The 60948-nt window shown below is 37.1% G+C and overlaps 2 protein-coding genes and 1 pseudogene across 2 annotated transcripts; 1 reads left to right on the forward strand and 2 right to left on the reverse strand.

The window, feature by feature from the left end:
• Positions 1–10235: 10235 nt before the first annotated feature.
• Positions 10236–11315, reverse strand: CAPZA3 (capping actin protein of muscle Z-line subunit alpha 3). Its single transcript, XM_032646679.1, has one exon. It carries the CDS (start codon positions 11150–11152, stop codon positions 10253–10255), a length of 900 nt encoding a protein of 299 aa, XP_032502570.1. The 5' UTR covers positions 11153–11315; the 3' UTR covers positions 10236–10252.
• Positions 11316–11589: 274 nt separating this feature from the next.
• Positions 11590–54575, forward strand: PLCZ1 (phospholipase C zeta 1). Its single transcript, XM_032646972.1, has 13 exons — positions 11590–11660; positions 13023–13182; positions 23245–23476; positions 27621–27822; positions 30383–30527; positions 34451–34600; positions 37710–37949; positions 39206–39353; positions 43942–44058; positions 45145–45317; positions 48449–48581; positions 53569–53718; positions 54490–54575. The coding sequence occupies exons 1-13, from the start codon at positions 11590–11592 to the stop codon at positions 54573–54575; spliced, it is 2007 nt and encodes a 668-aa protein (XP_032502863.1).
• Positions 54576–55976: 1401 nt separating this feature from the next.
• LOC116761227 lies at positions 55977–60114 on the reverse strand (annotated as a pseudogene).
• Positions 60115–60948: the final 834 nt, after the last annotated feature.

The following is a 60948-nucleotide window of genomic DNA, read 5'->3' on the forward strand; positions in this document are numbered from 1 at the left end:
AGCCTACACTAGACTTTCTGTGTTCGGTGGAATGTTAGTAAGTTTTACTTGAAAGAGGACCCCCTGAATAAACATATTTTTCCAGCACATATTTATTCCCTACCATGTGTCAGGTATTATTTAGTTGCTAACAACGTTCTGGTAAATAATATAAACAAGGGTTGGTATTCTAGTATAGGAAATCAGAATCTTAAAAATTCAAATTGTGATGGTTACTATGAATGAAATAGAGCTGGTGATGTGGGACAAGTGGGAAGGGCCAATTCTCGAGAAGGGTTTCAGAAAGATGATATTTGAGCTGAGGCTTGAAGGATGAAGAAAAGCTAATGACAAGAAGAGCTGAAGGACATGTTTTTAAGCAGAGGAAACGTCAAGAACCAGTCCTTCATGTAGGAAAGGGCTTGGCAAGGCAAAGGTAGAGAAGGAAGCCTAGTGAACAAAAGAGTGATGGGCAAGGAGGAGTGTGGTGGTTGATAAGGTTTGAGAGTGCGGCTCAGGCTAGAGGTCATAAGGCCTTTTGGACAAATATATGAAGATTGGACTTTAAGAACATTAAACCCATTGGTATGCTTTAGGGATAAGCAGGGAATCAATTTATGTTTTTAAAAGCTCATTTGGCTACTTTGTTGGAATGGTTATGAGTCCAAGAGTGGAAGCAGAGATGTCAATTAGGAAGATATTGCAGTACTCCTGCGAGACAGGATGGCGCCATGGGCTACAGTAGTAGCAGCCATGGTGGAGGGAAGTAGACAGATATTCTTTTAGAGGTCAAACTCATAGACCTTGCAGATAGGTTAGATATGGATGGTGAGGGGAAAAGGGAGGAATCAAAAATGATTCCAGAAAATACTCAACTAAATAATTTTTTTAGTGGCTGACTATCTCTGAGCCTTTAATGTACATCGAGACTCTCCAAGTGGGGCATACACAGCATATTCGAACTTCTTTGCCCATGAAATCCCAGGCACATCCTTTGTCCCTGCATTTTTAGATTGACATTCACCTCTTGATGCCTTGAAAATTAAAATATCTAGTGGAAAAAGTATCTATTTAAAAGAAAGATTAATAGAGTTTATTTTCTTCCTTCAATGTATTCATTCGTTTAACCATCATCTACATATTCAGCAAATATCTACTAAACACTCATTATGTTTCAGACTCTGTAATGGGATCACCAAAGTCAGTAAGACAGGATCCTTGAGGCTACATCTATAAAGAACTATTTTTTGAAGATTAATTTAAAGGAAGGAATTGAGTGACGGGAAGATAAAAAGGAAGCAGAGTTAGTAATAGGTCCCTGAAAATATTTTGCAAAAGAATTTTGGAAGAGAGTTAAATAAATTTGCAGTAACATAAGGGAGGATCTTGGGACCGCAGTCACTTGGAAGGGAGGAAGTTGAGACACATATATGGATGGGCTAGGCCAGGTCAGATTGTTCTACAAAGTCCAGAAGGGTTTGATACACGGTGTGGGGTGAAATGAATAGTGTGACTATGGATGTTGGCAAGTGGTTAGAAGTACATCCTAGGCCAAGCTAAGTTAATGCAACTTAACTCAGAATTTCCAGTCAAATTCCCTGTGAATAGATGTGTGCTGAGAGTCAATGGTGGTCCCAACAAAATGTATTGAATGGTACCATGTAACTATAAAGAGCCACTGTCATCATATCTTCTTCTATATTGTGAGGCCTTGCCATTAGAAATTATGGTGCACTGCAAGAATTTCTAGAAATTTTGAAGAGATCAGTTTGACCTATGAGTTTCAGTGCTAGACATGGTGAATTTAATTCCAAACAAACACTATGGACCCTTCTTGAACTTTAGGCATGTGCTATGCTATAATAATAGTTTAGCAAAAGAGTCCTGATTTTCCATTATTGTTATTTTCTAATATATCCAGAAGAATTTGAGCTTTGTTGAAGATTGTTTATCCAAGAATGAGGTATAAAAAGAAGTACTGATGTGAACATAGGAAATACTCATTAGGAAACATTGGGATACTGTTCAGGTATCTCTACTAAAGAATATAATGTTTATGGAATTTTCCCCTTACTTCACTCTCTCATGCCATGACTCCCTCTGAACAGAGGGCTGCATTTGCATGTTGTTAGGGTCACAGATCACGTTCCTAGGGAATAAAAAAAATGGATCTGTCGAATTAGTAAATCCTGTTCACACCGTAAATTCTTTTTTATTCATATGAATTTGGAGCATGAACATGGTGCTTGCAAAGTGAGGGCACTTTACATATTCTGAAATAAGAATAAAAAGTGACTAGGGAGATAAGAACAGTATGATAAGAGTTACATTTATGTAATAAAATTAATTCAGAAAACCTGTTATATTTATAACCTAGAAGAGGTTGTCCTTTTTCAAGGGAGTTAAAATGGACTGAAATATATAGAAAAATTACTTGAAATCCTTCCAAACACATTTTTTATGTAGTTCTACGAAATATATATATTTATTTAAAATAATGACTTATCTAAGTGAACAAAAGCATATACTGAGTAAATGCCAGATGCTCATCATACTAAAACAAAAGTCCTGCCTGGTATCAGAAATCGCCTTCAGATGAATGAACATGTATCCGTATCTTCCATTTGCCCCTCCAGATCTGTTCTCTCCTTTCACCCCCCTACTATTGGCCTTGGGAAGCAGATGTGCATAGACTATTAATGGACTCCCTTGCCCTCTCATTTTTGATTGGGTTTGCCAGTGGAGGGCTCTGACAGAAGCCAGAAGCAGGAGAAGAATATTTATGCCCTTGACTGTCTTCCTGGGGGGTTTCCTCGGGCTGGAACGTTCCTCCACAGAAGGGTATAGCCCTTCTTCTGGTGACCCATCATATTGACTCCTCCTTCCAGGTTCTAGTGACTGCTCCCTAACCTTGACCTAGAGATGTAAACTGCTCTCATGTTATTTCGCTGTTCCTTGTGTTCCCACATCTTTGTGGATAATCCCTTCATTATACTCTCTTTGAACTATCATATCTGTATTTTTCATCTGTTTCCTGTTGGGACATTGACTGATTAAATCTGAAAATAAATCTTGTCCCTGGAGGCTCCTAAAGGGATCTATCTTCATGTGACATATAATAAGATCTCAAGAATGTATTGCCAGGAAAATTATATTCTCCTGGCATTATAGGAATTATATTCTTATCGTATGCCAGACACTATGAAAGATCTTTAAAATGCAAAACGGTATTTCCAAATCAGAGATATTTGTAAATTAGAATTCCTGAAAGATAGAGAGCTTTGGTTGGATTGAGGAATGATGCTTCAGATACTCTGTCTTATCTTTAGGAAATGTTGCTTGTGAAGCTCTGGCCAACCTGAGAGACTTACGGAAGCTCTCCTCTCTTCAACATTTATTTATTCGTGAACGATTTATTGCTCACACATTGTATATAAAACATCACGCATTTAACCCCTATTTAACAAATGGAACAATTGGGTATCCTTGCCTTATGTCACAAAAGTAATAATTGGTAGAATCAGGACTTGAACTTAGATATTCTAACTCAAAATTTCATAGATTTCCATTACACTGTGTATGAATGAAACAAAAAATCCCTTCCTTAGTATATTAAGAGTAAAGGAGGGGGCTTCCCTGGTGGCGCAGTGGTTGAGAGTCCGCCTGCCGATGCAGGGGACATGGGTTCGTGCCCCGGTCTGGGAGGATCCCACATGCCGCGGAGCGGCTGGGCCTGTGAGCCATGGCCGCTGAGCCTGCGTGTCCGGAGCCTGTGCTCCGCAGCGGGAGAGGCCACAACAGTGAGAGGCCCGCGTACCGCAAAAAAAAAAAAAAAAAAAAAAAAAAAAAAGAGTAAAGGACAAACACACGCGTCTAATATTCAAATTAGGATGGAAAAGTTTCAAGGCAAAATTAGAGCTAGAATGTGTTTACTTATAGGAAATGTAGAGAGCACTTTTGGTGAAGCTTCTCTTGGCTTTTTGGAAAAGGTGGTTAAGTCCAGTCCTAAAGTCCTCTTTAGCCATGTTAGATCCATGGAAGGTATAGGGGCACTCAGGTCATGGAGAACCTTGGAATGCTAAGCCAGGGAATTTGAAATGGATCTCCTAGTCAATAGGTATTGTTTAAAAGTATTTGATCAAGATTGTGTGTAACATCAATGAATAATCAGTTAAGGTTTATGAAAATTAATTTGGCAGAACTTCAGAGAATAGATTGGAGATTTAAGAAAGAAAAGGCAGGTCAGTTAGAAAACTTGATACATGAGAAGTGACAAGAATTAATGATAAGGTGACAAAGGGAATAAATAAGAAAAATGCAGGAACAGAAATAAAAAGATGCAATGACTAATTGGATTTTAGGAAATAGGAAAGAAGTTAAAGATGCCCGAAGTTTTGACCTTGAATTAATGGTAAGATAGTGCTTCTAAGAGCAGGAAAAAAAAAAAAAAAGGAAGTAATTTTCTTGAAGGAGAGAGAGGTAGGAAAGAATAAAAACTTAGTTCTGAAAATGTTGATTTTGACACTGTAAGGTAAAACTTGTAGGTAATATTGGAATGTAGAAATGAAGCACAAAGTCAAGTTGATTGGAGTCATCTGTATGATTATTTAGTAGATGTCTTTTCTTCATTTATAGAATATGGGTGGTCAGGGTTGGAGGGATGGTGGGAGGCAGTGTGGATCAAGGGGGAGCAGTGTCAAGACAGGACATCCTTGGAGGTCACGTCAAACTGGGAGATGTGTTTATGCAAAGCTGCTCTGGCAGAGTGTGGTCAAGGTTGTATCTTAGAATATAGTGCTTAGTGACAAGTTAAGTAATAACATAAAAATAGAAAAATAATTAGCAAGTTTGGTAGCTAAGAGGGAAGAGAAAAAGATGCACATGCTATAAAAAAAATGCTGCTTTGAAGAGCTACTTAGTCATAAGTATGGCTAGTGAGTATCCAGTACTGTTGTACCAGAATATTGTGATGAATATTGTGAAGAATAGGGTGGTTGCTGAAAACCTTGGTGAATGAGGGTGATCATGTAAAAAGAAGAGGACAGAGAACTTAGGTTTGGAGGATGCCTATGTTTGAGCGTGGGGTACAGTGAAGGAGGAAAAATGAAAAGAATCAGAGAAGGAGGATACTAAGATGCAGTTACAACTGAGGAAAGAAAAGTTTTTCAGGATAAAGAAATAGTCAAGTTCTCATGATGCTAACTGACGGAAGGTCATTGAAATGAACAATGATGATATTGAAAACTTTCGAGAATGGATTTTCGATATACTGTTGGACTGGAAGGCAGAAGGTGCAGAGTAAAGGCAGCATGGTGTGGTGTAAAGGGCAGGAGTTCTGAAGTGTGACAGACCTGAACTGGAATCCTAGTTCTGTCACTTGCTAGCTGTATCAATTTGGCAAAATTACTTAGGAATACTCTTAGTTTCCTAAGCTGTAAAAAATAATTCCCAGTTGTATGATTCTTATAAGGATTCAGTGAGGCAGGTGAAATTGCTTGGTAGAATGCCTAGAACATAGAAGACTCTTAATTATATCCATTCCTTTAAGAAAATATTAAGTGGTAAGGAAGCAGAAAAAAATTAAGAATAGGATAATCTTTTGAAAAGTTTCATGGTGAAAGGACCTGAGAGATTCGTAGGGAAGATTTTTTTAGGATAATTGGAACTGAGTATGTTTGCTTATAGAGGAGAGGAAGCAAGAGGGGATAACGAAAGTGAGGGGTCAAGCATAAAAAATAGCTGATGAATCAAGAGCCTGGATGACAGAAGATAAGGATTTAGGATCAGGTGCACAGGAAGAAGAATTAGTCTCAGAAGGGAACATACACTGCTTTGGTGACTATTTGGAGGGAGAAGACAATAAATATGTTTTTAAGTGCAGAGAAAAGAAGCTGTAGGAACTCTTTTTGAAAGCATGTGTCTTCTTAGTAAAGAACAAAGTCATTTACTAAGTGAAAGAATGATGAAGTAGAGCTTGAGTAGAGCAGAAAACTTTGAAAGCATATCATGAAGAAGGCCACGGGAGTCAATAGAAAAGAATAAATTGATTGCTCATCAGGAATGAGAGATCAGTGACTGATGTGGAGTTGAGATAGATAGGTTTTGTAAGCAGACAGGGTAGGGGGTCCCCGGGGAAAGAAAACCAGGTGTAGCTTTCTTGACATAAGAGAAGTCATATTTTGCCTAAGGCATTTCATGACCTAAGCCTGGCCACATGCTTGCCCTTGTCTCAGCAATTCATGATCTTAAGGGAACAAAAGAATGCAGAAACAAGCGACTGTTATCAGACAAGAGAAGTAACAATCGCAAAGATAACTTATTAGGCACCCAGTTCTCTTTCAATGGTAAAGACTAGCCTAAAGCACAGTCTTGAGCTGTTTGCAGAATTTAAATCCCCCCTCAACCATCAGATCAACTGGAATCTAAGGGATGATGAGGTTGACCTTTTCTGATCCTCCTGGCATTACTTCAGTCAACTAAAGCTTGGACTCAGTGGACCTCTGCCCTAATTCTATGCTGAATTCTCCTCTGCTCAAGCCCCTTCATGAATATGCATGTACCATTAGCTTAAAACTTCCCAATTTTGCTGTCCAGGGAGACACTGCTTTGGGAAGGATCCCTGGTGTTCTCCTTAATTGCTGAAAGTAATAATAAATCCTTCCTTATCCAGATTTTTGGCTTGGTTGTGTCTATTGGCTTGATACCCACCAAGAGGCTAACCCAGTTTTCAGATAACAAAGGGTGTAGTTGGGTCTTGTACACTGTGGTGAAGGTCCCAACAAAGAAGGAAGATTGAAGCCTGTTTTAGCTTCAAGGCACGCCTGAGGCTAAGGCACATCCCAGAACAGCTGGGACTCACCCTGACATAGGGGGAAGTTGCAGGGTGTACACCCCTCCACGGATCTCTGAGCAGAACATGAGATGGTCATTTGACTAACGCTCTGGACTAGCACCCCAAAGGGAAGGGCAAAAAATCTTTGACAGAGGATCATGTAAAATTGACCAAAAATACTGTACATGGCTTTTGGAGAACTTGATTTTCTTCAACTTGTTGGAGGAAACATCTCTCTCCATTTGGAGTGGGAAAAGAGCAAAGGTTTTCATCAGAGCAGGAGGCAGCCAATAGCAGCTTCAGAATGCAATCAACTGCCTTATAATGAAGAGTCCCAACCTCAGCCTTGGGAATCGGCAGAGGAATACATCGTTCCTAAAGAGGCAGCAAGTAGTTATGGTTTACAAAGTCTTAAGGCTAGTTAAGCCTACCATGCTTTATGCACCTATTATCATGATTTACTTGTTCATTTGCTCATTAATTCACTGAGTACCTACCATATGACAGACAATAATGGACTAGATACTTGGGATAGACGAGGTCCGGATTCTGATGGAGCTAACATTCCAGCTGGAAATAGGATTGGGGGAGAGAATACTGGAATATTAAAAAAATATCACACTGAGTCTTCAGAATCTGAAGGATTTTGTGTGTGTATGTGTGTATATGCCTGGGCACATAGTGCAGGTTTAAATGTAAGTGTGTGTGTGTGTGTGTGTGTGTGTGTGTGTGTGTGTGTGTGTGAGATAAAGGTTCCGAGAAAAGGTAGTAACTGTAGATTTTCCTGGCTATGCCAGCCTCCATATAAAGAAAGTAACTACCAAATAATATTGTGGGAATGCTTTTAGGTATAGGGTAGCATAAGTTAGTGAAATACCTTTTTTACTCGTTTTGTTTTAAGGTTTGTTGCCTATTAAAGAAAAAATTTGATATTCAATATTGTCAAGGTTACTGTGGCGAGCTAAATACTTTTATGCTACCAACTGGATTATAAATTGTTAAATCTTTCTGGAAAGCAATTTGGCAATATGTATTAAGAGCATCAATATGTTCATCTGTTTTCAACATGTGATTATAGGGAATTTATCTTAAGGGAAATAATGTATAATGTGGGCAAAGCTTTATGCACAGAGATACTATAGCCTAATTAATAACAAAAATAAAATGCTAAAATTTTAAATTATGCATGAATAGAGAAATGGTTGTCTTGTTATTATACATGAATATCATGTAAATAATTAAAATTATGTGCTCAAGGGGTTTTAATGACATGGGACAATATTTATGATACAGGAGGTTATATAAAAAGAACAGGATACAAATTTTTATATACTGGATATCCTTAGTATTTAAAACAATTCCATAAAATTGGATGGAAGGAAATTGGCCAACATGCTTTATACTTTAAGCATTTTCTATGATTTGCACATGTGACTTTTATATCCAGAAATACCAATAAATATTATTTTTAAAACCCTGTGTTAAAGTGGGTGTTAAATGCTTCTGTGATTGTTCCATAAAACATTAAGCCTTACTCTGGAATGATCTGGAAAATCAACACATATATAACCATAATATGAATACAAATTTTTGCAAAATAATTTGTCAGATGGGTATATTTTAGGGCAATGAGAGCAATTTTCCTTGCTGTTTTTCTTTAGAAAGATTTTGCTTAATTTTTTAACATGACAGATGAAGGCCTGTCCTTGGTCTGTGCATGGTGAACCCAGTGAAGTAGTAGAAATGGCCTTTAATGGACAATAGGAAATGATTTCAATTAATAGAAGTAAAGGTGTGTTAGTTTAAGATTAGAACAATATATCTTAACATGTGGTCCTAGAGTCCCTTTCATTGGAATCATCACCCATAATTGTTTAAAATGTAGATTTTTCTGACCTATTAAATCAGAATCTGAGGATGGGTACTGGAAAGTTATAGTTTTAATGATACACCCTAGGTAATCCTCCTGAGATTCTCTAAGATCTACAAGTTGAGGAAAAGTTTGAGATTTAGACATTTTTGCCTAGGATCCTTAATAAACACTTGCTCCAATGTTTATTAAGTAAAATTAGACCTTTTTTCAATTGCATGGATCCAAACTATAAGGCACTTTGCTTCCCTGATAAGTGGGACTTGGGGGCTGGGGCCCATCTACTGCTCGACTGCAGTCTTACTAGAGAGGTTTAGATTTGGATTTCTTTGAGAGCAGACACAAGTGGTCAGTAACATTGCTGGGAATAGTGATAGGGGACAGCTTGGCTAGAAAACAGCAGCCCACCTGTTCCAGTTCCTTTGGGGGTATCTTTTGGGTGAAATGCTTGCCTAGGGCATTTAAGTCATTGCAGGGTAGAGTTCACAAGTCTCAAGGAAACAGGCCTCCACAGAGAGCTGCAATACCCTAGAGGTTAAGAGTGTTAGGAGGTAGTCACACTCACCACCTACTATGTGCCTGTGTGAATTAACCAACTCAGGTCTTAGATTCTTCTCATGTAAAATGGGGTTACTACTAGTAGCAGCCTAATGATGAGAAGTTGTGTGTAAATCATCTAGCACAAGGTCCAGCATGAAATAAGCACTTATATATGCTTGTAGTGATGACTTCACAAGAGCTGGACTATATAAGCTTGGGAGTCAAGCTTTTCCAGTTGATTCTTCGAAGACCGTGTTAGGTATCAGAAAAGCCTGGGGACTGGAGTAATTCTAGATTATTGTGTGTTTGGGGGGGATGGCTGTGGATCCAATAGTCCTTCATATGAGCTAGATTTTTGATATCTGTTGGTTTCATGGAACATCCAACCTTAATGTTACTTATTGAAATCTACCCGCTCAGGGTTGGTGTAGGACTGAACTGAGTTAGGTGAAGTATCATTCGCAGAATGACTTTCATTTGCGTACCTTCTCCAGTTACAAAGAAAGTCAAAAGTCATTCCTGCACACACACACAAGCACACACACATACACAGCCTTAACCCTGGCCACCTCTATTAATACTTCTGGGGTGCCGCATTCTATAAAACCATTTTAGGTTCTAAAAGTGTTTCTGGCTTTATGATGGTCCTTACCATGAAATACATTTCCATCATCATTTTCTTGACTTACTGGTAAATATTCCTTGAATAAAATGATTTGGTAGACTTGTCCCTAATTTAAACCTGCATCTGGAACTCCCTGGAGGTCCAGTGGTTAGGACTCTGTGCTTTCACTGCCGAAGGCTCAGGTTCAATCCCTGGTCGGTGAACCAAGTTCCCGCAAGCTGTGTGATGTGACCAACCATCCCCCCCCCCTCAAAAAACAAACAACCCCCCCCCCCAAAACTTGCATCTGCAAAGTGACAGGCATGTCTAGTGGCTTCTCAACTTTAGGCAAATAACCTCTGCCACCCTCCCTGCCCCCCCGAAACAAAGTAATCAGGTCAAGACAGTTACCATGAGCAAAAATCCTTTATATAATCCAGTTGCCTAACACACTTCTTGAATAAATGACGTATCCTAACTTAGGATACATCACCAGATTCAAGTCAGAGAGTATCCTCTGCCAGTCCATATGAGTGCGGGTCACTGGAAGATCTCTTCGTAGAATTCTTCTTAGGGCTTCGTTTGATAACTCCTGTAATTCTTCTAAGACTGCAGCTTGAAATTTATTCTCTTGCTCTTCCACAAGCCTCGTGAAATTTAGAGCCAGTTGAGCTTGGTTAACTACTTCCAAGCTTTCTTTCAGGTCCTTGGAGATTTCGACATGAAGGTTGACACATCTGAAGAAGTGAGCTTGCACAAAAATTCTCCCTGTTACCTGGGTTAGAAATGGATTGACTTGGAAAATCCATTTCGATTTCCAAAGGCCATTCCAGTAACCTCCTGTTTCGTAGCTGTGATCTTCAATGCAAGCGATCAAGAACTCTTTATTTTTCACCGTTTTTCTCAGCACATTGCAGTTTCCCTTTGGATAGTGGTCATTCACATACAGCTTTAAGGCACACAGAACAACAGTCCTCAGGTGCTCCGTCTCATTCAGAATGATGCCGTGACTTTGGATGTCTTTTAACTGGTTTTGAAGCAGGTCGAATTTGAAAGAAAGTTTGCTCTGGTAGTCAAAAAATCGGTAGTTACCCACTACGTTGTGGTGAGACAGGAGGACCGCATTCCCATCGATGGAGAGTGGGACATAATATTTTTGGCAGTGTTGGTGGCCTGCACACTCACCTAGATGGTGCATGAGTTTTTCATCATGGATAAGCAGACAGAGATCATCAAAGACATTTACAAATTCCCCTGGAGGAGCCTGCATTAACAGTCTGAGAATTACTTTTTCTTTCTCTTTCTTACTCAGATCGCTAAGTGACATGTTTGGTTGTAGCAGAAGCAGAGCTTCTGAAATAAACAGTGTTCAAAGATGAGAAAACATTCCATGGGACAACCTTCCCATCAAGGTGTTACACATTCAGCTTAAGATTACCATGTCTGACCATGAAAAAACAGGTTGTCTGGCAAACTCTGAGTCTCCTGATGAAGTCATAAAGAAGCTTTCTCTATGAGGTATGGAACTTTCAGTGATATCACATTAGGTGTTCAGACCAGAAGAAAAACATGATAGTCACCTGACAGCATGGTGCGTAGCCAACCAGCTATAAGAATTTTGAAGATTTTAAGAACTTAGCCTCCAGAACAGCCTTCTTCAAAAGTGGTGTGTCTCTGTGTGCATTGTATGTTGTCAGGGATCTAGAGAAGCAGCCCAGAGTTTCTAGAGTGTCTGGCAACCCCTTGCACCTTTTGGGGACCACAATGGCATTGATGTATAATCAGGCCCTCAGAATAACTGTCCCCAACCCAATGGAAGCATGCTATGCTGAAAGGTTTGAGGGGTTTAAACAAAACAGTAAAAATAAAATGAGGTACGATGGCAGTTCATGGGAAAATGCCAGACAGCAAGAGATGATGCCTCATTTATAAACATTGTGGGTTTGGAAATGGTCATAACATAAGCAAGAAACCAGAAAGTTTTAAGGGCAGTGAAGTGAAGAGACCACATGTTACGTATGGTTTCTGTGGGATTTAAGTGTTGAGCTAACTCCAAAGAACAAAGGCAACAAACCACTGTGTTTTCTGCTTTCTTTCTAGAAAAGGAGCAGTGGCATCAGTGGATGAGTTTCAAGAAATCCCTCTCCTGCAAAGGGGCAGAGTTAATTATATTTGGAACTTGTGGCAACTCATAATGGGGAGAAACTTCTAAGCGAGGAGAAACGGAACTACAGGTCATGAAAATATGGAGAACAAATATCCACTCAGAGTGCTTTCTGTTCCTCTTTCCTCTTTTGATTTATCCCCTTTCCTTGATTCTTTTCTCATTCTTTTTGAAGAGTCCTGAACTTAAGTTTCTCTCATTTAAGCAAAAACTGCTTCCTTCCCTTTCTGCCCTGAGCTTTTCTGAGTTTCCCTAGCTTCCTGTATCTTTTTCTTATAATAACATGAGCTTTGCCGTATTAAGTCATTGCCATTAGTTTGAAGGGTTTCCAGTTAGTTCTTACAATCTGAAATTGAGTGTGTTGTTGAACAATTTTTACCAATACCTTTCACGATTTTATAGATAGTCGTGTTAATTCTTCTTAACCTTAGTTTTTCAATTTGAAGTGTCCTAATTTTTGTAGTTTCTCTGTAGATAATAAGCAAGCTTGATTATTTTTGTCTTCTCTTTCATACTAAATAGACACCATGACATTTTTTTTTTTACTCTTTTTTATGGTCCTTAAAATGTTGCTTTTCTGGGGCATGCGTGTAGCCTGACATTTGGCTAATGTAGTGGTAATAATCATATCATAAATCATAAATGGTTTGAACTCATTTAATGCCCCCACCTTCTGGAAGTATTAATTTGACCACTTTTCAGATGAGGAAACTAATGCCGAGAGAGATCAAGTGTTGACGTTTAGCTGTCTCCCAAGTTCACGTCTTCAGAAGATAGACTGTATTTCCCAAGTAATAGCTTGATTTCTCAAATGTTAATTTTTATTGTTTTCCTGTAATTTTTATTGTGTTATACCCTTTCATACCTTTACCACAGAGTAGTGCCTACTTAGTTTTTTAAAAATATTATTTATCATAAAATTGTTTTCTCATTTAAGCCTGAGATAGACTCTCCTCTGAAAATAAAAACATTGATCTGAAGAGAGGTAAAATATTCTTTAGTCATTTTTAAGTACTTAATGACTTTCTGTGAGAATTTCCTTAACTTCCTTTTTTGGTGTCCTTCGTACATGGTTTTTGTCCATGGTTCGGGATGACTTTAAATATGGAAAAATTACCCTAGAAAAAACTCTGAAATTACTTGAAAAATTAGATATTCGGTGCAATACTATTCACGTGAAGTATATTTTTAAGGTGAGATAATATCCGCCCTCTGAACACCCCACCCTAGGAAGGACTTAATCCAATATTGGAAAATGTCGATAACTACTTGGATGCTTTCTGAAGAAAATACATATGAAAGATTAGTCTCTTAAGAATTAAAGCAATTAATTATGCTAAATATATTTATAATCAAGACAAAGAGTTTAGGTAAGAAGTAAAATGAATTGATGATAAAATTTGAAATCATGCCAGGTTATTAGTTTAGAACAGTCTGCTGAGAACGTGGGAATGTTCACATCAGATTAGGACTGGTCATCTGATTAGATCAAATCATATAAATGATGAAATGGTAAGTGGATTGGATGTTAGTGATTTATAGAAGGCATGGACAATCTTCAGAAAAATTGCATTTTTCTCACCTCAAAGCAGACAAGCCGTAAATTCTCTTTGTTTAAAGAAGAATTAGTAGGAAGGGAACCTGGATCAAGTCTGTCCCTAGAGGACAAAGGGAAAGATCATGAAAAAAAAAGAAAAAACCAAGTGATAGCTGAGTTTTGCACTAGGAAGATGGCAGATTTCTTGGCGAGTCAGGCAAGAACCCTAGACTGGCCAGCTCAGATAGTTAGGAAGATAGGCATCCTGAATATGATTTGGTTTCTTGAAAGTGAGTAGCCAGATAACACAATCTGGTTGAAATTGTTACCAACTAACACAAACCGGGAAGCTTGTGTTACCTTACCTGCGAGCTACTCAGTTAGCCTGATATAGTTTTAGGGATGTTGGCAGACGCAGGTTTCCAGTTCAGAGAAAAAAGACAGCTTGGCACTCACAAAAATAGCACCTGCCAGCATATCAACATTTTGGTGCCATGTCTCCTAGCCCCGTTCCCAAAGTGTGATGTGAGGAGGGTCAGGTGACATGTGCGCGCGCGGTGGGTGGCATTACCTGAGAGGGACCTCAAGTTTAGAAAGCCAGAGCTTTTATTATGGGCTGTAGGCCTGTCTGATCTTTGCCCTGGAGGCTGTCATGATCATTATTATCCTGGACAGTAAACAAACCTGCAGTTTTCCTCTGGAGGGAGATACTATCTCTTCATTACGTAAAACATCCTTGAAGAGCTAGTCCTGAAGAAAGGTGGTTGGTGCCTCTGCTTAGACAATAAGCAGAAACACACAGCAGACCCTACAAGCATTTTTCTCAATAAGATTTAGCCCTCATGTTTACGAACCATAAAGAGGAGGTTCGAAAAAGAAAAGCTGTACTTCTCAGGAGACTGCAGTAAAAGACAAAGAATTCAGAGCTGTTTCTATGAATCCAAGTAGCTTGTGCTGCAGTAAGCTATCAGAATTTTAATCAATTCATGTCTAATACCACAAGTGAAGAACACAAGTTTCTGTGAAAGACGTTTACACGTAGAATTTTCCCTCGGTGGTATTGCCCAAAGGGAGAAAGAGCTATCTGCTTTCTGGTTTAATGAAATTCACATTCAACACAATATAGAGGTAGTAATATGCTAAATCTGTATCAAATGTGAAATATTGAAAATCTTATTTAGTGATTATCAAGTTGCTTTGAATTATCTGCAAGATAGAGATAGCTGTTTGAAATCCACTTGAGTAAAATGCATGCCATATTGAAAAGCGTCATGTAGAATGCTAAACAGTTATAACAAGTAAATAAGTAGCTCATTAACTGAAATTTATGATTATTTGGACATAGCAGGATTGAAGGTCTATTTTGTTTAGCAAAACCTTTTTAAAGTAGCTATGAAAACAATGTTAATTATAGAAATTAGAGGGGCAGAGTTTGCTTAGAATACTTCAAAAAAAACCCTTTAAAATGAACTCAAATACTTTAGAAGCATAAATTACATATAAACAAGGCTGATGATTATGATAAACCATTCTCTTCTATTAAAATAATTCCCCTAGGCCCTCTAATAGAAAATACTCCTTTGCCTTAGGCTAAGTTGCTGTGTATGCATTAAAATGTTGATTAAGTAATATGCTCAGGGAAAATGTATTGGCTAACTGAATTTTCTGGAAAGGTGAAGACCAAGTTTAAACATCTGACTCTTTTGCTTTAACTTTTGTTGCTAATCTTTCCACACTTCAGGGTACACATTTTAGCCGGAGCAAATAAAATGAATCATAATGAATCTTTGTTTTTGGTGGCCACACACACACACAAAATGCTCAGCTGTTGTCATTAGCAAGCTCAACGGATGTGGAGATTGTTCAGTCTATTAGTTGTATAGTTGTATACATTTGTACACAATTCTAGTTGTATAGTACTTGGCAAGCCAGAAATTTCTGAGCAAATGTCTTAACCTGCAGAATGGGGATACTAATCTAGTTATTTTGCAGGATGGTTCTGAATATTAAATAAGATATCATTTGTGAATGTACCTAGTACCAAGCTAGGCATAAAGTAGGCACTAGATAAATATTAGTTGAAGCTACTTGATGATCATTCAAAAAAATATAGAAAATTACAATACATTCATTGATTTCCTAAGAAGCTGACATAAATTCTGACATGAATTTATTTTCTAAGGTGAAATTTTATTATAAAATTTGAATAAAGAACATGTAAATTTATGACCCTGTCAAAATATTGTAAACTTCTTTTTACAGAATTAATTATTGAGTCATGGCTTGATCAGCAGTTCTCTAAGTTTCTTTTTTATCCCTTTACTAAAATTTTTTTTGATTGCTTTATTATTATCTTTATAGCATGTCAGCTATTTTTAGGAAATATTATGTGCCATTTCAATACATATAGCTAGTCTTAGATTACACTCTTGATTTTTGCTGAGTATGAAATAGTATTGTCTTCAATTTCAAGAATTTTTATTATTATAGGACTAACCTTAAGTTTTCAAATTCTCTAAGCAGTTAGCAACCATTATTAAATCTACACTATGTGCATGGCACTCTGTTAGAAACAGCGGATTGTAAAAAATAAACTGTATGTCTCTTTTAAGGAGAAAAGAAATACAGAAATTATTGTTTCAGAAGTAGATTATAATAAATTTCCTAGTGCTATCAGGGAATCTGAGAAGACACAGACTCTAACTGGGGCTTTTATAAAAGATTCCATGGTGGGGGTGGCATTCTTGCTGGACCTTGAGGAGTGAAAAGCAATATGTGTAGATCACATTGCTAGAAATGGTTGAAGAATCAAAGGTAAGCAGCCATGTCTTGAGTGTAGGATGCTCCAATGGGAGTGGTGAGAAATAGCTGCAAACGCAAGTTATGGCCAGATGATAAAAATCCTGACTGGTAGGCCGTGGAATTTGGACTTGCTTTTGTAGGCAATGGGTAGCCATTGACATTTTTTGAGCAGGGAAATACTGCATATTTTAGGATAAATCTGGCAGCAGTATAGAATGGATTGGGAGTTAGAAGGCAGAGAGATGAGTTAGGATATTTCTCTGCTGCCTCTGCCCTACAAATCTGCAACTTGGGTCAATTGAGGCACTTACATTTGTGTTTTGTTCCACCTCGAGTTTATGATTTCCTACCTTAGTTGGTTCTCCAGAGTCTAAGTTTATTTTTAATCTTATCTGAAAAATAAATTGCACCATATCCTCTTCTAAATGTTACAGTCTCTCTTTTAGCAGATAAACTGAAAGAATCCTTTACATTTCTTCCTGCAACTTCTTCAGTGTTCCATTGCAATAAATTGTGCCTTCACACCTATTTTGAAAACCTCTTTATTTCAAAAATGCTAAATTCAATGGTTAGCTTCTCCATGCATTTTAGTTATCGCTCTTTTCTTAAACTTCTCTCTATTCTAACTCCTAAGACATAACTCTCTCCAAGTTTTTCTTTAAAATTTCATATCGTTCCTCCATCTGTCCTGCTAGCATTCCTCTTCTGTTCTCCTCTTAAAGTTGAGTTCTTAATTTTCTTTCTTTTTACTTAACAAACTCTTCCTGAGCAATCTTAATGAGTCTTTCTCTGCCCCCACCGCCAATTTTATTGAGACATAATTGACATATAGTATTGTATTAGCTTTAGGTGTAACAGCACGATGATTTGATATATGTATATATTATGAAGTGATTACCATGATAAGTTTAGTAGACATTTATCTCTTCACATAGGTACAAAATTTTTTTCTTGTGATGAGAGCCTTTAAGAGTACTTTCTTAGCAACTCTCAAATATATGATATAGCAGTATTATCTATAGTTACTACACTGTACAGTACATCCCAGAATGATTTATCTTATGCCTGGAAGTTTGTACTTTTTGACCACCTTCATCCATCCTGCCCCTCTTCTGTGCCCTAGCTGTTCTCATCCACTTCACCATAGCTAGAGAACCACTAATCTGTTCTCTAGCTATGAGTTCATTTTTTTTTTGATTCCATATGGACATAAGATCATACAGTATTTGTCTTTGCCCATCTGGCTTATTTCACTTAGCCTAATGCCCTCAAGGTCCATGCATGACATCACAAATTACAGAATTTCCTTTTTTTTTTTTTTTTGTGGTACGCGGGCCTCTCACTGTTGTGGCCTCTCCCGTTGCGGAGTACAGGCTTCGGACGCGCAGGCTGAGCGGCCATGGCTCACGGGACCAGCCGCTCCGCGGTATGTGGGATCTTCCCGGACCGGGGCACGAACCTGTATCCCCTGCATCGGCAGGCGGACTGTCAACCACTGCGCCACCAGGGGAGCCCTCCTTTTTTATGGAAGAAAAATATTATATATATTTATATGATGTATACACACACACACACATATATATCTCATATTCTCTTTATCCTTGTAGGTTGTTTCCATGCCTTGACTATTGTAAATAATGCTGCAATGAACACAGGGCGGTGCAGATAGCTTTTCAAGATAGTGATTTCGTTTCCTTTGAATGAGTGCCAAGAAGTGAACTTGTTGAATGATATGGTAGTTCTATTTTTAGTTTTTTGAGGAACTTCCATATTGTTTATGACCATTATTTCAACTCTTTATCAAGTAATTCACTTATTTGTTTTAATAAGGTCTGTTTCTGGGGTTTTATCTTGTTCTTTTGTTTGGAACGTATTCCTCTGTTTCTTCATTTTCTTTACTCTCTGTCGGTTTCTGTGCCTTGGTTCTGGTTTGTCTCTCAACCTCTGTGATAGTGCAAGCAGCCTACTTCATTCTTAATGGCTCCCAGTCATTGAGGGTGTACCAGGACCTGGCAGTGTCTCATAACAGAGGATCAGGCAGCATCTAGATGCAGGCTGATTGGAAGCTGGACCCTCAGGCAGCAGCTTGTAAGGTGTGCAAATAGACATCTTTCAGGAAAAGACTGGAAGATGGGGGCATCAGTCCATCCCCTCTGACCGGAGCCCCAGAGGGACTGCCAGCCAAGGACTTTCTCTTTGTTTGGCAGGGTTCTGCTGAACCCGTGAACACAAGCCCCACTGGCGGCCAGAGCCAGGCTATCAAGGGGTGTGTCCTCTGGGAAACAGCTTGTGTGCACAAGCTCCTGGCCTTGGCGACAGTCTCCAAGGTATGGAAATAGGCCTTCTTCAGGAAAGACTGGGACTTGGGTGCCTCTGGCTGCTGTATCTGTGCAATAGAAGCAGAAGGAAACAGAAAAAAGAGAAAAAACCAAGTTTGCCAGGTAGTTTAAACAAGTATGTCAGAGTTTGGGAAGAAAGTTGCAAGTCATATGATTTCCTAGAATATATTCTGAATACTTTGTTTTTAGTGTAATTTCAGAGATAATTTTAAATGTTAAATTTTATTTTAAAATTTCTTGTTTTGATAGATCAGCTTTCTCATGTCATTTTTAAAGCAACATTTCATCTTTTTACTAACAAACTGAGCAATGGAGAATGGTGACAAAATGAAAAGGCTTAATTCTGTTTTCTAAAGTGTACTATCAGAATGACTAACAATAGAGTTATTTTAATATGTTCTTTTATCCTCCTGTATTCAGTCATTCATTTAAACATGTAATCACTAGCCTCCTACTTTAGGGTAGGTCCAGTACCAGGTACTGGGAATAAAAATAAGTATAAAATATCTACCTTCATGGGATTCATAGTCTTAAGGTAAAAGATACATTTTAAAATTATACATAAATAATGAAAGAGTTGTTTGGGAAAGTTCTTTTTGTAATGCTTGCAAAGAATAACCACTTAATGAGCTTCGTGGTTTTTCTTTTTTGTAAACAGGAGAAAGATGGCTTCATTACCCTTATTTTATGTTGTAAACTGTAAATGATTGATATGTAACATTTTTAAAAGCTATAGTATTTCCTGCAGTGGGGCCTGAGATTTTGCATATTTTCTGTAATAAGTTTTTAAAACTAGTTTTCCTACACTCCCTAGCTTTAGGGAGATTTTTAGCTCCTTTATCCAATTAAATGAACATATTTCACCAGGATCATAAAATTGTTTAGGTGCTGGACCAAGTTCTGAAGACCTCAGTCAGACACTCTTATAAGTACTTAGGATACAAGAAACAGATGACAGACTTCCTGTCTGAGACAATTTGGCAATTCTAGAAGACAAGTAGAAAAAAAGGCTTTAATTCCAGTGTAATAAACCCTAGGAGAGAAGAAGGTACAGAATCATATAAGAATCCTGAGTAGGACTCTCTAACATGGGCTGAGGAAGAGACACAGAGGGACATAAGGGTTGACTTCTAGAGAAGGACACTTTTTCAAGGATTAGTAGAAATTCGTAAGTTAAGAAGTACAATAAAAGAAGGGCATTCCAGACAGAAGAAACAGCCTTTACAATAGCAAGAGACAGCTTTATGTTTATACTGCAACTAATTCAGAGCACAGGCAGTGTGAAGTGCAAGGGAGAAGGTGAGGGAAGAAACCATCAGTGATGTCTTCAAGGGTCTTGGATTCCACACAATAGTTTGGATTTTGTCCTGAAGACAAAGGAGAAACACTGAGAAATTTAAGAGAGTTAAAGAGATCAGACTTGTATTTGACACAGTTTATTTCTGCACATATACTCTCAATACGTGCAATGGTGTATTGTTTTCTCTTTCCTCCCATTGCTTGTCCTTATTGTTTTGGAGTTAGTTCAGGTCCTGGTCTACCATGCCTGTGAGACTGGGGACAATTTACATAAGATTTTTGACCTTCAGTTCCCTCCTACAGGGGAGATATTAATACATTGGTACCCTACAAGTTGTGGCTGCTGTTACGTGCCTCAGTACTCAGATTTGAACCTTCCTTGCTTATCACTTTTCTTCTTCTTTCTTCCCTTCTGCTGACGTTCTGTCATCTTTCTTCTCCTTACTACTTACCCTTTGTTGCTTTCCTTTTCCTTTTCTCTTTCTATCAAAATTAGAACTTCCCATTTTCAGCGATACGATTCTCACCTCTTGTGTGTGGTTTTTCTTTTTTGGCAATTTGATTAATTTTTGACCCCTCATTTCCTTTGGGTTTGATCAATTATAGCAATTATTTGTATTTGGAATTTTGTTTCAACTTTATATCTCTAATTCTTTCTAGTATCAGATAACAACTTCAATCTCTAGGGAAAAACAAAACAGAATGAGTTACCAGAGGACATTTCAGATGGTCAAGTTTATATCCTGCTTGAAAGAAGCAGAATTTTCATTGCTTAGTGGATAAAGTATATCTTATTGTATGCCGCTATTCAGTAAGACAAAAGTTTTTAATTCATACAATTTTACATGACAAAATGTTTTGGGAATTACAGGCACACTTTGATTTTTATTGACTTGCTTAAGATCTTATGACAAATTATGAGCAAAATGGAGCTAAATTAAAAACAAAATTAATTCTGTAACATTGACTTATGTGGACCTCAAAATCCAGAATTTCAAAACAGTAAGTTGAACTTCATAGTCTACTGAGATTATTGATAATATGAATTATTTTTAAGATTTTGTAATTTTAGGGTGCTATTATTGTTTAATGAGCTCTGGAGACCCAACTTCTTATTTGACGACCACCGATTCCAACGTTCTTCCCAAGCTTATCACCGTCTCATTCCCAATGGGGCTCCATTCCAGCCCCTGCTTCTTCAAGCTGCTCTGTACGTGTAAATTAATGCTCCTCCTTGAACTAAGCTGGTGCTCTTCCTACTTGATTCCCAGCTCACACTGTTTCTTGGATTCCTCAGATCAAACTCTCCGGTAGCCACCAGTGAACTTTTCCTAAAAAAGTGAAGAGATCATTTCCAGCATGTTTATCCTCTGTTGTACCTTAGGGTTGTTTTATAGTTAAATTTGTCAAAAGATGAGACACTAGGCTGGAGGGTGTGAGGGAAACAGACATAGATGAGACCTAACAATACACTGATATCTCCATCCTCATAGCAACCTGTGACATAAGTAGTGCTATCTATCCCCATTTTGCAGATGAAGACTATGAAGCTCATAGTTTAATTTAGAAGTTCAAAATCCCACATACTTTGGAGCTAGAAATATAATGTCAACTCAGACTGTCTACAGATTGTCAGCTTTTCACCACAATACAGTGGCCCTTTAACGGGAACTTTTTGTACTTAAGCTTAAGTACTTTGCAATGTATTGAGAAAATTAAAATATAAATGGTCTCTTTGGAAATTAAATGTCCTTCTAAGGTGCACTTCCTATACCTCAGTTTTTTATTTGTAAGTGATACTCTTAATTCTACTAGTTATTCTAACTCTCCCCAACTCCAGACTTTCTTGACTTCTCTCCCTCATGCATCTAAAATGTTAATGTGTTGAATCGTTCTGACTTCTCTCTTCATGATTTTACTGACACCTGTTCTTTAGTTTCTACTCACCACCTCCCACCTGGATGGCATCTTCTCTCTTCCCTTACCTGCAGTTCTCCTTCTCTTCCCATCAGTAATGCACAACTAATCACAACTAAACCTCTCCTATGCTAGTCATTTTCCTACTCAGAACCTCACAGTGATTCTGTTACTTTAAATAACTGGACCCAGCCCACTTTCCTGTCTCTTATCTCATAAAGTTCAAATGTGAATTTTCCAGAACAACCAGGTGAAGCTACTCTTTCTCATCGAAACTGACCTTGTTTGTCCCTCTCCCAGTTCCTTCAGTGATATGCAGATTCCACTTCCTCAAATTATTACCACCTATTGCAGCTTCTGTATTTACAGTGATCTTGAATGACTGATTTATTCTGACATTGATGGTGCAGGATGCCTATTGATGACGTGGGGTTACATACTGTTTGGATGGTTTCAAGAAGCTACTCAAATAGAGTAGAATAGAAAAATGAAATGTGTAATTGAAAGATAACCTAGAATCCTCATCTTCTCCCATACTTCTTTCCATTCCAACTATGGCTATTGGGTTGTTTTTGTTTTGTTTCTTACAGAGAGGGTCTTCTTATTTCTGACCATTTATTTACAAACATCCACCCAGGAATAACTCCAGCATGTTCATCTCAAGCCTGTATCCCCCTCCAGATATTTAGATTCATATTTCTGACTCTGTAGGACACATGTCCCTGAAAGTTCCATGACCTCTCAGAGTCAACATTTCCCTCTGCAGTCCTGCACCCCTGCTGGATCACCTTTCCTTTCCCATTCAGACCGAGCAGATCTGAAACCACAGGTCTGTTTTCCCTTCATGATGGACCCATGTCCTAGATTTCAGTTTCCAAGTGCCCAAAACAAAGCTTTTCATTGAGGAAACCAACTAGGCAGGGACAAAACAACAGACTATAGTGAGCTCTATGGGATGGCATATGTTATCACCACAGTGAGGAGGAGGTCTGAGGTAAATCCAAATGGTTCTGGGATGTCCTAAGTCTGGAAGAATCTCTAGCAGCTTCGCCTGAATTCGGGCAAGTCTTTCCGGGTAAAGAACTGCGTAAGGGTTCTAACTCTCCCCAGGGGCAGGATACACTTCTTCACTTAAACTGGGCAGCTCTGGCCACTGGGTTTTAAGTGGTGATGATCCATTAACCTTTCCCCAACTTTGGCACCATTTCATGCAGTTTTATGTATTTTATCTGAAATAAGAATCCAGTGTAACTTCTTTCCAGTATAAGTTGGTATATATGTTACACAAATACTCTAACGTCTTCATTTTGTGTATTTTTTCTGTTCACAATGTGAGCCCACCAGTCATTTTTTTTTAGTAGGATAATGACAGGCTGAAGCAAGGAAGAATCACCATAGAAGAATTTAGAACAATTTATCGAATTATTGCACACAGAGAAGAAATTATTGAGATTTTCAACACGTATTCTGAAAACCGGAAATTTCTTTTTGAAAAGAATCTGGCCCAGTTTTTGACACAAGAGCAGTATACACTTGACATTAATAAAAGTATTGCTTCTGAGATCATTCAAAAATATGAGCCTATTGAAGAAGGTATGCTTGTATTTCAAAGTTTTATCAAATATTTATATGCAAACTATTTTTTAAGATTTGCACTTATTAAATTCAAATTTTTGATTAGTTCAGATTTCTTATGGGTAATATTATATGTTGGCTGATTTAATTTCATATTTTACAGACAGCAGACGTATCTTTTAGAAAGCTTTGTTGTGTAACAGCGGCATTCTTTCATTGTCCTGTTCCTTTCTTTTAGCTGCTTCTGTATATCTCTCAAGTGTTCAGAGATTAGCTTACTCAGGAAAAGCAAAATGAGGATTCTGTTACAAGTACTGTAATGGAAGAAAGGGTCTTGATATTCATTAATAAGATAAAAACCAGGTATAGGCACTTTTCCATTTTTATACACTATCTTATTGAAAAATATATGAATATTAAATTAGCTAAGTGAAAACAATTCTAGGAAAGAATAAAACATTATAAAATCACTAATTTCCCTGTTGTTTATACACATAATTGTCTACAACATTTCATAAACATTAAAACATTTTTTCTTTTATTTTTTGAATGCAGTCATCTGGTTTAAGTTCAATGACCATTTTGGCTAGTGAGCTATTGTATAGTTTTTTGTTTTTTTTTTTTGTCATATAGTTTTTGATCTCTGTCTCATCTTTCATAGGCTAAAATATTTCAACTTTTTCCATTTATGTTTATTTTTAAATAAAATAATAATGTAGTAAAATATGCACAAAAAACACTATTAAAGCATGCTGTTTAACCCTACAGAAATTAATAGAATAGCTCAAAATATTTATTAACAAGGGATATATGAAAGCCCAAGTTTTGCCTTTGAAAACTGGTTTATGGCCATCAATGCTTAACATATGATAATATGGGTCCTAACAAAACAAGACTTATTCCTTCATGGGCTCATACATTCATAATCTATTCAAATGTTTATCTGTGGCCACCGAGTATGGTTCTAGGAGCTGGGGATACAGTGGAGAACAAGGCAAACTAGGTTTCATATTCCTGATAGGGGTTGGAGGGAGATTGACAATAAATAACTAAACTTACAAATGGATAATTTCAGGGAGTGCTACGTACTGTGAAAAAAATAAAATAGAGAGTAGACAAGCATGAGGTCTAGCTCAAGTTGGTTGTTTTTTATTTTTTAAACATCTTTATTAGAGCATAATTGCTTTACAGTGGTGTGTCAGTTTCTGCTTTATAACAAAGTGAATCAGTTATACATATGTCCCCATAGCTTGGTTGTTTAGGAGAGTCCTCGATGGGGATGCGATATTTGAGCTGAGACGTAAGTGGTGAGAAAGAACTAGACATGTGACAAGAGAAGTGTTGGCCCTGAGTTGGAGAATCGAGGAACAAGAGGAGGACAGTGTGGTTGGAACCTGGAGAATGAGGGCTAACGACGTTTGGACAGGGATTAAGTCATGTTGGTCTTGTTGGCCACAATTAAGATTTTGGCTCATGATTCAGTGCCACGTAAAGACCTTGGAGGCTTTTAAGTACCATGGTGGTAAGACTGAAGATAGTGCTAGTAAGAGTTTGGTCTGATCACGATTAAAACTTTGCAGGTTTGCAACAAGATAAAGAGCTTGCATCAGAACGTAAAAAAAGTACATCTCTAAGCACATCTGATGAGTCCAGCTGACTTCTTTCCTTTCAATAGCAAAGACTTTCTCTAAGAAAGTAGTGAATTGATTTAGGCTCTGGTTCAAGCCCTTTATGTCATTGCCACCTGGAAACAACCAGTTCACAGACAAGCACTTTTAGTAGCATTATTCCAGTCAATATTCAAAAAAAAAAATTGCCACTGTTACCTGCAGGTGGTAAATTAAAAGATACAAAGGGATAATGGGATGGTGCCAGTGACATCTTGGAATTGTGTTTGTATTTTAACCATAATATTACAGTTCATCTATTTCATCTTTTGGGCCTTACGCTGCTTCCATTCAGATAGTTTCACACAGCCAAGACCTTGCATTTCATTTACATAGCTATTGATCACTTTAGAGACTTATTAAGGTCAATTTGAATTACAGTCCCAAATGCTGCCAAGTTTCTCAGTCTCATCCCACATTGATACTTGACATATGTCAATACCAAATAAGGAAAACCTCATTTTATTTTAAAAATAAAAATCCATGAGATTAATTCTCAGTCTGGTTGTTTTTAAAGGCATAAGAGGAGTTTGTTTTCTATTCCAGTACCAAAGATAGTTACTTAAATTAGTTAATAGTTCAAAAGGGCTATAGGCCAATCACTGCTAATTGCACTGGGAAGAAGAATAAATTCATGCAAATCATTACTATTAAAATACATGATGCCTTTGCCCCATACACTCACGTTTCTAAATTTGCATAACTCTGAAATCGTTTGCATGACTGTAAACATCTTATGTATTTTCTTCTAGCTTTCATTTTTTTAAACCAAAATTGTAAGAGCATTTTGAATGCTGGCTTTTTCATTTTTATGGTGTCATAAACATTTACTTATGTCACTGTATATTTTTTTTCTGATACATTATTTGTAACGGCTGCTTAGTATTGTATCATAGCTTGAGATTTAATTTGTTTCCTCCCCTCATTTATTTTGCTTTTATAAATAATGCTAGTGTGAGCATTCTTGCACATCCATCTTTGTCTGAGGCTCTACTTCTGTAGTATAAATTCCCAGAAATAAAATTCTTTGCCAAGGATCAACACTCTCTATTCTAAAGTGAATACTCACACCAACTTTTAATTTGAGGCAAACTGAGTAATCAGCAACAAAAGCAACAGTAACTAACCTTTATAGAGCTAATATATAAAGTTAGTATGCAGGGATGGGTGTTATGATTACAGTAAGTCCCCTACATACGAACGAGTTCTGTTCTGAGAGCGAATTTGTTCGTAAGTCCAACAAAGTTAGCCTAGGTACCCAACTAACACAATCGGCTATATAGTACTGTACTGTAATAGGTTCATAATACTTTTCACACAAATAATACATAAAAAACAAACAAACACAAAAAATAAAGAGAACATTTTTAATCTTACAGCACATTACCTTGAAAAGTACAGTAGTACCAGCTACATCACTGCTGCTTTTACGCTTGCTTCTGGACATCCTGGGCTTGAAGTAAAGATACTGTACTACTTTATACAGTAATGTACAGTAAAGTATACAGAAGCACAACCACTTGTAGAGGATGCATGCACGTGACAGTGTACGCCAGACACGTGAACTAACTTATGTGATTGGACATGCAAATGCAAGTTTGCATCTTTGAAAGTCGCAACTTGAAGATTTGTATGTAGGGGACTTACTGTACCACCATTCCAAAGATAGGGAGAAGTTAATTAACAGGCTCCTCATATAACAAATAAATGGATTTAACCCAAGCTGTCTCATTCCAGAGTCAGTGTTCTGCTTAAATAGATAATTTTGATTTATATGATACTGAGTATACAAGTTCAGAGATCATTTGCTAAAGATGGTAATATGCAAATGACTCAGCAATTGCATTTATAGGCATGCACCCAACAGAAACATGCAAGAATAGAATTGATAAACAAATTGTGGTGTACTCACACAATAGAAAGCTATATACAAATGGGAATAAAAAATGTCTAACTGTGTGCATCTACAAGAATAAATCTTATAAACAATGTCAAGCAAAATAAACCGGTCACAAAAAAATACATATTGTGTGAGTCCATTTATATAAAACACAAAAACCAGGGAAAATGGAATCTATGCTGCTAGAAGCCAGACCATTGAATACACTTGGGGGTGGGGTGTGGGTGGAGGAAGACTAGAAAGTTAGCAGGAGGCGGCCTTCTGGGGTGCTGCTCTGTTCTTTCACCTTGGTGCTGGTTACGTAGATGTTCAGCTTGTGGAAATGAATGGATCTATGACATATGTACTTTTCTTGTATGTACTTTTAAAATATTAAAAATCAGAGATTAAATAATATATAATCTACTTGAATGTTGATACAAAAGAACTAAATATAAGAACCTTAGAAAAATTTGCTTCCAAAGAAACATTAAAAATAGTATTAATATTAATTCTAAATGAATATTCTAGAAACAAACTCTGCTACTAAGTTTTAAAGTGAGATGTAATTTATATACTACTGATATTTCTGCATTCTTTTTATTTATTTTCATAGTTAAACAAGCACACCAGATGTCATTTGAAGGTTTTACAAGATACATGGATTCGTCTGAATGTCTACTATTTAATAATAAGTATGAAAGTGTTTATCAAGATATGACTCATCCACTGAGTGATTATTTTATTTCAAGTTCACATAATACGTACTTGATATCTGACCAATTAGTGGGACCAAGTGACCTTTGGGGATATGTAAGGTATTTTGATTTTTAAATCCATTATATTTTAAAGATGTTTGAAAGTTCCTGGTGGTGTCTACCTCAGTAGGTAATAATTCACAGTAAAAGAAGGCTATGCATGTTATAAAAACACATAGGGAAGAGGAATTTTGATTCGTGCATATCTTGGATATCCAGTCTTTGGGTGGTTGTATAATTTATTCAATATATTATTATCATATACTTCACTTCTAATCCTGTCTGCCAACCTCCTCTCCCCGGTTATTGGCCCTTGGAAGTTTCCTGAGCAATTTGGATACTTCGTATAGGAAAATATGTGAAGAAGACTTTAAAAATCTTATTTAGCTAATCAGAACATCTGGGGTTTCTAAAATAATATGGTTAAAATTAATTCTCAGACATCTCAGTGCTATAAGGAAAACCAACACATACATTATATAATGTGGCATTTATAGATAATATATATACTTATATGTCAGACGATTTACATAGATTAAAGGCAGTCTACGCTGCACCATTAATTTTGCGTTCTACAATGTGTCATACTGTTAATACCAGTTTAGTTTCAGCTTCAGTTTAGTCAGTCAGCTGAAGATACAGTGGTGAGCAAGATTTTCAAAGTTGCTACACTCATTTGTTCATGAGCACAGGCAGCTAATAAGCAGGTAAACAAATCGATATTTCCAGGGACTGGTTCATATGGAGAAGATGAACTAAGGTAATTGTGGGGTGAAGGGTGTTATTTTAATTGAAGGGTCAGGAAAGGCTTCTCAAGAGGATATAGTTGTGGTCTGAGTGACGATAAAGAGGAAGTTTCAGGTCTAGTGGAAGGGCATGCTAAGTAGAAGAAATAATCAGTGCTTGGCATGTTCACATGAGAGAAAGACAGCAAGTGTGGGTGGAAACAAATAAATGGAGAATGAAGGGAGGTGAGCTTGAGGAGGTAGACAGGAGGGTCTTAGAGACCATGGAAAGGAGAATGGATTTATTCTAGTTGCATTGGGAAGCCATTGGAGGGAATTTCCTTGGGATAATATCATAATTTGATTTACTTTTTACTGTGGAGGAAAGACTGATGGTGCAAGAGTGGAGGTAGAAGATGCTTTGGGAAGACATTGTAGCAGTCCAGGTGATGACGATCATTTAGATGGTGAATTCATGAGGCAGCAGCTGAGATAGAGGGCTGAATTTGAAATATTTTAAGGAGGCAGAGCCAACAAGGTGATTCACCCGGTGATTTGAAGAGAGGTATGAGGGAAAGAGAGTATCAGGATTTTGGACCTGATAACCTAGGATATGATGACATTATGGACAGAGGTGGTAAAGCCTGAGAGAGGAGGCCATTGTAGGTTGTGAGGCAAAAGCAAAAGTTCTGTGATGGCCATGTTCAGTTTGAGATATCAATTAGTTATCAACGGGCTAGGTCAGATAGTCAGTTGAGTGTATGTGTCTGGGATTTAGAAGAAGTATCCAGACTGGAAAAATAGGATTGGAAGCCATTGGTATATAGGTGATATTCAAAGCTATGTGATTGGGTGATATTAGTTAGGAAAAATCATAGAAAAGATATCTTATAGTCCCATGATAACATCAAACTTAGAAATTAATATTGCTTCTCCAGTTTAAGTAAATACATAAATCCACAAACTCAGAAATATATCTGTTTAGAATCCTGTAAAGATTGCCCCATTCATAGCTCTACTTTTATTACAGAAATTTCTATTCATACCTCATTATATTAATTTTTTAAAGAGAGAAACTACACATTTTAAACAGGTTGACTTAGAAATACAGAAAATTACTTTTGAATTCCAAGAAAGTGTTCCACCCATGTGAAAATTTAAAGTTAAGTTTAATTGTATTTCTTCCTCTATTTCCTTACACACCTGTGGAAGATACACTCAAAATGCAAGTCTTTCAAAATTTCTCTGCTTATGAGAGGTGATGTAATGCAATGTTTACCTATTAATATTTAAGTTGCTGGTGCTAATCTTTCCTCCCTTTCTCTCGTTTGTTAATTATATGATAGATATAACATTTTTGTGTCTCAGTTTCTTCCTCTTTAAAAGAGGAAAACTAATATTAACTGCATTAAATATTTTAATCCACAAAAAGCCCCTTAAACTTATTTAAGTGGAGAATTTCTTTCCTGAGTGAGAGACAAATTTTCATTATTCGTTCCCATGTCATTATTCATTCATTTCACTCCGTGTGAGACAGTGAAAAGTGCCCTCCACACCACCGCTGGGGGAGAGACAACTTTCTTTTACATGCTTCTGAGTAAAAGGGTTGGCATGACACAGTGCAATCCACTCAAAACATTTTTGCCGGGGACCAAACCGTGTAGTTAAAATAAGCAGCTTGGTAAAGGTTGGCTTGATCTAAGGATGTAATTAAACCTATCTAGAGATGTAGCAAGAATCAGTATTATTTAGGTTGTCCTCCATGAAAAATTTTTTTCCCACAAAACTGTAGAGGGTTTTGATCTATTAGTAGGGAATGAAATTCATGTAGTATTTTGTTAAAGGTATAAACCATGATCTAGGAATGACCATTTATTTTGTTTAAATTTTACTAGTGCCCTTGTGAAAGGATGCCGTTGTCTGGAAATTGACTGCTGGGATGGATCACAAAATGAACCTGTTGTATACCATGGTTATACATTCACCAGCAAGCTTCTGTTTAAAACTGTTATCCGAGCGATACACAAATACGCATTCATAGTACGTGCATATCTTTGTTAAATTACAGTTATGTAAACATAAGATAATTTACTTGTTTCAAAATCCTATAATGCTTGACCTTAGTTTAGATCAGCAGTATTTCCAATTGTGGGTTATGATCCATTAGTTGGCAGTGAAATCCATGTAGTATATCATTAAAGGTAGATTTATCAAAGTTAATCTCAAGTAGTAAGGTACATGTGGTTTCATGGAACTTTTTAAAAAAATTAAAAAAATTTTGTATACAGCAGATTCTTATTATCTATTTTATGCACATTAGTGTATATATGTCAATCCCGATCTCCCAGTTCATCCCACCCCCCCCCCCCATGCTTTTCCCCCTTGAGTTTCATGGAACTTTTTGTTTAATTATATAATATATATTGTGTGTGTTTATTTATGTGTGTACACATGTGTATTGTGTCATAATATAAATTATATTTCTTACCATGAGTTAATGGCCAGAACGGTTTGAGAAACACTGGCCTATGTAATAGTAAATATTTTACCAAAATTTGAATATTTTACTTTCAAGACACAAATGTCAAAAATGTATTATCTCAACTTTTGGCATTTTTTCTACTATGATGTCAGCTACTTATACAGAAAAGAATGTTTAGAAGTTTACTTTGGATTTCAAAATTATTGTTAAATGAATTGTTACAGATTCAAAGATTTAATTCTTTCTAGAGCTTCTTAATTCAGCTTAAAAATCCTCCTCTATAAATTGAGCCGGTTTTAACAGTCATTGAATTCTGAATAATACTTGATTCCATTGACAAGTTTGGCTAATTCAGTACCTTCCGACATTTTAAATTGTTTTTTTAAACTTAGTATATGTGATTTCTTTCTTAAGTACTTCAACCATAGTGCAATTGAAGAGATTTAATTAACAAAATTTTACTGAGTACTTAATGTATATCTAATAAATTAAACTTACAAATTTGAAAAACCTAAAGTACTCCTAAATAAGTCAATGTATTATCTGTAAACATAAGCATAACTTAAAATCACACAGTTAAATCAATTGCTCCATTATTTATTAGAAATAGAGTATAAAATACTAAATATTCACAAAATAAATATAAAATATTTAAAAATTTATCTTAGTATAAAACCTTGATATATGGCATTAATTCTCTTAAACAACTAATTTCTGATGATTTCTAAATTTATATCTCTATCCAAACTTCTCCCTTGAATTTTACACCAATATAGACAACTTCCGATTTGACATTTCCACTTGCATATTTAATAGGTATAATTAACATGTTTAGACTTGAGCTCCAGATAATATTCCTCTTTTTCCTAGTCCCACTTTTCCCGTGGTCCTTCCCATCTCAGTTAATGTTAACTTTTATGTGTTCGGCCTAAATCATTGTCAACGTTAACAGTCCCTTCTTTTCTCTCTAACCCCTCAATAAGTCCTTCAGCAAATCCTCTTGACTCTACTTTCAAAATATACACTGAATTTCCCCATTCTCACTGTCACTGTACTGGTCAACTACCATCACCTCTCACTTGGATGATTACAATGGCTTCTTATCCAGGGTTCCTGCTTCTCTCCCTCCTCCCCTGTGGTTTCATCTCAATATATCAGCCAGAGTGACTTTTTGGTAAGTCAAGTCATGTCATTCCACTTTTCAAACCCTTCAGTCCCACTCAAAATAGAAGCTAAGGTCCATACCTTGACTCCCAAGGCCCTACATATCCTGTTTTCCATTACCTCTCTGACCTCTCCCTTGTTCTTGTGACCATTCTGGCCTCCTTACCCTTTTTCAGACATATCTCAAAGCGTTTGCACTTGCTATTCCCTTCGTCTGAAATACTCTTCCCAAATATTTGAGTAGCAAACTCTCTCACTTCATTCAGGGTGGGTAACTGAGGGAATAAAAGGAAATAGAGACAATCTTAAAATGACTTGCAAGGATGGACAAACCCCTACAGCTTCTAAGACTCCAAAGAGTAAGCGATGGAAAAAAAAGGCCTTGAGCAACAGACTCAATGAGACTTCTCAGTTGGATAACGTGACACAGTTTTGCAGGAAAGATTAGATCAAAGGTTGAACTTTTTGCTCAATATAGTCACCATTAATTTGGGGAAGAGAGAACAATGAAATAAAATAGACTTGATAACTGTGGCTTGGAAAGAACTTTGGATATAGTTACTGACACATGTGACTTACTAGAAACAAACATATGAAACTGAAGTTTTTGAGGAAGTTGTATTGCTAAAAACTAAACCAAACATAACTCTGACTTGTTAGGTGAACCTTAAAACAACGCTTGGTCAGGAAGTGAGCTGCAAAGTGGCTTGGCTTTAAGGAAAGCCAACTCCTCAGCACATGCTTTAGATATGAACAAGGAGGATAACGCCAGAGGATCTTCCCAGAGGGTGGAGCCAAAGACCACAGAAGACAAAAAAAAAAAAATGAGTTCTTCCCAGTGAGTGAAGTCAGGGCCTAATCAAGAAATCCATTTGCTAGGCCTTCACTTTGCCTAGTCTCAAAATCACTTATTATATTTGGGAAAAGAATTTTACACTATTCTCTTAATATTAGACTGAGTCAATATATACGTACATGGGTATTTACGAGGTCATTTTTTAGGCTGAACCCCAAAGATATTAGGTTCTAATTCCTGGAAATTATAAATGTTACTTTATTTGGAAAAAGGGTCTTTGCAGGTGTGATGAAGTTAAGAATCTTGAGATGAGAGATTATCCTGAATTATCTGGGTGGGCCCTAAATGCCATCATATGTATCCTTATTAGTGGGAGGTAGAGGGAGATTTAATACACACAGAAGAGGAGGCAATGTGAAGATGAGGGGCAGAGATTGGAGTGATGTGGCCACAAGCCAAGGAACGCTGGCAACCACCAGCAGCTGGAAAAGGCAAAGAACAGATTTCCCCTAGAGCTGCTGAAATTTTAGCCAGTGAAACTGATTTCATTTTAACCAGTGAAACTGATTTCAAAATCTTGGCCTCCAGAATTATTAAAAGATGAATATCTGTTGTTTCATGTGACCAAGTTTATGACAATTTGTTACAACAGCCATAAGAAATTAATATACTCATACATTAATAAGGCATAGTATTATATGTGATATATGTAACATATGACATATATATCAAAGGTCTGTAATAATGCAGCAGACCTTGCAATTCCTTTTCTTACTATTCTAAATTGGTAAATTTGTGTCCTGATAATTATATGTGGAAACAAAATAAAGAAAATAATTTTGAATAAGATCCCAAAAGGAGTGCTGTTCACTATTTTGTGACAAATTTAAAAGTTACAATGGTGACTAAGGGCAGAAAATATCTTTGTAGAGTCACTTTTACTTACTAGATACTCTTTATTATTAAAGATTGGAAATACCTTTATCTTTGTTTTTAATTATAAAGCAATGAGTTTTGATTATAGAATTTAAAATTGAAAAAGTAGAAAATTAACCTTTTTTTAACTTACCAGGGTTAAAGTTTTTCCTAAAAATATCTAAACATATATATGTAGTTTTAAAAAAAATGTAGAATCTCACTCTTTGGCAACTTGTTTTTCTTCATAAGACTAGATCATAGATAACTTTCTGTAGAGTATATATAGCTCTACCTCTTTTGTGACAGAGTTATATCATTCCTTTAAAAGGATATGCCATAATTTATTTAAACAAGTACCAACTGTTGGGTGCTTCAGTTTTTTTTCCTATACTTCTAATGCAAATAGTAATAATTTTCCTTTTTATACAGATTTAATGTTCCCTGTTTTGTCAGACTCAAAACTATTTTCAGTTTAAAGAAAACGTAATAATTTTGCGAAGGTACTGAACATTAGAAATGTTTTAAAATTAAGTGCTTCTATAAATTGCATTAAAGTTATTGAGGAGTTTTGATTAATAACTGTAGTAATGGTTAATTTTTTAGACATCTGACTACCCAGTGGTGCTCTCTTTAGAAAATCACTGCTCCCCTTCTCAACAAGAAGTGATGGCAGACAATTTGCAGTCTACTTTTGGCGACGCCTTGCTTTCTGATACTCTTGATGATTTTCCAGACAAATTACCTTCACCAGAGGTAACACTTTGTCTGAGAAGCTCAGGTTAAGAAAAAGAGAAAAAAACATGCTACTATTGTATTGGCCCATGAAACTGGGCTAGAGATCAATGACAAATGCTTAGTTTTGATTATTTATAGAGGTGTATCTTTGCAATGTGTTTCCGAGGAAATAGTCCCGTGAGCATGTAGGTGAGTACATTTTGATAAAGAGAATATATAGAGATACACCTAAAAATTCACATTTTAATTGTGCGTTATATCCCATGTGTCCAAAATTTCAAGTCAGTTAATATTAGACCACAGGAATTTGGTATGTTTTACAGGCCAAAGGCTAAGAAAGAGGCAAAGATCTAGGCTGTAAATAGAATTCATGCCCAATACCTCAGCATCTGGGTGGCAGGTTCCCCCTTTTTTTATCTGCTCTTTTCAATGTCCCTGTCTCTACAGATGTCTTACCATCTTCAGTTGAGCATACTCAAGTATTTGGTTTAAAAAAAGCACCCACACCCTACCCTCAGGATTGCAGTTTCTACTCCAGCTATCTTTTTATTTTATTATTTCCTTTCTGAACCCAAATTTTCATTTCCTTGTCTCCTCACAACCTACCTAATCAGGCTTTCTCTTCCATGTGCACCAAGTAAGTATTTCAGTGTGCTCATCACTTTCCTACCAGTAAATTCTTTTTTTTTAATATTTATTTTCTTTATCTTTTTTTTTTTTTTTTTTGGCTGCATCGGGTCTTAATTGCAGCACGTGAGATCTTTGTTGAGGCTTGTGGGGTCTTTCACTGGCGCACATGGGCTTCTGTAGTTGTGGAGTGCAGGCTCCAGGTCACATGGGCTCTGTAGCTGTGGCACTTAGTTGCCCCGCGTCATGTGGGATCTCAGTTTCCCAACCAGGGATTGAACCTATGTCCCCTGCATTGAAAGGCGGATTCTTTACCACTGGACCACCATAGAAGTACCCACTACCAGTAAATTCTAACGGACCTATTTCAGCCTTCCTCTGACTTGTTGCCTTGACAACATTCAGCACTATGGATGCCTCCTTCCTTTCCGTGAAACACTTCCTTCTGTAACACCACATTCTTCAGGCTTTCCTCATTCCTCTCTGGCCACTCTTCAGTTTCCTCTGCTGGTCCATTCTCCTCAACCCAAATTTTATCAGGTGATAAATGAACTTTTTTCTTTTTTGACACCCCTAACCAATAGTTTAATTTTGACATGTCATCATTTTGGTAGATATAGTATATATTTGTAATATTTGAATATCCGCCTTTATATTTTTCTTTATTTTATTTAGATGAGTAGAAAATTTAAAGATGAAAGTGTTACGACACTAAGGACAAGAGGTATAGGACTCACGATAGAATTAAGACAGAGAAAAATAAACTGAACAAATGGACAAACTGTGACTCTTTCACCTGCTGAGAATGCTCACAGGCTAAATGTGTTCAATTATGACAGAAAAGAAATATTAAACAACTTGTGCAGAGTGCTGTAAACACATCATCAGAGATTAAATCTGAGAGTCATGGTCTAATTCAGGAAATTATAATAATAATTTCAGTTTTCTAGGAATAGAATTCCTCCTTATTATTTATAAGTCTGTTTTTTAGTACTCAGATATATAATTTCCATTAAAGCTTTTGCTTCCACACTAAAGTAAGGAGATGCTTTCCAATGAGTAAATGAGAAATTAGAGATAAAGTCATTTTCTCATGCTGTGCTTAGCCCTCAGTATACAAAAGAATTGCCTGGAGACTTGTTAAAGAGACATAATTCTGTCCCACAATTCAAGATTCTGGTTCTCTAATTTTGAAGTAGATGCAGAAACCTTTTCCTTTAACAAGCACCCCAGGTGATGCTTTTGACACTTGTGGTTGCAGAGTGCACTTTGGTAAACTCTGTATTAGTAACACGAGGGTCATGGTAAAAGAGAGGAGACCCAAGATGATGGAATAATTTGAGTGGGTACCTGAGGATGACAAAGAGAAGGGCAATCAGAGCTCCTCAAAGAAAAGAACTTTAGGGACTTCCCTGGTGGTCCAGTGGTAAGATCCCACATGCCGCGGGACAGCTAAGCCCATGTGCTACAACTACTGAGCCTGTGCGCCTCAACTAGAGAGCCTGCGTGCCACAAACTACAGAGCCCACGTGCTCTGGAGCCCATGCACCACAACTGCAGAGCCCACAGCTAGAGAGAAGCCCGTCTGCCGCAACCATAGGTCCCGCATGCTGCAACAATGATCCCGCGTGTCACAACTAAGACCCAACACAGCCAAAAATAAATAAATAAATACATACATAAAAACATTATAATAAAAAAAGAAAAGAATTTTTCTTCATAGGGTAGATCCCAGTAACATTATATACAAAGTACCAGGCACTTACTAAGTATGTTTGTTAAATTAATGAATATTTGAAAAGGGCAGAAATAAGTAAGTGAAAGAAAGGAACCAGAAGGCTTTGGATTTAGAATGAGTGACCCAGATGGTGAATTTTGCCATGCTCCTAGTTTTGATGGGCAGGAAATATTAAGTTGACGATGCTCGTATGCAATACAGTTGAAATGTGAAGATTTATAAATCTTTAGCTTAAATTTAGTCTTTACTAGATGTCAAATATTATAATAGGCATTTTTATATACCTGATCTCACATAATAATTTTAATGTTGGATAAGAGAGTGATGACCTGAAGCATTCACTACCAGAAGTTATAACATTCTAACTTCTGTAACATTGAAAATATGTATATATATAATTATATAAATAATAATTTATATAAAATTATATAATTTTAATAATAATCTATAGAAAATTATATATATATAATTTTCATGTATTTCAAATTTGTGCATAGTAATAATTTATGGAATGTAGAAGAACTAGAAAAGAAAAGAAAGCCCCAATCATTACAGGTGTATTTTTTGGTGAATTTTGGTCAATACAATAATATCACTCGTTTCTATTAGGTTTTTTGGAATATGGAAAAAAGATGGAGCTTTTACATATCTTACTACTGTGGGCAAATTGAAAATATGATGAAAGACTTTTCGATGACAATGACAAGTGCAAATTTACCTGTGCATGTGTAATTGTATCTTTCTTTCAAATTGTTTCTGTAGGCATTAAAATTCAAAATATTAGTTAGAAACAAGAAAATAGGAACTTTAAGGGAAACCCGTGAAAGGAGAGGTTCTGATAAGCATGGTCAGGTAGAGGAATGTGAAGAAGAAGAGGAGGCAGAGCAAGAGGAGGAGGAAAATGAGGCCAAAGGACCAGAACCATCGGATGCTTTTCAAGATGATTTGGAAAAGGAGGCAGAGTCAAAAGGGGCAGTCGGAATTCCACTCTTCAAGAAAAAGGTGAGATGAGGCTTTGCGAAAGCCTTACAAGTGATTGAAAAGTTGTCTTATTGTTTTGTTGAGTAGTTTTAAAACATTTTGGAGGAAACATCTTTTTCCTACTTATAATAACTTCAGTCTGTTATTTTAAATTTGTTTGGAAAAAACTAGCAGTGGACAAGAAGTTTTAGAAGTCATCTCTTCCTGTATTAGCTGTTTGTGATTATTTTTTTCTCTACAGCTAACAAATATTATGCCTTCTTATGTATTAGACACTGTGCAGTGTACAAAAGATGGTGTATCTGCTCTGAAGGCGATCATACTGTCAGAGACAAGAAAAGCACTATTTATATTATATAGTATTTTAAGTATACAAGTTAGCATGACAAAGGAAGGTATACACGGTTGCAAGGGATACAAAACTAATTCAGCTGGTTTAAGTAAAATGTGAATTAATTCAGTTGGTCCACAGAAATGAAAAGTTTAGGGAAAGGGATTCTAATTTCAGGAATGACTTGGTTGAAGTGTATCAAACAAAGTCTACAGAAATTTCTTTCTCCAACTTTGGCCCTACTTTTCCTATATTGGTGCAAGCCTTTGCCAAGCTTCAGTTTTACATGCTTTCAGATTCAAATCCAATGGAAGGCCTATCTATCTCTCAGCTGACCAAGCAGATTCTTTTTGCACATTGGCTATGATCCAAGCTGTACGCATCCTTGAGCCACTTACTGTGGGGAATGCAGAGCTCTGGTTAGCCAGGCCCAGTCCATGTTACCGACACTTACGCACATGGATTGAGCATGCGCAAGAAGTGTTTTCCAAAAAAAAAAAAGAAGAACACTTTGGAAGGGGCTAACAGAAGTGCAAAGGGTATAGATACTGGGCTAGAGAAGAGCAATAGAGTACTATACAACAGAAGTTATTCCAAAATGTTAGATCACATTGGAAATATATTTACTCATGACTAAAATTCTTGAATTTGTAGAATTCATGATACTAAACTAAGACCTTTGGGATAAAGGAAATAGAAATAATTGCCATCCTCAATACTTATTACATTAATTGGGATTTTAGGTTTAGGTTGTCTCATAATTGACATTAAATGTTGTCATAATAGAACATATTCACATTGACCCAATCCAAATAGTTTTTGAGGATATAATCTTATGAAAAGACTAAAATCATTGATTTGAAAGCGTATTTTCTTTATTGAAAAAATAATTTTTCAAATGATGAGTGCAAATATGAAATTATTGCCTTTTTTTTTCACCGCAAAGTTAAAAATAGCTACGGCCCTATCTGATCTTGTTATTTATACTAAAATTGAGAAGTTCAGAAGTTTTCACCATTCAAGACTGTATCAACAATTTAATGAAAGTAACTCTATTGGGGAGTCACAAGCCCGAAAACTTTCAAAGTTGAGAGGTAAGTTCTTATGATTCACATAGATGAAGTGTTTAAACAAGTTATATTCACTTTTAAGGTGTCAAAATTGATCAATGATGTTTACAAAAACTATATTCTAGTACAATTTCAACATATTTAACATATTTAAAAAGGGTTATATGCCTCAGGTCGCATTAAGTTTTATTTCACAGAACTCAACCATTATTTTAAGTCATGAAATTTTGATTGAGAATGTCCAGTATGGATACTTTGTTGGGAGGGGCTGTGGTGAGCAGTTTACATGGGAGAGCAGTGAGTGACAAGGCTACAGAGGTAGGCAAAGCCAAATTACAAGGAACTTGGACTTTGTCCTACAATCCAAAGTGAGTAGGAAAAGATTGAAATCTCAGGAGTCACACGATCCCCTGTGTGTTTCTGAAAGATGCTTCTGTTAGTGCATAAGGGTGACACCGTCTGCAGGGAGGAGATGATAAAGGCTTATGGCAGGGAGACTGGAGCCAGGGTGAACTTTGTGGACTCGGTGGGCACTAAGCGGTAGAGTTAAATAGACTGGGAGGCTGTATCTCTGAGGTGAAGAAGAGGGAAAAAATGGTACCCAGGGGCTTCCCTGGTGGCGCGGTGGTTGAGAGTCCGCCCGCCGATGCAGGGGACACGGGTTCGTGCCCCGGTCTGGGAGGATCCCACATGCTGCGGAGCGGCTGGGCCCATGAGCCATGGCCGCTGAGCCTGCGCGTCCGGAGACTGTGCTCCACAATGGGAGAGGCCACAACAGTGAGAGGCCCGCATACTGCAAAAAAAAAAAAAAAAAAAAAAATGGTACCCAGGCCAGACTGCCAGATGGCTGTGTACCTGCAGAGGGACCATGTGTCTCTGCATCTTCTTTTCACTGTCTCCTGACTCTACATCTGAGGTGGGTTTATTCTGCTTGGTAGAGCCTGAGACACAACAGGGAAAGAGAATGGGAAGAAGACGCTACCTTCTTCTCAGACTTATATGGCAGGGAATATCATCAACTTAAAAAGGGATGGTCTGTCGGGAGGGGAAATTTTTTCCGTCTATTCTTCTTGAGTTCTTGTGGCTGGACTACTAATAAAACTGACGCAAGTCATATTGACAGGAGAAAAAGAAACAAAATTTAATTCATATAAATGGGAACTAAGAAGTGACCAATGTCAGCAGGTTTTATACTTTTTAGACAAAGAAATAATAAATTTGTGAGGAATTGACAGGACAAAGAAACTTAGGTTTTGGGTGACCAATTAGTGAAGAATTCAAACAGCGTTTGGGCTTGGGGTAGTAAATTAAAGAAGTCACAAAGTTTGTTTTCACAGTCTTCTCAGCCCTGAATTCCCTGTCTTTGGTGGGAAGGGTTGTCCTACGTTCAGACGCAGGGAGTGCGTCTTTCACATAAGACATTTATTTCCTGCTTTGAAGGAGACAGAAAGGAGGGATAGAGCGTCCCTCTTGCATTGGCCATTTCTTAAGTCACTTTAATTCAAAATAATCAATATGCCACTGAAGCACATTTTAGGGGCAGCCTACCCTGTGCCTCAACAGTCAATTAACTTAATAATCCAAATCAGGTGACTCTCCATATCCTTTTTAAAATTGCAATCTACCGTCTTATGTAGAAGCGCTATGGCAGAGAAATCAGCACCTGCGACTGACTTGAGAAAAGCTGTTGGCTATTAGGAAATGCAGATTCTGGTATATTTGTTGGTTAACCTAATTTGGCTGGCCATTGGTACCCTAGGGTTTTTTTTTTTGGCCTCTCACTGTTGTGGCCTCTCCCGTTGCAGAGCATAGGCTCGGGATGCGCAGGCCCAGCGGCCATGGTTCACGGGCCCAGCCGCTCTGCGGCATGTGGGATCCTCCCGAACCGGGGCACGAACCTGCGTCCCCTGCATCAGAAGGCGGATGGACTCTCAACCACTGCGCCACTAGGGAAGCCCAACCCTAGGGTTTTGAGGCATGCTTTAGCTTATCTCCTCAAACTGCCTATTAGAAAGATCCTATATTATAGGGCTTTTTTTTTTTTTTTAAATTGAGGCTTGTGACCGAAAGTCAATTCAGTAGATCTAAATGACAATTAAAAGAATAGAATAGAGTAGAATGGAATGGAATAGAACAAAATGGAATGGAATAGAACAAAATAATAGGACGGATAAGATGTATTGTAGGCAGGAAGAGTAAGTATTGTTTTGTGAAACAATTTTGTGTGTGTGTGTGTGTGTGGTGTTGGGTTATGATTTTTACTGTGAACTATTGTCAACAGAGTTTGAATATGAATGACCTACTTTACTAGCCTCCATTGTTTCAAACTATCGGATGGTTTTTGTTGTTGTTGTTCATGGGGACAGGACGTCTGGGCACAGCAAAAGTCGTTATAATTCTCTCACTCTCATCATATTAAACACTTGCTCAAAATCTGAAAACAGACTGGGTAGTTCAGAGCAGAGTCATAAAATATAGCATCAGCATTTCTTTGGAAAGAGTATAGAATATTTTTCTTGTGCCAAAAGTTAATAGTAAATAACTAATGATTGGGCAAAGATGTTCTGCAAGGATGTCTATCATTAAAAACAATAAACATCATTAAGTTTATAATAGGGAAAAATCAGAAACAGAAATTTTCATGTGTGAATGCTTTTCAGTCATTTAAAAATAATGTCGTAGGTGAATATTACTGAAATGGAATGATTTTCGTGTTAGTAAGTTAAAAAATGGAAGTTTATAAAAGGGAATAAACAATAAGATTCAATTAAAAATATGTATATACATATGACAAAAGAATGGAAATATATATATACCAAGAGGTTATCAGGGCTGTTAATTGAGTGGTGAGATTATATGTTGTTTTCTTATGTTTTCTTATTTTTCACATTTCTCATGCTATGTGAAAAAATAGCATGTTTAATTTCTAAATCTCAGAAGTAACAAAATCATGTTAAGGGTCCATAGTGATCATTCATGTTTAGCACTTTGTAGATGAAAAAAATTAAGACCCAGAAGAGTACGTATTTTATCAACAGATAGACATCTAGTTTAGGACTGGATAAGGGACCATGACACTTGGGCACACAAAGTGCATTTGTACATGGGTAGCTTCAAAGTGAACTTTTCCTCAAGGAGAGGATAACTTCTAAAATTGAGAGTTAATTAAATTAACTGTAATTATTAACTTCAATAACTGTAAGTTTTTACCTGACAATGCTTCCTAAAGAACAGTTTTTAGGATGAGAGTGGCAATGATTCTGTTCTAGCCTGAAGAGCAAATAGAGTGGACATAGGCAATAACCATTTCTTCCATGACTGGTCACCATATTAGCAGAAATAGTAGTGGGAAAAGGATCTGCTTAGTGAAAGAATAAAAACCTTGGAGAAACATAAAATCTATGTTCAAAAATTTGAGGGGTGTCCAGTGGTAAATGGTGTAAATTAGTTTTGAATCTTAAGTGATTTAAATAGAATTACTAGAAATGTGTAAAAAAATACAAGTAGAAACATAAAGAATATGTATAGCAACTGAAACAGACTCTGTGTGTGTGTGTGGTGTGTGTGTGTGTGTGTGTGTGTGTGTGTGTGCTTCAAGTATAGACATTGTCTTCCTTTCCTTGTAAGGAAGACATTTGAAATAATCAGAAGTATTGGGAGGTAGCAAGTTCTCTTTTTTTTTTTGAAGAACAAATACCTTTTATTTTATTTTTTAATAACTTTATTTATTTTTGGCTGCGTTGGGACTTTGTTGCTGCACGCTGGCTTTCTCTAGTTGCAGTGAGCATGGGCTACTTTTCTTTGCAGTGTGCGGGCTTCTCATTGCGGTGGCTTCTCTTGCTGAGGAGCATGGGCTCTAGGAGTGCGGGCTTCAGTAGTTGTGGCATTCAGGCTCAGTAGTTGTGGTGCATGGGCTGAGTTGCTCCACGGCATGTGTGATCTTCCTGGACCAGGTCTCGAACCAGTGTCCCCTGCATTGGCAGGTGGGTTCTTAACCACTGTGCCACCAGGGAAGTCCTTCAAGTTCTCTTTCAATGGAGGGATGCAAACAAATTGAATGAATTTTGGGGAAAGGTACTATGGTGGTTAGAAGGTCAGCTGGAAGCTGAGTTGAGTAACTTTAAGGTCCCTTTCAGCCCTGAGGATCTGTTAAATATTCAACTTGATTAACTTGGATGACATCACATAGTTTTATATGACTTCTGTGCAATTCTTTCCTAATATGAAAACCAAAGTGAAAAAAACCAAAATGGGTTAATATACTTTTGTTTTCAAAAATGGATGCATTTTATTTTGGAATTTTATATACTCTATGTCAAAGTGAAATTAATTTGGATGTGAACAAAAAGAAATATATTATCCAATTGTTTCTTTCTTCGAGTGAATAATTACATAAAATTGTTTAATAAAAATTATTATTAACTTTTCGATAACAGTGAATTACACTGCCAAACAAAGGCATGAATTTATTTTGATTTACATGAATTGCAAATATTTCTGCCAGGACAATAGACATCAACATTATTGAAACTGTTGTAGAATTAAATAAATATATAGACATAGTAGTTTATTTGAAATCTTTGCAATGTTTTAATAAATTTCTTTTTTTTAGCCAATGAATTTATTCTTCACACCACAAAGTTCATTACCAGAATATATCCCAAAGCAACAAGAGCAGACTCTTCTAATTTTAATCCTCAAGAATTTTGGAATGTAGGTTGTCAAATGGGTATGTTACATAGGATATTGAGTTTTTTGCAAAAATAAAATAAAATAAATTCATTTTGTGAATTAATAAAAGATTCATGAAAAGAGCTTCCTTTGAAGAATTTTCGAGCCTGGGTGTTTTGGAGTCAAGCAATGATGAATCATTGGCTTCAAGAGTTGAAGTTATTCCTAAATAGGTTGAAAAGGGTAAATATAGGTGAGGGTAGAAGCATGGAGGTTAAATTCGTGAGGAGTTTGCATGGGAATTCTAGGAATAGGAAAAAGAAACCAAAAAGAGATGTAAGAGAACAGTGAAGATAGAGTCCTTTGCTTGAAAGATTTGCTAAGGGCCTCTTCAAATCGAGTGGCCTCTGCTTTTTGTACTTTAATCACTTCTGCATTCATAGTATTGAAAAGTAAGACTGCATAGCTTTATTTGTCCTTGACCGACTCTCCTTATTCCAGACTGATCAATTGGTGTACCAGTGGGACTAACCAGTCAGAAAGTGCCAGGTGTTAACCCTTCTGCTGCTGGATTGTGACAAGGCCCATAGGTTTTCAGAGAGGGAGGGGGTGGGATCAGGATGCGGGGGAGGGCAGTGGGGGGTAGATGGTGGTACTGCATATAGTGGCTGTTTACCAGCCTATACGGAGTTGTTTCTATTATTTTAACAACAATTATTGCTCTGCCTGTTCCTCGCTTTCTCCTCAAGTGATTACAGTACCTCTTTAGACCTGAAAGTTTATGATACGGTTGGTGTCTTCCCTTCCAGCATTTAATGACTGATTTTCTTTACTCTCATATTTCCTGAATGTTTTCTGACATGTACATTGCTCTTCTGTAATCTATGCTGTAAGCCATTTTGATTTTTTAACTCAAAGCTGTAAAATAATTTGCAGATTAAATTTTGAAACTCACCATCATATGTTAACAAAGACATGGCAAAAAGAAAGGTTTAAAAATCATGACTTATTTGGCTAATGCTTGCTCTTACAATGTTCGAAGATATATAATCCATGATTAGGTTTCAGTAAACTGTTTAATTGTGTTTCTTTAGATATACCCTCTATTTCCTGACAATGTCAAAATACTCTTTTTCCCTCACAGTGGCCTTAAATTTCCAGACCCCTGGTCTGCCTATGGATCTTCAAAATGGGAAATTTTTGGATAATGGTGGTTCTGGATATATTTTGAAACCACACTTCCTAAGAGATAGTAAAACAAAGTTTAATCCAAATAAAGCACTAATGGACAGTAATCCAGTCATACTTATGATAAGGGTAAGATTCATTACTTTTTCTTTTACCTTTATTGGTTATGATATAAGCTAGATAGTATGCATTAATATTTTTAGTTCTATTGATTTTCTTTAATGCCTTTTAAATTTCTGTTAATCTTTTCAGGTAATGTAGGTGGGTGGTATTTCAGCATCCTTCCATATCTGAAAAATGTCTTTCTGTTGCCTTTTTGCATGAATGAAAAAAATTGCATAGTTCTAATTTAGAGGAACTAGTCTAGTTGTTCTAGTTGTTGTTCTAGTGAGAAGATGGGGTGTTTCAGCCACTTTTTCAGATCCCTTCCTGATCCACACAAATCTCATTGATGTGCTTCTGTGGATTCCTTCTTTCCTTTTTAATCTATATGCAGGCGATTCTTTCTCACTTTCATTTGTGGGTGAGAAAGAATTTCTTAATCCTCATCTCAAACTAAACATCCTCCTTGTATTCTTTTATACACATTCACATTATACACATTCACTGTTTCAACCCCAAACAATGCTCAAATCTGACCTCATTTTTGGACTATAAAGGCTTGTTTTTAATAGCCTACTTAGCCTCCTTACCAATATTTTGTCAAACTTAAAATATTAAAGCCTGAACATCCCTTCCTCATCAAATCTACTTCTAGTTTATTTAAATCTCAGTGAACTGAGTCAAATTCCTTGACTCAATTAATTCAGGCAAGAAAAGTGGAGCTATTCTTGTCTTCCACATCTCCTTCACTTCCCATGTCCGATCCATTTCTAAGTTCTGTAGATCTCACTTTAAATGTCTTCCTTATCCATCCCCTTGATCTGATGTCATTTGTTACTGTCTTCTTTTTAGGAATCTGTCATCACCTCCATTCCTTTGGCTTCCTAAGGGGTTTTCAGGGAGCCTTGTCTCAGTTGTCCTGGTCCATCTTCCACAAGTCAACCAGAGGGATTTTGCTGCAGTGCTAATCTTACCATGCCTACTTAATATTTATTTGTGTCTCCTGATCGTTTTCTTAGTCTGGCTTTGTCCTACTCCTCTAGCCTCATCTCTCACTTCTTCCAGCCTTTCAACCCATTCCGAAACTGTATGGAAGCCTTCTTTTTTGTCCATAATGACTCTTCTATGTATTGCATATGCTATTTCCTTTGATTGGACTACTCTTCCATCCTTCATCTGCCTATTGCATTCTGACTCATTTTTCAATACTTTAAGTGTCACTTCTTTTCGAAAGCTTTTTCCTGTGCTTCTTTTGAAGTTTTCTTCTGTTTTTCCATAACACCCTATACATGCATACATTATGGCACTTACCACACTGTAAATTATAATTACTTGTTATACTTGTCTTTCTCCCCCCACTTGTCTGAGGGTCCTTTAAGGATAAGGACTGTGTTTTGTTCAACCCTTATCCACAGTAACTGACACAAAGTATATGTTCAATACATGTAGGTTAATTGAATGAATGATTTCTTTTTCAAGTTGAGAATACTAAAGAGAATATATGTGCTCTTTTATTGAGAAAGTGAAGAAGGAGGATAGCTGGTATGCATAGGTGTTTACAAATGCCATGTTTGTATTCTGAGAGGTCTCATGTAGGGGTGTAAGTGACATGGTGTGAAAGAGGCAGGGTTGATGATTTTCCTAGGAAGCTGCTGCCATAGCCATGTGTGTCTTCCCCTCTTGTTCTGATTGTTCTAGGGAGCTTTGTGATTACATTATGACTTGCACAAATTGTGGAGAGCATGATTTGGGAATAAAAAGGCCTAGTTTTACCATTAGCTTTCTTATGTCCTTGATGAAGCCATGTAACATTTCTGGTTTACTCTTTGTCAACTATAAACAGAGAACTTTGGATTAAATCAGTTATTTTCAAGCTTATAAAAACTAAGGTATCATTTTCTAAGTTTAAAATCTCATGTATAAGACCAATAGATGAAAGCAGAACTATCTGGTTGACCACTAAGGGTTTTCTGTTTGACCTCCATCCTCTGCAGCGGCCCCTGGAAGGGCTTTGTGAATCAGAGTGTACAAATTATTTGAACAATAAATCTCTAAATTCTATTTCAGTATGCACCTTCTCCATACTGATATGGATTTGTTACCTGGAGGGCCTATATTCAGCTGATAGGCTCTGCTATCAGTGTACTAGTTTTTCACAGTCAATGTTCTTTCAAGTTACCTTGATATCTAATTATGCTTATTGATGAATGCCTGTTCCATTCTGGTTGTTAAATATTTGCACAGTTACTCTGGTTTCTAGCTGATGCCATAATTTGTGGATGTAGGAAGGAAAAAATTACACACTGGCACTTTTTTCTTTTCCTTCTTTCTTTTTTCACAACAATTATTTATTTGTTCCTCTTTATTATAATCTTCAGAAATTGAAATCATGTCTCAATTTTTTACATTAGTACACTCTATAAACTAGTACACTTCAAATACTGTTTTTTTTTTTAATTCGGACTTTGTTCCTTAAAGTAAAACAAATCTGTGCTTCAACAATTAGCTTGACTAATAGAAGACTAAATAAAACTATTATTAGTTACTTTGTTAAGCATTTTCTGCTATCCAGTCCCTAATATATATATATGAAATAATTGATTTTGTCAAACTCAGGTTACTTATGATAATATGGAAAGCAATGGGTAAGGTAAAATTTCATGATAAATTATCCAAACATATAAATTATACTGTCAGAGAATGCTATCATAGGAAATTATGTGGTGTTTTTTCTTATATTTCAGAAGTTGTATTTATAGTTTACAGTTTTTTTGTTGTATACATACAATATGAATTTGAAAAGAGTTCATGTTTTTGAAGCGGCTCAGCCTGAATTACAGTAGAAGGGAATCATAACAATGCTTTTAAAATAAAAATATTTGTTGGACCATCAATCTTGGAGAATGTGGATTCTATTATAATCACATATTGGTAAACTGGAATAATTTAGACATGTTCCTGGTGTTCATCTATTGATATTTGAGGATAAAAGAGTTAAAATTAATAATTGGCACTATTTTCTACTTTGTTTGTTTGTTTTTTTGGTGGGAAATGACTTAGTCAATCATGATTTTTGGAAAACCTGTTTTATTTTGAAATTAAGCAGTGGTGCAGTTTGACATTCTGCTAAGTTCTTGAATTCCCTTATTTTTGTGCAGCTCATCAGTGGGATCCAGTTGCCTCCCAGTTATCATTCATCATCTAACAAAGCTGACACATTAGTGATTATAGAAATTTTGGGAGTTCCAAATGATCAAATGAAACAGCAGAGTCGTGTAATTAAAAAAAATGGTGAGCTCCTAATATATTTTATCGAACATTTATTAGACTTCTTGTTGAAAAGCTTAAAACTTATATATTGATAGAGTTTTGATACATATTTATTATTCATAAGGAAAAGGTTTTGCATTATGTTCAAGATGACCAAAGTGTTATATGCAGCAAAAACAATTTGACAATGACTTAATGTTGGCTAGATGTATTTTCAGATTACAGATACAAAAATGTATCTGACCTGAAAAATTAGTGGCTTTTCCATTTTTACTTCCTTTTTATGTTTCCTTGTATGACTGAATTAAGAGTGACATTTTGATAGCTGCAAATCTACTTAGCTTCTAGCCTCTGTGTAAAATAAAGAACTTATGATTTCTCTGATACCACATGTTACATAGTTTTACTTCACTACTTGAATTATTTTAGATCAGAGGTCTGTGGCTTCTGACTCAGGCTAAGGATATCATAGAAACTTACTCGTACAGTATTTGGATAAAAAATTCAGTCATTTTTGCCAGAAGGGAAATGTAGGAATGGAAGAAATGACTTTGGTAAGATTTTCAGTGTTCCAGCATCCCATGATAGTTTAGGTAATACAGTACTGACATTGTTATTTCTTCTCTGAAGTTGAAATCATGAAGGAAATTAGAAAAGTATAGATTCTTGGGGTTGACTCTTAGAATCACCTGGGAAGAGAGCTTGCAACTGATCCTTTGAGTCTAGAATCTTCTATGAGTGGATATTCCCAAAATATAGTGGACTTCATTTCAGAGTCTGGAAATATGCTCCAGGCTAAATGGCACAGACAGAGAAGCAGGTGCAGTCTTAGTAGACTTCTTCTTCTTTGGTGATAATACCCCCCCCCCCCCGACAAATGTCCAACGTTCAACTCCTCCCAAATCCAGAATATTCCTCCAGCATGGCCCCTAGTGCAAAAGGCATGAAAAAAGGTTTGGGAAGTTTTGCTACCTCATCCTATGTTATCAGTGGGAAGGGATATTAGTGATGACTTCCTGCCTTATTTGGCACCCCTTAGAGTTGAAATGGCAGTGTCAAGAAATGGTAACTGCTATCAGGAAGCTTCTAGTAACCTATCCCTTGTTTTCTCCATCCCCTTACTTGAATCTTCATGACAAAATGCACAGAACATTTGTTTATTCAATGCACCCCTTATATAATACTATGATTCTAGCTCTCGTTAGAAATTTGATTGCATCCCTGGGTTTTATGAGAATATCCCTACAGAAATTCAGTTTGGTTCATCAGACATTACTGGGCCCATTATATTAAAATCCTGGTTCTAAGTATCAAAAAAACTTCAAATCTCTGTTTATTAACTGCATTCTTATGTATGTCCCAACTAATTCTATTGTAGATAGTTTACAGTTCAGTGTGGAATATGAAATATAAGTAAAACTGTTATGAAAAAGTCATTAGTGCTTTAAAGAAAGTACAGAGAATTGTATGGAAGGGACAAATTTCGAGATGGTTCTGGCAAATGAGTAGAATTTTTATAGAGATTGAGGATAAGGGAACTTCTTTTCTTTTTCTTTTCTTTTCTTTCTTTCTTTCTTTTTTTTTTTTTTTTTTTTTTTTTGGCCATGCTGAGAGGCTTGCATGACCTTAGTTCCCTGATCAGGGATTGAACCTGGGCCATGGCAGTGAAAGAGCCAAATCCTAACCACTGGGCTGCCAGGGAATTCCCAAGGATAAGGAAATTTAAGGCAAAAGTAGTAATTTGAGTGCTAAAACATGGAGAAAACAAAATTCAAACATGTTAGGGAAGAGTAAAGAAGTTCAAATGCAATGTACTTAAGAAAGATTAGTGTGAGATAAAATGAGAAATTTACCTTGGGTATGGTCATGGAAAATAGTGAAAGCCATGATAAGGTAGTAGAAACTTTCTTTTCTGTATAAAATGAATAAAATTAAAACTTTTAAACAAGGATACAAAACACTAAGAGAGTTGAGCGTTCCAGAGATCATTTCTGCAGAGTAGAGAGGACGAAGTGTATGAGAGAGAGATGAGAAATACAGAATAGAGTTAGATGTGATCTCACGGTTAGAGCATGTAGAAGTCAGGTCCTAAACAAGGGCTGTGGCGTCAGAAAAGGAATGGAGGATGCGTGTGAGGAAGACTAACAAGACTAAGGGTGTAGATAACTGGACAGGAGGGATTCTGAGATCACTTAGCTACTAGGGTAATCGTAGGGTAATGAAAGACATGAGAGTCTGGGAGGAAAACGATCGCATTTGGGTAAGGTGGGGAAGTGATTTTTAACTCTATTTGTAACTAAGCAAATTTGGTATTCTGGTTTATTTTTTATTTATTTATTTTATTTTGACACTAAAAGGACTTTCATATATGTCTATATATGATTGTGTGTGTGTGTGTGTGTGTATGAAAGAGTGAAAGAGAGTATGGTGAAGGAGGGTTGGAGGAGGAAGAATAAATTAGTATAAGAATTTCGTGCAGACATTTTTCAGTGTCTGTAAAGAACTGACTCTTAAACCTGCCCCTACACTCTGTTGAATTATTTCTTTTCTTAGGGCAAGGTAGGATGGTTATTATTTCAGTGTGAGTCAGTTTGTTTAATATTTTTACGGGCATAGACTGCATTCTGGATTGCTTCCTAGTAAATGTGCACTTGTGACTACAGATGCACCATAGAAAACATAGGTATGGTACAATTAGTCATAAATACTTCAATACTTCTTGAAATGTAACTCAAAGGACAGATCTATTGAAGTAGTAGGTGTAGCATTGCCTTTGTACAATGAAAAATAATACATTATTTTTCTCTGAACTTTTGAGTTTTTATTAAATAAGAGTGTATATTTGATCTGGATGTGAATTTCTTGATTCCATTCAATTATGCTTAATTTTTATCTGATTTGGGTCACATTGTGATACAATTTGGATTTCTTGTTTGGCAAGAGAGTGTTTGGGATAATCTGTTTTGCTAAGGACATAAATTACTCATCGACTTTGTATTTTTTTTAACATCTTTATTGGAGTATAATTGCTTTACAATGGTGTGTTAGTTTCTGCTTTATAACAAAGTGAATCAGCTGTATGTATACATATATCCCCATATCTCTTCGCTCTTGGGTCTCCCTCCCTCACACCCTCCCTATCCCGCCCCTCTAGGTGGTCATAAAGCACCGAGCTGATCTCCCTGTGCTATGTGCCTTCCCACTAGCTATCTGCTTTACATTTGGTAGTGTATATATGTCCATGCCTCTCTCTCACTTCGTCCCAGCTTACCCTTCACCCTCCCCGTGTCCTCATCATCTTGTTTTGATGAAGCTCAATGAGTTGAAATTAAATAGAAGTAGTTCATGTTTATGGGGAGATTATATCAGACAGGTTGGGTTAGATCAAACAACCCATACAAAGATACCACAAATTTAGTTCTAACTCATGCTTACTCAGTGTCTTAGTTCAGGCTGCTTCAGCAGCAACAAAAACAGACTGGTTGGCTTAAAACATAGGAATTTATTTTCTCACAGTTCTAGAGGTTAGAAATCCACATTCAGCTGAGTCTTGACGTTGAGATGGAGATCCCTGGGAGATTTTTGCCGCTTAATGTGGAGCTGGGAGGTCTCTGGTGGACAATGTCCTGACCCTGGCTCTCACACCTCAGAGGCACAGGCCTGACACCCTGCCAGAGCACCAACCTGTCCACCACACGGCTCAGAATAAAAGGGAAAAAGAAAGAAAGAAAGAAAGAAAAATAAAATAAAATAAGGTTATTACAATAAAAAATAATTATTAAAAAAATTTAAAAAGTAATTAAAAAAAAGAAAAAAGAGAGCCACCAAACAAAAAACAAATCCCCCAGTGATAACAAGTGCTAAAAACTATACTAAAAAAAAAAAGAAAAAAAGAAAAAGGACAGACAGAACCCTAGGACAAATGGTAAAAGCAAAGCTATACAGACAAAGTCACACACAGACGCATACACATACGCACTCACAAACAGAGAAAAAGAAAAAAAAAAAAAAACGTCATTGCTCCCAAAGTCCACCTCCTCAATTTGGGATGATTCGTTGTCTGTTCATGTATTCCACAGATGCAGGTACATCAAATTGATTGTGGAGCTTTAATCCGCTGCTCCTGAGGCTGCTGGGAGAGATTTCCCTTTCTCTTCTTTGTTCTCACAGCTCCTGGGGTTCAGCTTTGGATTTGGCCCCGCCTTTACATGTAGGTTGCCTGAGGGCGTCTGTTCCCTTTTGGGAGGTCTGAGTTCTTCTGCCAGCGTTCAGTAGGTGTTCTGTATGGGTTGTTTCCACATGTAGATGTATTTCTGATATATTTGTGGGGAGGAAGGGGATCTCTAGTCTTACTCTTCTGCCATCTTGAAGCTCCTCCTTGACTTTGGATTTTAAAATGAGCAGTTAGTCAAAAGAAGGATCAGGAGCTGACTTGAGAGCAAACATTAGTGAGCTCTCATTCCAACAACTGTCTATAGAGCTCTTCTCATAATAGGACCTGATATAGAAAAATGATGTTATTTAACTTCCTCATGTCTCAGTTTCTTTGTTAATAAAATGCTGGAACACAACAGTCATATTGTATAATAGTGAAACGTTTCCATTCTGAAATCAGATTCCATTTGTTTGACTCCCTGCCCAAGCACTTAATGGCTATTTATGTGAAACCCTTCAGAGCTTATGTAACATCTTTGTGGCTCAGTTTTCTCATCTGTAAATGTGCATAGAAATAACCCTGATAGGGTTTTTGTGAGGATTAAATGAGATTATCTGCTTAAAGTTTTTAGAATATTGCCCAGAAATTGTAGACACCTAATAGGTGTTATTATTGTCATTATTATTCCTTTGTCATTGGGTGCATTAAAAATTTGAGTGCTTTAAACCCCAAGCTTTTATTATTACTATTAAAAGTGTTGAAAATAAGAATTTTAGAGAACAGATATTATGCATTTTTCTCTAGGGATGGTGTTTGATTGTTTTTGGTTGTATCTCTTTCTTTATATTTCAGCTTTTAGTCCAAGATGGAATGAAACATTCACATTTATTATTCAGGTGCCAGAATTGGCATTGATACGTTTTGTTGTTGAAAATCAAGGTTTAATAGCTGGAAATGAATTTCTTGGGCAATATACTCTACCAGTTCTATGCATGAACAAAGGTAATATTCCTAAAAGTAAGATGATTGTGCTAATGTTTATATATAATTGGAGTTTACCAAAGACACGCTTTTATATACCAAATAGCTCTCTCCATGACAGTCAGATGTAAAGGAAAATTTATGTATTGACACATATTTTCTCCCAGTGGAATTACAGAAATGTGTTCTGATACAGAAGGTGGGGTTGGGGAGTGGGATTTCTAGGAAGACTAATTAGACAAACTTGGCTTGTATGAGAATTTCTCTACATGGACATAGCTCTCTTGTTTCAGTTAAGAGTAGGCATGACTACCGTGAAGGAATGAAGGATGGGAACTGCACAGAAGGGAGAAGCAGTGAGTCCTTCTTCCCACCTGAGGAGGTACTGGGAGCCCAAGGCTCTCTTTTCTTGAGTCTTTCCAGGGCTGCCTTGCAGTTACCTTTCAGGGGTGACTTACACTGTGCTCCCAATTCTATCCTTATTTTTACTTTTCTACCACCATCTGAGATATACCTAGGAAACAGTCTTTCTGAAGCAGAAGGGTGGTGGCTAATTTTGGAGACGCTGCACTTTGAGGGAGGAGAAGTGTGAGCTGTGTGGTGTTTAGTAGGAAGTCGGGATAGAAACGTCAGATATTTTACTTTGGGGGAAAATTAATATATGGGATGGAATATAACTACGTAGTCCTAGCTTTTATACGTGCTTACTGTATTATTTCTCAGGAGCACTACTGGGGCCACTGTCGATGAATTTATTTTTATCGTTCTCATCAAATGTGATTCTTTTTGCAGGTTACCGTCGTGTTCCTCTGTTTTCCAAAACGGGTGAGAGTCTTGAGCCTGCTTCCCTGTTTATCTATGTTTGGTATGTCAGGTAGCAACTAATGGTGCCAGACACGGTGTTAGCTGTACATCGCAATAAAACAGCCAGAATGGGTGTCCATATCTTTCCCCTTTTTTTTCTAACATAAAGCAAATTAATTATTTTGAGATGTTGAGCCAGTGCACTTTTAAATATGCAAAATAGAACAGTGGAAACAAAACAGAAACTTCAGTGGGTCCCGACAGTATGGCATTCTCGTCAGCCAAGTTCTCCTGCCCCTCTGTTGCTGAGGCTGCTCTTTCAACTTGCTTGTATCATGTTTAATTAGTAGAATTTACAAGATGCTAAAATATGTCTGATTGTATAAGATAGGTTGGCAAGTATTTGGCAGTATAAAAGAAATATGAAATCTAGGAGTGTTTTAATTTCTAGACACCCACTACTGCATACTGTAGTAGGAAGGAATTAGATTCCCAGGCGCTTGGTGCCCTTTTGAATCCTGGAGAGCAATTAGCCCCTGCATTCTCAGACTAGTTCTCAGATGCTGTGCACTGGATTGGGTACCCTGTAATTATACAGACATTCTTATGAGTGCATACGATTTTGATTTGCATTCAAACTGCCTCCAGACTCCGTATCTATAAAAAAGATCTACTATGGGGACTTACATGCTTGGATCTCTGAATGAATTTTCCGTGTTTCTGAATCTGCACCAAATGCACATTGAAGGTTGCCTCTTGGTCAGAGATGAGATTCCTGTGCTGTTTCATATGCTGGGCTTCTCACCATCAGCAGGACTTTGCTTTACTAAATGTCATATGTAGAAGAATATGGTTCATTATTAACTGTTTTTCAAAAATCCAGGCATACTAATACTTGTTCTACCACATTGTTGCATGGTAGTGAGATGAAATCACCAGTACAATTTTTGACAAATTAGGAGGGCCTCATAGGTATTTGTTGAAATTAAATCTGAATTTATAACTAAAATAACAAAAATGATTCTTTGTTTGAGATGTTTACTAATGCATTACCAGTTGATGGCCGAAAAAATATACAAAAAAATCACATCTACTATGTTTTACTATTATCATGGTTTAGCCTCAGAACTAAATATTTAAAATAAAAATGCCACTGGGAATTCAAATATCCAACCCATAAAGAGTCAGATGTCCCAGATTACTCAGTGCATAGTCATTCAGATCCTCACTCACGGGCTCTCTGGATTTAAGATTAGGGCACGGTCTCCCCGGGAGGGACACACAGCCAGTTCTCAGAGGCCTGCTTCTATTTTGCCAGATTACAGGAGGATCTTTACTTATTAATTTACTTATATTGCTTTTATTTTATGAAAAAGCTAATTTCAAATCTACATTAAAACTAAGCTGAATACAAACTCTTAGTGAAGGAGGCCTGGTGGTTCTGTTTACAAAAACGTGGCCACTGTCCTTTGCCCTTAAAACTTCAGGAAGGGCCCTTCAAACGGCTTCATGTTTGCATGTTTCAGTACCAGAGGGTAGGAATAGACTCTGGTGTCCACTGTCAGATGTTCACCAGCTACCAGAGCATCACGTCTCTTCAGCAGGTCATTCTTTGGTAAGGAAATTACTTCTGCAAAATCCCCATCTCCTGGCTTTGGCTTAGGCCTTACGTGTTCAGCATCATCTCCATTGATAGTTACTGTCACGATGTGTGTGGTACAATTTGACAAACCTGGATCCATACGTACAGGTGGAGAACATTCAGCAGCATCACCCTTATAGCCAGTTTCTTCCTCAAGCTCCCAAAGAGCAGCTGCTTCTGGGCTTTTGTTGTCATCGATGAGACCCCTGGGGAATTCAAGGCAGCAGCCTGCCCTTGGTGGTTGGAACTGCTTCACCAGAACGATACATTGGTAAACGAAGGGTTGTTTGCAGCACTGAAGCAACCACCACCCCATCAGCCGACTGTCCTTACATGGTCGTATGCTTACCAGTTTCCCAAGTTCTTGTTAGATCAGTAGGATCCCCATAAGTTTTTTTTTTAAGTGTGACCCATTTCAGAAGGATTTTATTTATAATATCTATGTTCAACCTAATAGCAGGTGGGATGTTCAACCCATTAACCCAAGGATTTAACCTTCTCTAAACCCCTAAAGCCTTTTGAAGATCTGGAATTTCATGAGGTTTAAAGACTTTGATCACATGAATTTTGCAAAAGAGTTCATTAATTCTTACAGCAGGAAAAACTTATTTCTCATTTATACTAATAAGATTTGAAATAAGGAAGGAAAAAGGTTGTATTTCCTTTTCTCATTTTTCTTCAGGTACCACTCAAACTCAGCTAACTGTGAAGACAAAATCTATCTTTTTTTTAAATATTCCTAATTCACTTGTAGAAAAATAATAGTGTTGAGGAGCAGAAGAAAACATGAGAGACAGCTACAGTGAACCCTGGGCTGTGGTAACAGAAGATCTTTCAACAACGTCAGTTCCTCAGGGAAGCCGTCCATGATCTCCTAGATTAGGTTACATTCCTTGGTTTATGTTTCCATACAACTAACTGATTAAAGTGACAGCTAGGAGGTGACTTTGTGCTCTCAGGGAGGCCTCGGTGTTGCTAAGAGCTGGCCTGACACTCACAGTCAGGCCGTGATGTTCGCCTGCCAAACCTGAACAGTTTCACATCAGCACCCGACAAGGCCACTCTGTGACCACAATGGATAAGGAGAAAAACAGAACCAGTCTGTAATCATGACAGAGCATCTGACAAAAGCACGAATATTGTCCAAACACAAAAGTGCCAGACAGTCCCCAGGAAACATGAATGACTGTCGGATTCTTCACCTACTTAGTACCTTGAACCCTCTCCCAAATCATCTGACACAAGCCTGAATCCAACAGTAAGTCCTTTCCAACACCCCTTCACTGAGACACCCCATGGTTCTTCATTTGTGTGTCTCCCTCATTGCAATGAAGAATCGACCTCCTGTGTGTGTTTCTGGTGGTCTTTGGCTGGAAGGCATTAACATAAACCTGGACTCTTCCTTTTGTTACTCTCATTACCTTGTAGTGATTAGTGACAGGAAAGTTTTGTTATGTTGTTAATTTTGACCTTTACTTTTTTTCTGCTTCTGGTTGTTTAGAGCCTCAAATAGAAAACATGCAGAGTACAATCTAGACTTACCCTGACTTTTGTTTGGGGGATGGTGACCACGGGAGGCCACTGATGCTGATTGCTGCGACATAAAGTTGCCCTATTTTTGGAAAGAAGAGTGGAGAAACTCCCTGTAGCTGTATAAAGGAGGTATTTGTTTTAATTTTGGGTAGGGGAGCGTGTATGGTGTTTCTGAGGGATGCAGACACATGCACCCTAGATAGTGCCTCGAGGGGTTCCACTCAAAACCTTTATGCAAATTTCAGGGGTTATTTGGGAGCCACAATGGCAAAAAGCTCATGTTGTGGATTAGGATCCAGAAAATGGAATCGCTTACATTTAGTGAAGCCCTTATGGGCTTGAACAATGAACATTTTATTGGGAGAATATATGACCTGGATTCCGTTTTTCAGGAGTTATTAAAAGTCCATATCTTTGGATAGTGCATAAGCCTTTGTTGAATTACATTTCTTTCAAAGTAATAACCCTCTGGAAATATTTGTACCAGCAAAGAAAACATTCTTGTGATGCATTCTGGATTCTTAGGCCATGAAGTTTGAGCCCTCTGTAGTATTCAGAGTTAAGCTTTTTTTACCAGCCACTAGAAATTTTCATTTAAAACACCCAAGGGGTAGATTAAAGTGGAATTTGAGCTTATGAGATTGGTCTTCTCCATGTCTTGCATTCTTACACACCAGCTGGGCACGTGGTGGTGATGGTGGTAGTGGTGGGAGTCGGTGTTAAATTCCTTAAAAATCTACACAGTTTCAGGGACTAGTGCCCTCGTTCTGCTTCCCATCTGTATACAATTTAACTTTCACACTTTCAGTCACTATTCCTATTCTTCTCCCAGAACAGTCCCTTTTCTAACATGAGAGTTCCATCTCTGCAATATTAGCAGTGCCTAACATGTGCCTGATATTAAACAGAAATTAGGGAATTCCCTGGAAGTCCAGTGGTTAGGACTCCCCACTTTCACTGCTGAGGGCCCGACCGGGTCGAGGAGCTAAGATCCAGCAAGCTGCACGGCAGAGCCTAAATAAATAAACAAACAAATAAATAAACAAATAGAAAATAACCTAAATCCTTGCAGCAATCTTACATTTTATTGTGAATGTAACAGGCTCAGAAACATTGTGTTGCCTAAGGTCTATAGTAAATGACAGAAAAACAGTTATTGACCCAAGGCAATCAGGAAAAAAAAAAGTTGATTAAGTTACACAATATACAGAAATTAGCTCAAATGGATATTAGACTTAAATGTTGAATGATAGTGTTTACCAGTTTATTTGCTGTTTTTTGTGTAGGGATCGACCTTTGGAGTTTCCTACTCCATCATTTTTGCTGATGTCATTTTCCAACAATATTATTAACATATTCAATTAGTATAATACTTTTATTACAATGAATGAACCAGTATTGCTACATTATTATTAACTGAAGTCCATACTTTATTCACATTTCCTTACCTTTTACCTAATGTCACTTTTCTGTTCCTGGGTCCCATCTACGATTCACGTTACACTTACTAGTCATATTTCCCGAGGCTGCTCTAGGTTGTGACAGTTTCTCACACATTCTTTGTTTGTGATGAACTTGATGGTTTTGAGAACTACTAGTCATGTATTTGGTAGCATGTCTGTCAGTTGGGTTTGAATAATGCTTTTCTCATGATTAGACCGAGGCTACAAGTTTTTGGAAGGAAGACCTCAGAGGTAAAGTGCCACGTTCATAAATCTTATCAAAGGTGCATTCTATCAACATGACTTTTCACTGTTGATATGGACGTTTATTACCTGATTGAAGTAGAGTTTATCAAGTTTCTCCTCTGTAAAGTTCTGTTTTCCCTGCTTTTCATGCCATATTCTTTGGGAGGAAGAGTCACTGTGTGCAGCCCACACTTAAAGAGTTGATTGTTACGTTTTACCTTCTAGAAGGCAGAGTGTCTATATAAATTGTTTGGAATTCTTCTACATGGTAGATTCAAACCTCAGCCCCCCCATTTATTTATTTAATCAGTCATTTATATCAGTATGGGTTTATGGATAACTATTTTATACTTTGAATTATAATCTAATGCTCCTTTCCCAACTTGGTCCAGCCTTGATCAGTGAGAGCTCTTCCAGTTGTCACCTGTGTCCTAGGGAATATTTTTCGCCCCCATCACTTCATTTGTTTTACTTGAAGGATCACTGGCAGCATATTCCTTACCTGAAGTTGCAGTTGACATATGTGAACAGTTAGAGTCTAGCGATAATTAATATTTTTGCCATCTGATCTTCAAAACACTTTCATATCTCACTTTTAAAACTTCCCAAGTCTTGAACAGTATTTTCTTCAGTTAAAGTCTTTTTTTCTGATGACATGGAGTTAGGCTTTGGTGTTTTTTTCCCTCTCATTGTTTCCATATTCTTTTCAGGTCGTTTGAGCTGTGTTTCTGACTTTTTATTCAGCTTCATCTTTTGGTCTCTTTACTTCCATAGCTCACAGAGGATAACATTGTTTCCTGGACCTGAGTGCCTTTTTTACTTTTCCTTTCCCTTTGATCTCTGGCCCAGGCATTTGTTTTTCTTTCTGCTCTCAAAGTTTTGTCTTGAGAAAGATGAAGTCGGTGAATTCTATGTTTGTTCCACATCCCTTGTTCAAACAAGCCTTGACCATCTTGATCCTCTCGAGTAGGTTAGTCCCACCTCAAAGATAATATTCCTTTCAGACCACCGTTTGCTCCATACCAAGTCTTGACCTGTAACCATCCTGTCTGATTTCCCTTTAGTAAGTCCTCTCTTTGTTTCATTTTCCCTTAGAGTACCAGTTCCAGAGATTTTCGAAATATGTTTCCCTGGACCCCCTTGGCCATACTTCTGTTCCTTTGAAAGTTACATAATAATTTTTGGAGTCTTTTTCACCTGTTTTCCTGGGTTTCCCTCTCAAATATGACCAGATTTTCTTAATCACTCTGTCTCAGTTTTTAAGGGATGGTTTCCCAGTTCTTACAAAACGTTGCTGCTTTATGAGGGATCTTTTAAATTTTTTCTAATTTTAGTTCTCTCCAGGATGTCATTATATCTGCTCTCCAAGGCCTTTACTCTTTTTATCTGATTGATTTTTTTAGGTACCCGTCCTCCCTTCTGAACTAGTAACAACTGAAATGCATTGCCCTTTTCTGTTACCTTTTTCAAGAGAAACTGGATTTAAGTCCATCACCTTTTTAACTTTGTAGTTCTTTCTCCTGGCTCTTAACATCTCATTTCCCCTTCATATCTGCCCAGCTTATGTTGTAAGATCCCAACATT

Source organism: Phocoena sinus, chromosome 10 (assembly GCF_008692025.1).
Source record: "Phocoena sinus isolate mPhoSin1 chromosome 10, mPhoSin1.pri, whole genome shotgun sequence".
NCBI classification, from domain to species: Eukaryota; Metazoa; Chordata; class Mammalia; order Artiodactyla; family Phocoenidae; genus Phocoena; species Phocoena sinus.

Coding starts and splice junctions, on each gene's coding strand:
- CAPZA3 (XM_032646679.1), bottom strand. CDS start 11,152: ATGTCACTTAGCGATCTGAGTAAGAAAGAGAAAGAAAAAGTAATTCTC.
- PLCZ1 (XM_032646972.1), top strand. CDS start 11,590: ATGGCATTGATGTATAATCAGGCCCTCAGAATAACTGTCCCCAACCCA. Junction 23,477..27,620: donor ATATGAGCCTATTGAAGAAG/GTATGCTTGTAT, acceptor TTATTTTCATAG/TTAAACAAGCACACCAGATG. Junction 34,601..37,709: donor ACAAATTACCTTCACCAGAG/GTAACACTTTGT, acceptor TTGTTTCTGTAG/GCATTAAAATTCAAAATATT.